We start from the raw sequence: 72,089 nt of genomic DNA on the forward strand, positions 1-72,089 counted from the left end.
ACATTTAAAAAGCTTTAAAACTTTATTTATTATTCAACAGAATTTAAAGAATGAACATAATATACCTAATTTATTGGCAGGCACGTGCATGATAACATTGAAGACATTAAATACTCGTAACAAAATATTTCTTCTTCATTCTCCACACACAGCAAGTCAGCGAAATATTTGAGCATCTTTTAGCCAACATTGTTGCTGAAAACATTTTTCCAAACGAACGAAATGTCGCATCAAATTGCTTGCGCTAAACTTTTGCCATCCCAAAAAAAAAAAAAAAAAATGGAACAACGAAATATTTTGCGAAGCGAAAATGTTATGTTTACCCATTCCCGTGTTGATGGAAATTGATTAATTGGGTGGAGGGCTAATAATCCTTGTCGCACAAGGCAATGTTAAAGGTTAAGAGCGGAAAAAATCTCTGTCTTAATAAATTAAATATTCTATATTTTAAATAAACATTTACATTCCGAATACTTTGCAAGGGGGAGAGATGAAATGCAATTCAAATGGACCCTTTTTCTTTCAATAATTCACTCGGCATGAGTTTAAAAGAGAATTTATAAATATTTATAAGGTTAATAATTAAATTCAAATAAGGACTAATAATTTGGAAATTTTGCAAGCAGAAATAGCATAAGGCTAGCAAGCCGGGTAATGCCCTTAAGATGCCTAATTGAATTAAAGTCCATGAGAAAAAGAAACTTGAAAGCATTTATTTTCAGAAATAAAAAGGGAGGATAATTTATAAAACGGAAAATTTATAATCCTGGTTCAATGACATTTGCAATTAAATAGAAAATGAACTCATTTTCAAGTCAATAAAAATTTAGGCTTAAAGGAGCAGAGAATTGCATATTCTATATTTCAGAACACCTTGGTATGCCCAATCTGAATATTGTTATTAAAGCCTTAGCAATATGACCACAGAGGTCTTACAGGGTGAGCTGAAAAACTGCAAAAAGTCAACTGAAAAACTGCAACAAAGTCAAACTCCATAATTTTTACATTTTTTTTAAGTTTTATTAAATTGAAGTAAAAATACCGGAAATAGCATCAAATTTTACAATAAGTTTAAATTTGTTCAAATTGGTCACATTTGTCACGAATTATGGCATTCAAACGGCCAATGAAACCGTCACACGCTGCCCGAATACTGCTCTGCGGTATTTTGGCCCATTTTAGGCGAAGCGCTTGCTTGAGATGATCGACACTTTGGTATTTTTTAGTTCCCACCTTGCTTTTCAAAATAGTCCAAACACAACAGTCAATTTTGGTGGCCATTGTGCGCTGCAACTGAGGCGAGGAACCTCATTTTGAAACCATTCTTAGGCGGCGCGTGCTGAGTGCGATGTTGCTAAGTCCACATAGGAAAGTATATACGGATCTTCCTATCTCGCCGAGCTGAGTCGATCTAGCTATGTATGTCCGTCCGTCCGTCTGTCCATGTTAATTTGTAATCAAGCAATTATGAACCGAAATTGAAAATGGAGGTGGGGTTAGGGTCAGAATAGAACCCTATTATTTTTGGAGATGATCGAACGATATTTACGGGTTGAAATGGACCAAAAACAGAAAATTTTCCTGATTTTGCAGTTGCTCTATAGGCCACAATTATGAACCAATCGACGCGAAAATTTACATGGAGTTAGAGTTTTGGACTGGGCAGAAACCTACTAATGTGGGCTGCAATCGGACAATAATTAGCGGGTAAAATATACTCTAACTTTCATGTTAGAAAATAGGAAAATTTCCACTAAACCGCGATTATTTTTATCCCAGCCAAATCACAAATACATTAAAAGATCACTTCTGACCACTAAGTGATGCTAGTAACCAAGAAATCGGATATATATCAAATTAGGTACAATATATATGTAAACAAATGGATCTTATTTATTCTGCTTATAAATCAAGAATCGCTGGGCCGATTTTCACAATTCCCATCAATTCAGAATAGTCTCTTGCCAGAAAAGGATAAAATCTAAGAATATCGCGGGATTTCCATTTCTCTCATATTTTTTATCGCATGCAATTTTTTCAATTTGAATTACAATTTTGAAATTAAATTTTCCAAATTTTTACATCTCCCAACGCTACGTTTTGAGTGTATTACATCTACGTCGCAATTATCGTTCGATCCTCATGAAATTTTGCATGCGGTTAGGATCGGAATTGAAGCCTACTGTTCTTAGGATGTACATTTAGAGGTTTAAATGGCTAAAAACAATTAAATTTTGCTAATTTTTTAGTCGCTCTATAGGTCACAATTGCAAACTAATCGACTCGGAATTTCGCAACAGAAGAGAGTTAAGGACAGGGAAGAAATCTAGAATTTTAAATGACCATTGGATTACATTTAGGTGTAAAATGGACCACAACTTTCGTGTGAAATTGTTTTGAATACTTAACAACACTACGGAGTGCGTAAATATTGGTCAAATTCTTCGGGTCAAAAACCTTAGGGTAACCCCTGGGCGGAGCTCTTTGACATTATTTCAAAAACGAAATCTTCCAAAATGGATTTGGATATAAGGGAACTTCGAACATATTGTAGTGTTGTAGGGTATCACATGGTCGGCCCCGCACGACTATAGCCTTTGCTTACTTGTTTCATCTCACCCTGTATATCAAAATTCGGTTCTTTCCTTATTTGCAATGTTGTATAAATTTCTACCTCTTATTACCATTGAAATGTGATGTTCCCAAAATTTCAAGTCATCTTACTCCTTTACACTTCTCTGTCACACCACGTGCTTATTAATATATTTATCCCACCTTCTACAACCCCAAAGATTCAATCGTCTCGCTTAGGCGGCGAGGTGTCAATTGTCTTAGTTTACCGTTTAATTAAATAAAATACTTTGATATATGTAAAAAAACTCTTTCTTAATTTTTATTTTAGTTTGAATACATTAATAAAATCAAATAAATAGGAAAATATTGTTGCAAAATAGTTAGGCTTGATCCCATTATTATATTCTTCTTCATCTGTCAAATTCCTAAAAGAGACATTTGGCATTGGCACTCAACAATCCATTATTAAAGGTGACTCACTGTACGTTCATACGTTCATTGCAGTTTAATAAACAGCCTTTGATACATTCGAACCTCATTTCTTTGAAATTTATTGCCAAATTGATCCGGCATAAAAATGCCAGAAGCCATGTATGCTGGCTATATCTAATCTAAAAGTAAAGAGAGGAGAATGTGAGAATATATTGGTTATTTGCTGATAACTAGTAACTTTTATTTAAATTCTTCAAAAACATGTAACTTAAATCAAAACAATTTGTAATAATTTTTTTATATAAGCATTATTTATTCCAAAACTAATCTTTAAATAATGAATATTTTTATTAAAATATTATAAATAAATTTTGGCATTTTAAAATGGAAACTAAATGCTATCCTTCCTTAACACTATTCTGTTGTTTTTATTGATTGAAAAGCTATTATAATTTAATTTCTTATTATAACAAAAACAAAAAAAAAATAAAATAAAGTTTTTGAAAAATAAACAATAAGTAAAGTTTTTAAAAAATATAGAATAGAGTCACAGCTTTGATATAATTTGAGTTAATTAATTTTCACATTTTTATTTAAATTTATTTTTTAATATATTAAAACTTAAAGTTCACATTTATACACCCACATACTCGCGCATATTATTCAGTAACACATTTCTTACCTTCGAATGTCGAGTTATGCCTGAAATTGGCAACCTATACATATTACGCTTTTCTGTCATACCTCCGACGGCGACGTTATCATTTGTTAACATCTAAGGTGGTTGCCGATGTGCAAATGTTGCCATCGCCAACGACTGATGTGTCAGTTGAAGTTGCCTTGGAAATATTGTAGAGAACGCATTGAGTGTCTGACATGAGGACGATGCTGTCGGCGTTAATTCTGCTGTTGCATTTGAATGAATGGGAAGAGACAGAACGCATAATGGAAAGTTGCTGTTGGCGGTCATGTGCGGTCTTGGCCACAATTACATGTTTACCATGTAATCGATTACTAGAGCTTGCGGTTGGAGCTGGTGACACGCAACGCTGTTTTATATTATCTGCAAGGAATGGAAAAAAATAAAGAATTAATAAATTAAGTATATAATGTACCGTACATTAAATAAGAATATTAAATTTGATTATAACATGTAAACAAAGACTATATTCAGGCCAGGCAAAAAATTTGATACCCTACAATACTACAATTTGCGGAAAAGTTGCTACAGATCTGACACCCTTTTTATTAGAATTAAGATTCCACTAAAAGACATCCTCATATCTATTACAAATATTAATTTGCCCCTTTTATAACCTTCACCATAGTATGGAGGGTATATTAAACTTTTTCATTCCGTTTGTAACATCTCGAAATGTACATTTTAGACCTCAAAAAGTATATATTCTTGATCAGCATAAAATAAAATTTTATGTTGATTTAGAGATGTCCATCCGTCTGTGGAAACCACTCGAGCTTCCGAATGAAATGAAGTAGGTTTAAAATTTTACTCAAATGTATAGTATGTCTGCAGGACTTTTGGTATTGAAATGTAGGTCCACGTTCTGGTACATCCCTATTTTCGGTATTTTTGTTATTTAAGCGACATTATTCACCGGAATTGTTTCAAATTTGGTATTTGAAGATCGTAATGGATACTACAGCCTATGACAGAAAATTGTACGTGCAGGTCCACGCCTTGGTATAGCCCCCATAAAACGCCACACTCCGATATTTGGTAGTTTGATGATTTTAGCGACATTTTTCTCCGGAATTATTACAAATCTAGTATTTGAAGTTCGTAATGGATACTACAGCCTAAGACAAATAATTGTCTGTGCAGATTCACGTCTTCGTACATCCACCATACAATCCCTCCCTATATTCGGAATGAGCTACATTATTCACCAATTTTTTTCAAGTTTCGCATTAAAATATTGTAATGGCTTACGACCAAATTTGCCTATGCAGGTCCACGTCTTAGTTTAGACCCCAATATAGCTATATTCGGTATTTTTAAGATTTTAACAGAATTTTTAACGGATTTTATTTTTTTGAATTAATTAATTCGTTCCAAATGGTGGAGGGTATTCAAATTTCGGCCCGGCTGAACCTACAGCTTTTTTACTTGTTTTCAGACACCCAAATTTTTACATTTATTTTTTTCCCATATACATTTAACATTTAGTTTTCATTTTTGAAATAACATTGATATCCTGCAAAAGTTGTATCTAGGCTTTTGTAAATCTTCGTAGCATACGCTCTATATTTACGTCCTATTTAGTGTTAATGGGTATTCAAAAGAATATTTGGAAATTAAGGTATATACTTCTATATGACTTCCAGTATCCCCGATATGTGATTATATTTGTCAAAAAAATCAGCATCAATGTGAAGGTCAGGGTTACGCGTTCATACGGCGAGATAAAAAACTGCTACAAAGTCAAAGGTCATAATTTTCACATTTTTTTTTTTAAATTTTATTGAATGAAAACAAAAATGTCAGCAATACCATCAAATTTTAGAATAAGTTTCGATTTGTTCGAATTGTTCATCATTGACACGAATTATGGCCTTCAAACGGCCAATGAAACTGACACACGCTGCCCGAATGTTCCTCTGCGGTATTTTGGCCCATTCCCGGCGAAGCGCTTGCTTGAGGTGATAGACACTTTTGTAGTTTTTATTGCCATCCTTGCTTTTCAAAATACTCCAGACACAATCGTCCAACGGATTGTTATCCGGAGATTTTGGTGGCCATTGTGCGCTAGAAATGAAGCGAGGAACCTCATTTTGCAACCATTCTTAGGTGGCGGTGGCGAGTTCTGAGTTCGATGGTGATGAGTCCTGTTGGAATGTCCAAGGTCTGCGGCCAAAATGTTTGAGTGTCCAAGGCTTGAATACACCCTCCAGAATATTTTCGCGATAACATTCGCAATAAATTCTGATGACACGGTCAATTAATACGAGCGGAGAGCGACCATAAGCTGTTATCGCGGCCCACACCATCACCATGACCGGCGCTTGAGTTCTGGCCTTGAGTGCGAACCGAAGGTGCACATTTTCAGCTGACCTCTTTGGCAAGTAAACACTATAATTTTGTTTGTTTACAAACTGCTGGACATTGAATGTTTTCTCATCGGAGACGGAGAAAACCAAATTCGAGAGTTCACCACTTTCGGCCAAGTGAAGCAACTCTTTAGCTGTTTCGAGCCTATTTTCTTTCTGTTGCTGTGTGAGTTCTTGCACTTTTTGGAATTTCAATGGCTTTACCCCGAGCACATTTTTAAATATTTGTCGAATGGTATATTGCGATATGTTCAGCTCACGAGCCATTTTCCGGCCACTGCGACTTCGCTTCTTTCCTTTTTGAACCATTTCTGCTGATATCGCTGTATTCTTCTATCCACTTCCTTGACGTCGGGCTATGCTACTAGTATCACGGTAACGAGCGATAGTACGAGACACAAAAGATTTACTCACATTTAAATGCTGGAGTGTTCTAACGATAGCCACTTGTAGTACCACGCTTGAATTCCATCACGAATAACTTTTTTTCTGGAGAATTTTCACTAAAATGCTTTTTGTACGCATGTAAATAATATAATGAGCTGTCACTGGAATAATTTTAACAGCTGTCGGACGAGTGGCTTAGAAATGACAGCAGTCTGAATTTGGTTGCAGTTTTTTCATTTCACCCTGTATATGTTTTATCCGAAATCCATCATCCAAATCTATATTATGCATTCCATAATACATATTATTTGCACAAGATATTTCATTCATTCTTCTGTACAAATTGTATATACTTATTATAATAAATTGTAAATAATCCCTCCTGTTGTAAATTGAAAGTCCACATACTGGCCCACATTTGTATTTTCATGTACATACAAGAGTAAATATTTTTCGATGAACTAAATAGTACTAAGCGTTAAGAAATTTATTCCAACCATTACATTTTGGCAATACCAACAATAATGTATGGCAATATAAAAGGCAACATTACCAAATCTCTGTTGAAGAGCATTCCGACATCTGTAAACTACGTAGTACAAAAATTTTACGTATGTACATATATAGTACAAAAATGTAACACATGGTTACACACAGTCTGGTATATATATATATTCACATTCACTCTTAGAGTAAACATAAATAAATGGCCTGGACTTGCTTAGCTTGCCTGGTTTGCCGTTATCCGTGAAATATTCTGATGTATTTTCCTAACGTTCCAAAGAACAATAAGCACTTCACACATACATACGAAGGTACGCACAAAATGCAGTGTTAAATTAAATACTAAGAAAAATGTAACATTGAGAATGAAAGTAGCCTATATTTTATGCAAATTTAAAAGAGTGTATGTAGTCTGCCTTTTCATGGGTGTGTAGCGGTTGTTCTCATATAGAATGGAAAATTTTTCGGAGATATCTCATGGTTAAAGAACTTTTGTTTTGGATAAATAAACAAGTAAACCAGTAAAGAAAGTCCTAAAGTCGGGCGGGGCCGACTTTATGATACCCTACACCACTTTGCTAATTTAGGTTTTATGGGAGAATTTAATCATACAAGCTATGACTATAATTATTATTTAAAGTTCAAAGGACTAAATATGCCGAAGCATTTGTATATTTTAAATTCGGACTTGTATTGCCCATTTGGTGCAAAATTTATTTGAAATAAGATAATGATATATATGGGAGCTAATTCCAAATCTGAACCGATCTCGATAAAATTTAACAACGATATTTCTGAGCTGTATTTGATATATTTCCCTGAATATCGTTGTTACGGAGTGCATATTACGGCTGTGGGTAACAAATACAACAAATCGGATGAACAATATATATGGGAGCTATAGTTATATCTGAACCGAACTTCACCAAATTTTGCATACTACCTTCTAGACTCAATTCGGTCGTATGTGCCATATTCCATTTTATTTGGCAAATATTAGAGGTTTGGTGTACAATAAAAGGTAAATTGGACGAAGTTATATATGGGAGCTATATCCAAACCTGCAAAATTCCATACTATTCGGGCTGATATTACACGTTTGGTGCACAATAAAAGGCAAATCGGAGGAAGATATATATGGGAGCTGTATCTTAATTTTTACCGATTATCTCCAATTTCAATAGGGCTCGTCCTTGAGCCAAACAAATGTTGTTTGGAAAATTTCATCTCAATCGGATAATAAATGCGACCTGCATTTTGTTCAAAAAATACATGGACAGACGGACGGACATGCATAAAACGACTCAGAATGTGATTCTATGCAGATCATCATCTATCTCGTTTGCTTTTGCCTGTTACAAACAAATGCACAAAGACACTTATAATAAAATTTGACCAAGAATATGTTTGTCTTTGACGTCGTCTTTCTAAAATAATGACTTGTTAGAGACTTTTGCACAAGCTCACAAAAAGTACGGATTTAACCTAAAAATTATTCTTTAGTATATATGTATTCCTAGCGTCCAGGTAAAATTTAAAACCTTCAAGTTTCCTAGAACCTACAGTAGAATTTTATAACAAGTAATTTTGTACGATATTTTGATTTGCCATGATCCCATTTAAAGAGAGTTTCAACCATATTAAAAAAAGAGGACCAAAAATAGCCTTGTGTTGACTCGCTCAAGGATTGAAATTTATTACCAAAATATTCCACATATTTTTACGTGCAATATTGCTGAAGATACTATATACATACCTAAAATGTACGGATTTCTATCAGTCTTAATCTGAAAATTGTGGAAGAGAGGGGGAACTAGCGCTCTTTATTTAGGTTACTTTGCGATGTAACTCGAACTTTAACACTACTTTCATAATCTGCAAGATTTTTCCCGTATATATTGAAAAAAAAATTAAATTTTTCTCAGTGTATTTGTTTTTTTACATTTTGGGTACTGAGTAACGAACTTCAACTTTTTCTTAAAATCAATGAGCTGAATTTCCAATCAGAATCTCTAGTCTTGATTTTGTGTTATCCTTTATGTTTTAGACAAAACTCTTTAAGTTGCAAAACTCTTACTTTGTTGCACCTAAATTTGGTGCAATCAGTTTTCTTTTTGGGATTGTAAAAATATCCGTTTTCTCTCCGAACTAAATTGAATTTTAGCTAAAACAAAATTTATGCAAGAGTTTTCCCCAAAATTAGGATGTGCAACTTTGTAGAACCGACATAACCACATCTGGTGGTAAAGTAATATTCTCTTTCATTTCTGGTAGTTGCAATTGGAGAAATTTCCTTTGCAATAATTTTCTTCGCAATGATGTTTAAGCAAACATTGTTGTAACAGGAATCGACGTAAAAGTTTTAGTGAGAGCCACATAAAAATGGTAATCTCTTATTGGCGAGAAATAAGCAAATGGAAAGGAACGTGCAAGGAAAGTATCACAGGTTATTTTCCTTTGAGACCTATTAGTATTAAAAGATTACGACCCTAATATTTACATAAAACACATATTCCGAAAACAGGCATAACGTATATAGGTCTAAATTTTATTCAGCAATTATTCGGATAAAAATAATATCAATATTTTATTTAAAAATGTTAAACCTTGATCGAGTCAACAAAGGGGTCTTTTTGGCTCTTTTTATACCCTAAAACACTATGTGTTAGAGGTATTGTAGGTTTGATTGGGCTAAAAATTATGTAACACCTTGAAATATTGGTCACCGACATAGGAAACTATATATGGATCTTCCTAACTCGCCAAACTGAGTCAACCTAGCTATGTATGTCTGTCCGACCGTCTGTCCGTGTTAATTCGTAATCACGCTACAGGTAAGAGAGTATAGTTCACAGGAAATTATGACCGGATCCTCACCAAATTTAAAATGGAGATAGGGTGGGAGTCCGAACAGAGGTCTATTGTTTTTGGAGATGATCGCAAAATATTTAGAGGTTGAAATGGACCAGGCCACAATTTTGCGTGGAGTTAAAGCTTAAAGCTGAGCAGAAGCCTACCAATTTTGTACGGACTGAAAATATTTTTTTAATTCGGCCAAATCACAAATACATTAGAAGGTCACTTCTGACCATTACAATGATGCTGACAACCAAGATAGCATATATGTAGCAAAATAGGTACAATATATATTTGAAAAAATAGATCTAAATTATACCGCTTAGAATTCAAGAAAGGTTAGACTGATTTGTAAAATTCTCAGCAATTCGTAGTGGTCTCTTCCCAGAGAAGGATAAAATCTATGAAAATCCAGTAAAAGTATAACAATAAAAAGTGAATATTTTTTAAACCTTCCACCATAGTATGGAGGGTATATTAAGTTTGTCATTCCGTTTGTAACACCTCGAAATATACATTTAAGAACCCGCAAAGTATATTTATTCTTGATCAGCAAAAAATTCTATGTCGATCCAACAATGTCCGTCCGTCTCAGGAAATCACTCTAGCTTCCGAACGAAATTAAGTAAGTTGATAACAATTTACAAAAATGTGTATTATGTCTGCAGGACATTTGGTATTGAAAATGGGCTATGTACTTCCACATATTCGTATAGCCCCCATATAATGGTACCTCCCGATATGCGGTATTTTGATGATTTTAGCGACATTATTTACCGGAAATGTTTCAAAATTGGTATTCGAAGCTCGTGATGGATACTACAGCATAAGAAAGAAAATGGGCCATGTAGGTCCACGTCTTCATATAGCCCCATATAACGGTACCCCCGATATTCGGTATTTAGAAGATGTTAACGACATTATTTACCGGAACTTTTTCAAATTTAGTATATAATGTTCGTAATGAATACTACAGCCTATGACAGAAAACTGTCTGTGCAGGTCCAAGTTTTCGTATAGCCCCCATATAACGGTACCCACTGATATACGGTATATTGATGACAATTTACCGACATTATTTACTGGAATTATTTAAAACTTTGTATTTGAAGTTCATAATGCAAGAAAATTATCTGTTCAGGCTTGCGACAAAAGTTGCGTATGCAGGTCCAAGTCGTATAGACCCAAATATACGGCTATATTCGGTATTTGTAGGATTTTAACAGAATTTTTAATGGATTTTAATTTTTTGAAAATTGCCAAATCTGTACCTATTGGTGGAGGGTATTCAAAGTTCGGACCGGCCGAAGTTACAGCTGTTTTACTTGTTGGAATTTCAATGGCTTTACCCAGAGCTCATTTTTCAGTATTTTCCGAATGGAATATTGCAATATGTTCAGCTGACGAGCCATTTTTCGGCCACTGCGAAGTGTGTTTCGGCCAAGTCGCTTCTTTACTTTTCGAACCATTTCTGCTGATGTTGCTGTTTTTTTCGTCCACGTCCTTTACATCGGGCTACGCTACCAGTATCACGGTAACGAGCGATGGTGCGAGACACAAAAGATTTAATCAGATTTAAATGCTGGAGTTCTCTAACGATAGCCACTTGTGGTTTTCCAGCCAAATATAAAGAAATCACACTATCACGCTTGAATTCCATCACGAATAACTTTTTTTCTGAAAAACTTTCACCAATATGCTTTTGTACGCTTGTAAACAATATAATGAGCTGTCACTGGAATAATTTGAACAGCTGTCGGACGAGTGGCTTAGAAAGGACAGCAGTCTGAAATTGGTTGTAGTATTTTTTTATCTCACCCTTTATATATCTGCAGGTAAACCAAGTTCGAAGCTGGACTATATCGGTCTACGATATCGTATAGTCCCCATATAATGGTACCCCCTATATTGGGTGTTTTTTTGGATATTTTTTAAGTTCATTAAAAATGGTTATGGTATTTAAAGTTCGGCCCGTCCGAACTCGAAATTTATACTCGTCTATGCAAACTCATAATTAGTATTCCTAAAATGTCCACCATTTTTAAATTTGAAAAAAAAAAATTAAAAATCCACAGTTCGAAAACTTGACTATTTTTGGCTGGCAAGTTTTCAACAAATGTTTTGAGAATTTTTTAGAATCTGTTCAAATTTTAATATATTTGACAAACGAAATTCTCGAAATTTCAATAATTTGACCTTTGGTAGCGATTATGTTGAAGGTATTATTGGGTGTAGAAATCAATGCTTTTCTCGGAGATGTTCTACTAAACTTGCTCGTTTTCTGTATAGCCCCTATACAATTATACCTTCCCATATTCGATGTTTTGGTGATTTCGATTACATTTTTCCACCGAAGTATTTCAAACGCCTGTAATTTTACAATCGATAACAACCCCTGTAGCAGAACAATTGTCTATGTGGGCCCACATGTTGTTATAGCGCCCATATGATTATGTTATTTTGAAGCCTCTAACTGCATTCTCCAATCATTTGCACTCACACTTGCAGTTTAATATGAAATCAGCTCCAATTCGTTTTCCTTTAATTCATACGTTTATTCTTTATTTCTTTATCTCATGGTGGAGGGTATAAGGAGTTCAGCGGGCAGAATTTAAGTTTTCTCATACTTGATTTAAATAAAGTTAACTTATTTAAGCAGTCCTACTGTTAAGTAAGAAATTTAAATAAGCTAAACATTTGACACTATTACTGGTTGACAATAATTTTAATAAATTATTAAAACATTTAAGAATTTTTTTATGAGATTAATTTTCATTAAAATTTTCAACTACAAAATATTTGCTTGGCTTAATAAATTCCGCGAAAATTGGCCATAATATTAGAGAAATTCCGGAAAATTGTAATGAAAATTTATTTAAGTGGAATTTCTGCTTAATATATCAGCTGTGAGCTTATTAAGAAGTTAAATGCGAATTCCCTCATCGTTCGTATGCAGGAAATTTTCTTTTGCTATAATCTTGGGCTTCCACTTTCATTTACTATCGTCTTCATGTTTGATTACCTCAATCAGGAAAGCTACTACCTTGATTCGATTACATTTATTTCGGTACGTTCTTGGCTTCACTCATTTATTCTCTTTTTTCCAGCCGCCTTGGCTTGATGTTATCGCCATAAAAAATCATCATACTATGCATACCAAAATAATGATTTTCTTTCCTTTAGGCGTCTTGGAGTAAATGGTGTTTTTGATTTTCCCCTCTCAAAAGTGTAGGCGAGGCACTTTGCAAAAGGTAACCATTTCATGATGGCAAAATAAACAGAGTGGCGCTTGATTTCCATAAAGGAAGTAACAACATAAATTTTCACAGAAGAAATTAAAGCAATCATGATGAAAGCTGGATAAAAAGAAAATGTCAACAGCACAGATTTTTGATGAATGGCGTGGGAAAGCAGACAAAATTTTGAGATAAAATCTCAGATAGTTTAGCCACTTGAAAATGAATCGTAAATCAAGTGATATACAATGTTACACGTTCGCAGCCGGGTGCGTATGATGAATAAAATCACATTCATACGTTATAAAGGCTTTAAATGCAAGTTAAAAGGTCTAGAATAGGTGGAATTAAAATATATTCTTTAATGAAATACAAACAATATGTATTCATTTCATCACCCTCTAAATTCCAATATATTTAAGTATGAAAAATGGAAACCTATAGATACCTTGTTATACGTAAAGATGTTTCTATGAAAATAGATTCCTTTGTGCTGAACACATATGCTCCTTTTATGGGTCACGGCGAAAGTAGTATTCGCTTTCGTTTAAACTTCGAACATCCTAATATTTATTTATGATATTAAGAAAGTTCAAGTCAGCCCCGCCTGACTTTATGATATCCAACAACTCAACGTATATTTCGCAAATAAACTTTTATTTTGGGAATTAATGTGAAGTGGATCGTAAAAGTATGAACTTTTTGAATTCGTGTTATAGCTTTAGAGCAGTTATGATTAGGAATCAATGTACATACAACTCTGAATCGATTTCCACCAAATTTGACTGAGCATTAGTACCTCATGTGCCAAATAACATTGATATAAATTGGATGATATGACTTCGAGAAGAACGAAAAAATATATAGCGGAGCAATATATGCACCGGGTTTAAAAAATTAGAAAAATTGGGTTGAATGTCAAAAAAAAAACAATCCCATTTGGGTTGATATTTCATTTTATTGGGGCAGAATAATCGTCAAATCGGGTGAAGATAAATATTGGATCTATATCCAAATGTAAACCTTAATGACTAAAACTGTGTATTTATAGCTGAATTTGGTACCTGGTACAAAATATCATTGCATAGTACGAATGTGAGGGACTAAAACAGCAAATTAAAACAAGTAAGCAAAGGCTACAGTCGAGCGGGCCGACCGTTGAATGCCCTACAACACTATAATAACCGATACAGTTTATATAGGCGAGATACTCGAAAGAATTCCACAAGATATTATGACAAATAATAAAATAAAACCATCAGGTTTCGTTCTCTAATTTTCGAATAATAGCAATTTAAACTAATTTGCTCATATCCAATTTATTGGTAGATGTTGCACTTAAATGGTCTTCCTAGATTTGGAATCAATATTTCCCAAAGACCTATAATCTCTCAGAAGTGGCAAAAGATTAACATTTATTATTGGTTTTTGACTGAAACGCATCTATATGCGATACAGACATTTGACTATATTCTTCAACGAAATCAGCGTTAACGAAATAGTCAGAAGTGCGTCTTTCCTGTGTTTGTGAATTCTCCAAAAAGTCACTGGAATGGACATTTTCGTATTTTGTCTACAAAAGTTGGCAAACTCCTTCACACATTGAATATTTTTGGATGGCCATCCAAAACTGCTTGGCTTTTGCAATGTCCGGTAACCCCCATTCAAATATGCGTGAGGATCGGGCGATAATTACGACCTCCTGACAATTTTGCACTTTTTTGGTCCATTTCAACCCCTAAATATATGGCGATCATCTCCAAAAAGAGTAGGCTTCTATTCTGACCCTCATCTTATCCCCATGCAAAATTTCGTAAGGATCGGGCAATAATCCTGATATCCTAACTACTTAGTTTTGTTAGCTGTAGAAATATTACCAATTGTTTAATTCAAAATGAAAATATGCCAAATATATGACAAAATTGAAAAAATATGAGAAAATATTACAAAATCAATATTTTCATCTTTAGAGAGATATTTGTATGCGATTTTTTAGACGTTGTTTCTTTCCTGCCAAGAGGCCATTCTGAATTATCATCGAATTCAGTTCAGCCGTTCTCGACATATATGAGATCTTTCAAGCATATCTTCTTTGATAGACATATATATCGCAAATATTTGCTATATATTAGATTTTTTCGATCTTAACATCAATGTAACGATCAGAAGTAACCTTGTCATGGCTTTGAGATTTCGCCGGGATTTAAAATATTCGCGGTTTAATGAAAAATTTTGAATTTTTTCAACAAAAAAGATATGGTCTATTTTACCCGCTAAATATTATCCGATGACCACCCAAATTGGTAGGCTTCTTGCCAGCCCTAAACTCTAGCTACATGCGAAATTCCGCGTCGATTGGTCTATAATTGCGACCTGTATAGCTACTGCAAAATCCGACATTTTTTCAGTATTTGGTCCATTTCAACCCCTAAACATTTGGCGATCATCTCCAAAAGAAATAGAGTTCTATTCTGACCCTAGCCCCACCTCCATTCTAAATTTCGTGAAGATCGAGCCATAATTGCGACCTGTAGAGTGATTACAAATTAACATGGACAGACGGACAGACGGACGGACGGTCATACATAGCTAGATCGACTCAGCTCGGCGAGCTAGGAAGATCCATATATACTTTCCTATGTGGGAAATCAATATTTCGTGGTGTTACATAATTTTTGGCCCAATCAATCTTATAATACCCCCAACACATAGTGTTGTAGGGTATAATTAACATGTCTATGGGTGCTATATCCATATGTTAACCGATTTTCACCACATTTGGAGTACTTGCTTCCGGGCTGAATTCGATCAGTAAATTTCAATAGGATTCGTCATTGACATTCTAAAAAGTGCATGAACTTATACCGCAACAGAGAGAAAATATACTCAAAAGAGCTAAAAAGCTTCTTCGCTTGGCCGAAAGTTGTGAACGGCCGAATTTGGGTTTCTCCGATGAGAAAACATTCGTTGTCCAGCAGTTTGTAAACAAACGAAATTATCGTGTTTACCTGCCAAAGAGGTCAGCTCACTCAAGCGCCGGCCATGGTGATGATATGGGCCACCATAATAGCCAATGGTCGCTCTTCGCTCGTATAAATCGACCGTGGCATCAGAATTAATGCCGAATATTATCGCGAAATATTCTGGAGGGTGTATTAAAGCCTTGGGCACGCAAACATTCTCATTCTCTCTTTTCCATCATGACTTGTCACATATGTAAAAACATCATCACGTGCTTTTGACACATTTCATTTGCACACAAGGGGGACAAAACATACAATGCTGGGAAAACGCATCGATTTATTTACATCACGTTCAATAAAATGACATGTTGGTGTAGCACTTAGTTTAGTAGATATTAGGTTAGTATTTATTTTTTATTGGACAACATATTAATGTGTATGTGAATCCACTTATGATTGATGTAAATTGTTATGGAGACAAAATTACCCATTGGATATCTGTGGAGGTATAACGAATTTAAGAGGTATTATTTCATTGTAACCTTTACAAAGACAATCGCTGTCAATAATTTGCTTAAGATAGACCCTTGCGGGATGGCGGAGTTGGAGTCAATAAATCGCAGTCTGAGCACGCTAACGTTGAGTAGACTCCAGTAACTCTACTCCACGTTGTGCATTTGTTGGTAACATGGGGAAGGAAGCGCGATAGACTCATAGTTCCTTTTAATGATCTGCATAGAATCATATTCTGAGTCGATTTATAATGCCCGTCCGACCGTCTGTCTGTTCATGTTTTTTTTTTTTTTTTTTGTGAAAAAATGCAGGATTATCCGTATTGTTATTTTTGTCCCCATAACTATAATATGAACTCCATAACAACGTTATTCGGGAAAATATATAAATATTAAATATAAAAAATATGTCGGAAATAGCATCAAATTTTAGAATAAGTTTAGATTTGTTCGAATTGGTCAACTTTGGCACGAATTATGGCCTTCAAACCGCCAATGAAACCGTCACACGCTGCCCGAATCTTGCTTGCTTGCGTTGATCGACATTTGTAATGCTTTCCAAAATACTCCAAACAGTTTGGTATCCGGAAATTTTGGTGGCCATTGTCCGCTGGAAATGAAGCGAGGAACCTCATGGTACGTAATAACATAACATTCTTTGATATATAGTTCTAAAGTTTAGCCATTAGAATTTTTGCTTCATTCTATCACATGGGCATATCTTCGACCATTTTCCGTAAGTTCGTTACGCCTGGCTATCTGATGTGGTTATTTTCCCATGTTTCACGGTGCAATATCTTATATCGACAATTACTGGAGTACTGACGCAATCAAAAGTCAAATAAAAATCTTTCCTTTAGCATCCTTCACACCTGAGTCGAAGAATATTGCGTCGTATTTGCGCGTTGCGAGATAAACAAGACGCAATTAGTTGACAGTCGTCAGATGTAAGCAATCTGTCCACGTTGAACAAACAACAATGACAATTATTGAAATATTTACTCAATGTATCTCAGATTACAGTCCTGTGCCATTGAACAGGTGGTCAGTCTAGCTGTTCGAGGTTGCCACCTTAAGTGACACTGACTTATGTGTTGAATCAAAAGAAATGTCATTGGAAATGGTTGTTTTTCGTCCTTTTTCATTCATTTCATTTTCTAATATCCGTACTAATTTCATTGACAAATATTGGAAAATTAAAAAAAATATTGCATAAACTGTCAATTTATTTTATTGTTTCTTTTAATTGACACTTTTATTGACATAATTTTGAATATGAAACATATTTATTGTTTTGTTGTGTGTATATTTTTGTATGTAGCTTTTATTTTAAATTTTAAATTTAATTTAGCATTTGGGCTAGTGTTTTATTTCTGTCAGAAATTGGCAGATATTAAAAACTTTTTAAATAATAGGTGAATAATAAACAAATAATAAGTGAATATGTCATCTAGAATACAGTGTGGCTTAGATTTAGCTTTCATTTTAATAAATTGCAATCATGTTTTTGCTTTCTAAGAATTCTATATGCCAATTACAGTTACTAAAAAATATTGTAAATTCTGTTAAGTTTATGGAGGTTTCATTAAATACTGTATGTAAACAAGATGAAAAGTCGCAAAAGGTTTTGTGGAGAGATGTATACAGGGTGCAACTGCAACTGACTTCAGACTGCTGTCATTTCTAAGCCACTCGTCCGACAGTTGTTAAAATTATTCCACTGGCAGCTCATTATATTGTTTACAAACCTACAAAAGCATTTTGATGAGAATTTTCCATAAAAAAGTTATTCGTGATGGAATACAAGCGTGATAGTGTGATTTCTTTATGTTTGGTTGGAAACCCACATATGGCTATCGTTAGAGGTCTCCAGCATTTAAATGTGAATAAATCGTTTGTGTCTCGTACCATCGCTCCTTACCGTGATACTGGTAGCGTCGCCCGACGGCAAGGAAGTGGACGGAAGAAATCAGCAACATCAGCAGAAATGGCTCGAAAAGTAAAAAAACGACTTGATCGAAACCTGCGTCGCAGTGGCCGAAATATGGATCGTGAGCTGAACATATCGCAATATTCCATCCGGCAAATATTGAAAAATGTGCTTGGGGTAAAGACATTGAAATTCCAAAAAAGTGCAAGAACTTACACCACAACAGAAAGAAAATAGACTCAAAAGTGCTAAAGTGTTGCTTTGCTTGGCCGAATGTGTTGAACTGCCGAATTTGGTTTTCTCCGATGAGAAAACATTCGTTGTCCAGCAGTTTGTAAACAAACAAAATGATTGTGTTTACTTGCCAAAGAGGTCAGCTGAAATTGTGCCCCTTCGGTTGGCCACCAGAACTCAAGCGCCGGCCATGATGATGGTGTGGCCGCCATAACAACCGATGGTCGCTCTACGATCTAATTAATCGGCCGTGACATCAGAATAAATGCCGATTATTATCCCGAAAATATTCTGGAGGGCGTATTAAAGCCTTGGGCACGCAAACATTTTGGCCGCAGACCTTGGACATGCCACCAGGACATTGTATATGACCTAAGTCTGATGTAAATGTTTCAACAGGCCAGATTTTATATATGTGATAATTTTTGTAAGGTGCCGATAAAACAAGTAAACAAATGCTATAGTCATACGGAGCCGACCATGTTATACCCTGCATCACAACAATATATTGGAAGCCTCCTTATGTCCAAATCGATTTTGGAAAACTTCATTTTTGAAATAGCGTCCCAGAGCCCTGCCCAGATATTATCCTTAGGTTTTTAGCGGGAGACAATTGCCCAATATTTATAAACTCCGTCGATTTGTTAGGTATTCAAAAGAATTTCACACGAAAGTTGTGGTCAAGTTTACAGAAAAATATAATCCAATGGTCACCCAAATGCTAGACTGCTTCATTGTCCTTAACTCTCTACACATGCAAAATTGCGTGTCGATTGGTTTTCAGTTTAGAGCGACTGGAAAATCAGGGAAATTTTAATATTTTTTGCCTATTTGAACACCTAACTGTGCATCTTTAATTCTTAATCAGTTCAGCTTTAATTCTGACCCGAAAACTTTGGACAATGTACGATTCAAAATTGTAAGAAAAATTGAAAAAATTCCGTTCGATAAAAATATTAAATATTTAAAATATTTAAATATATTTATGCGATTTTTTTTAGATTTTATAATTTTCCTGCAAGAGACCATTCCGAATTGATTAGAATTGTGAAAATCAGTTAAGCGATTCTTGACTTATAATCAGAATAACTAAGATCTATATCTTTTACAAATGATTGTTTGCTATTTATCCGATATCTTCGCTATCAACATCAAAAGTGAAGAAATTCGCCTGGAATAAAAGTAATCACGGTTTATTGGAAATTTTCGTAATTTCTTACATTAAAGTTAGGGTATTTTCCCCCGCTAATATTATTCGGTGACCATCCAAATTTGTAGGCAAATTCTTACCTCTTATTCCGTCGATTGATTTATAATTTTGGCCTGTAGAGCAAGAGCAAAATCAGTAAATTTTGTTGTTGTTGGCACATTTTAACCCATAAATTTTTGGCGATCTTCTCCAAAAACAATACCCTTCTATTTTGACCCTAACCCCATCTCAATTTCCAATTTCGTGAGAATCGGACCATAATTGCGTATACCCCACAAATAACGGTACCTCGATTTTTTCGGTATTGATGATATCAGCGCCCCGACCGAACTTAAGTGTCTTATACTTGTTTCTTAAGCAAATCTTCATTCTACTCAAAAGGGTTTCAAGGCTGCTGAAACTTCACCTCAATTTATATAAATACATGTGTTTAAATTTAAAACTAATTACAAACGCTACATTCGTTCGTAGTTGTTATTCGAACTAAAAAAAACAAGTAAGCATAGACTATAGTCGGGCGGGGCCGACCATGTGATACCCTACAACACTACAATATGTTAGAAGCCCCTTTATGTCCGAATACATAATTTCAAAAGCGAAACCTTGCTTTTGAAATTATGTCACGGAGTACTGCTCAGATATTACCCTTAGCATTTTGAACAGGGACATTTGCCCAATATTTACGCTCTCCGCCGTGCTGTTAGTTCTTGTGGTCCATTTTACAGCTAAATATAATCCAATTGCCATCCAAGAGGCTAGAATTCATCCCTGTCCTTAACTCTTTTATCAGGCGTGTCGATTGGCTTCAATTATGTGATCAGGATTTTTTTCTGTTTTTGGTCCATTTCAACCCCTAAATATATTGCGGACATCTTTGAAGACAATAGGATAGCCCTCTGAGCCTAACTCTGACATTGTGAAAATTTTCGTGAGGGTCGGACGATAATTGCAGACTGTATATAATAACCCCAACCTGTGTTGTAAGGTGGAAAAATATTTCAAAATATACACTCCAATATTATAAGGCAAATTAAAAATCGCATGCAATAATATATACCATAAAATAAAAAAAAATGTCAAAATCTATATTAACATCATTATTGACATATTTTATGCGATTTTTTTAGATTTTATTCTTTTATACCAAGAGGGCATTCCGAATTGACAAAATTTGTCAATATCTGTCCAATAATTCTTGGCATATAAGCATTCTAGTTCCTTTGTATATACACATTCTATATATTTCGCTATATATATCCGATATATTTAATATCGGCATCTACGTAACGTTCGTCTACTGATTGATTTCGTGATTTCGCCTGGATTAAAAATATTCGCGGTTTAATGAAAAATTTGGCTTTTATTTAACACAAATTTTATAGTATATATTTCACCCACTAAATATTACCCGATGACCATCAAAATTGGAAGCCCTAAGCTCTAGGCCTATACTAACTTCCGCGTCGCTAGGTCTTTAATAGCGACCTGTAGAGCAACTGCAAAATCAGAAAAAATTTCCTTTTTTGGTCTATTTCAACCCCTAAATGTCATGCGATCATCTCCAAAAATTAACAGACGGACGGATATACATAGCTAGATCGACTCAGCTTGGTGAGATAGGAAGATCCATATATACTTTTCTATATGGGAAACCAATATTTCGAGGTGTTACATAATTTTTTGGCCAACAACACATAGTGTTGTAGGGTATAATAATGTCTGTTGAATATATATAATTAAAAATGTGTTGATACATTATATACATATCTTGATATCATTACCATTGTAAACTAGTTTTACAACTTTATAGCCTGAGGATACATTGAACAGAACCCAAACCTAATACTTATTTGAAAATGTTCTAGCTGCACAAAATACTGGCAAATTCATGTTTCATTTTTATAAATTACATCAATATTAACTTAATTTAGCAAATATAAAAACACTAACGTAAAAACAATATTATAATAATCATAATACCTCAGTAATTAGTTAATGACGTTTTCATAACAAAAACAATGATACATGTTTTCTTAATGGAGAAAATTTCATGAGGCCATAAACCACAAACACTATTTGATATCAACATCAAGAAGAATATTTTCTGATTTTTGGACAACGGTTAAAACAAAAGGTAGACATTGACATTAACCCATCCCACATATTTAGCTTCCAAACAATGCCATTGCCAAGGAAATAGAAAATATTCCTTATTTATTATTTCCATGTTTTTCTACGTTAAACAGCATCGTTGAAGTATTTTATAATATGACTAGTCAATGATGTTGTTGTGATTTTGTCCCTAAATCAGCTTTGCACACCCCTGAAAGAAACATACGAGTATCCATGGAAACCAATTGCCAGACTTGCAATATGTTGTCTTATGACAATATGAACACAAAGCAATTTTGTTTTCAAATACCTTAGATGGTAAACGGACAAGTGATAGCTTACGTAGGTAGAATAAGAAAATATTTTCTTCTGCTGTGTGGGCGGCTATTATCTATTTAGATGTACACAACAAAGCTGAGAACAAAGTATATGTGCTATAAGTACCCTACTTATGTACTTATAGTACTTATGTACAGGTTGTAAGTTTTTTCAAAGGGTCAGTGGAGATAATCGATTGTCTGTAAAATAAATATTTGAGTTTTTGCAAATGTTGAGACAACTTGTGGAGATAGGGACAAAACAAAAAAAAAAAGTAAAAAAGCTGTATGTTCAGCCGGGCCGAATTTAGAATACCCTCCACCTTTCATACAAATTTGGCAATTTTCAAAAAATTAAAATCCATTAAAAATTCTGTTAAAATCTTAAAAATTCTAAATGTAGCCGTATATTAGGGTCTATACGACGACGTGGACCTGCATACGCAGCTTTTATCATAAGCCTGTACAGACAATTTTCTGGCATAGGCTGTAGTATGCATTACGAATTTCAAATACAAAATTTGAAATAATTCCGGTAAATAATGTCGCTAAAATCATCAAGATTGCTTATATCGGCGGTACCGTTATATTGGCGCTGTACGAACGTGGACCTACATGGCCCATTTTCTGTCATAGGCTGAAACAGTTCAGGTGATTATTGTCGCTACCGAAGATAGGGAGATACCATTGTATGGGGGCTATACCAAAACGTGGACCCACATGAGCAATTTTCAATACCAAAAGTCCTGCGGACATACGATACAGGGTGAGATAAAAAAACTGCAACAAAATCATGCGTCATAAATTTTTATTTATTTTTTTTTTTATTATATTGAATGAAAGCCAAAAATGTCGGAAGTTTAAGTTTAGATTTCTTCGAATTGATCACCTTTGGCACGAATTATGGACTTTAAACGTTATGGACTGAATGTTGCTCTGCGGTATTTTGGCCCTTTCCTGGCGAAGCGCTTGCTTTAGGTGATCGACACTTTAGTATTTTTTACTGCCAACTTTGCTTTACAAGAAACATCATTTTGTAACCTTTCTTGGGTGGCGCGTGCTGAGTCCTGTTGGAATGTCTAAGGTCCGCGGCCAAAATGTTTGCGTACCCAAGGCTTTAACACACCCTCCAGAATATTTTCGCGATAATATTCGGCATTTATTCTGATGCCACGGTCGATTAATACGAGCGGAGATCGACGAGCAACTCTTTAGCTCTTTTAAGTCTATTTTCTCTTTCGAATTTCAATGGCTTTACCCCGACCTAATTTTTCAATATTTACCGAATGGAATATTGCGATATGTTCAGCTCACGAGCCATTTTTCGGCCACTGCGACGCAGGTTTCGATCAAGTCGCTTCTTTACTCTTCGAGCCATTTCTGTTGATGTTGCTGTTTTTTTCCATCCACTTCCTTGACGTCGGGCTACGCTACCAGTAGCCACTTGTGGTTTTCCAGCCAAATATAAAGAAATCACACTATGACGCTTGAATTCCATCACGAATAACTTCTTCCGTGGATAATTCTCAACAAAATAATTTTGTACGCCTGTAAACAGTGTAATGAGCTGTCACTTGAATAATTTTAACAGCTGTCGGTCGAGCGGGTTAGAAATGACGGCAGTCTAATTTTTGTTGCAGTTTTTTCATCTAACCCTATCAGAGCCAAATTCTAATGGTTGTTGCTATTGCTAAAATCGGGAAGTATGTTTATATGGAGACACTATTAAATTAATGGTTGATTTATTTGGAACTCGGAATGTCAAGTTCGTCAAATAAAAAGTTTCCATATTTTACTTGTTTATGCCCTCAGATATTTGGCTTCTAAAGGTATACCCGTATACCCATCATTTAATATAAAACTTGCCTCATAGGTTTCTTTGGACCAAATCCGTTTCAGGATATTTAGAATAGATCGATGGTGTCAGTCCTTCTGCCTGTCTGTATACTCCTTCTGGTAGCTCTCTCACAAAAAGTCAATATTTTCATAGCAAATAATTTACCTCAAAGAAAGAGATAGGATCATCCAATTTTGTTCAAACTTTGCTAATTCCAATATTTCTATCAGTGCTAGGTCAGGTGTGCAAATAGGTAATATCGGTCCACTCCATCAGGTACTTCCCCCACAAAGGGTTAACATTGTGACTAATTATAACTCTTATAAGATCTCAATTTTTTTCCCTTTGGTCCCTTCATAACGGGTCAAATTTAGAATAATTACATATCTTATGAAATTCGAATTATGGTCCGATCCCCACAAAATTGAAAATGGAGGTGGCGTTAGGGCCAGTATACAACTCTACTGTTTTTGGAGATAACTGCAAAATATTTGATGACCATTGGTAGGTAAAATGGACCATAACTTTCATGTAAAATTGTTTTGAATACCTATTACCACAACAGAGAGCGTAGAGGACAAATGTCTTCGATCAAAAACCTAAGGGTAACATCTGGGCAGGGCTATATAATTTTAAAAACGTAATCTTCTAAAATGGATTTGGACATAAGGGGGGTTCCAGCATATTGTAGTGTTGTAGGGTATCAGATGGTCTCAAAAAAAAAAACGCTTCACACATTTTAGAAGCGTTTTGTTTCACATTTGAATAACAAAACGCTTCTAAACTGTGAAATAAGCATCCGATTCTCTTCAAATTTCACATATCACAATATTTTTGCTGACGATATAGCTGATGTGTATGTGGGATGTATCAGTTCAATCCTTCTGGATATAAGCATCTGATTCCTTCTTAACTTCGCACATTCCAATATATTTACTAACACAAGATCTGATGTGAATGTAGAATCCATCGGCGAACTTCTTCTGTTACATCCCCCCAAAAAAGGTTAAAATTACATTTTTTTATCGCACACCTGAAACTATTTGGTTAATTGAATAAAGTCCAAAAATTTCAAACTTCTGACACCACTAACTTCTCCAGTATTTACTATCCCACGTTATTGGTTTCACAGAACAGAACGCTGTTTTTATTTTTCTTTTTTCACTCTAAGATCAACCACCATTTTTATTTCCCTTCAGGACAAAATAAAATACCTTTTCATCTGCATATCCTGTGGAGCATATCCCATCATCCCTTCCTGCTAATCCATTTGAGCATCACAACAACACCATTATCGTCAACATAGTTCTCAGAAATGAAAACCATTCAGTTGATGGCAGATGGAACAATGTCTTTTGTTTATTCCTATCCCCTAGACAACTGTAGCAGCTGCTACCATCACAATTGTGGTCATATTGTTCAGATGGCTATTGAATGTCTACTTTGTAAACAAGTTGTGGCGTCGTTTAGCTATTTAACATTTCTGACCACAATCGAAATACCATGGATATGCAAACATAACTATGACTACATATTCCTTTTGTACAGATGTCGTCCTTGGAACATTAACATAGAATTGTCGTAGTCATTGTAATTTAAGGTCATTATCCAATATTAATTGCTGTAAAAGAATTCCGAATAATATTTAAGTAGTAATAAAGTGTTGAGGTGTGGTGAGGTATGTAGCCAGATTTTCCAAGATAATATATTTATATCCTACAATTCTCTGTGTTGATATTATCAGACTCGTTGAAGTGAGGCGCACACTGCAGGACGAAATTACGGTTCAATCCTCACGAAACCTTGCTTAAAGGTGATGTTAAGGTCAGAATCAAAAATCTTTTGTTGGGGTAGATGATTGTAACAATTAAGGGGTTGAAATGGACCGAAAACAGAAAAATGTCCTGATTATAACCAACAACACATAGTGGTTATGGTATTGTGTATTTATGCATGTGTTTGTAACAGAGAGAAGGAAGCGAGATTGGACCATAGTAACTCTTGGGGAGCTTAATAGAATCACTTTCTGAGTCGATTTATGCATGTCAGTGCGTCCGTCCATGTATTTTTGTGAACAAAATGCAGCTCACATTTATTATCTGATGGAGATCCAATTTTTCAAATAATATTTGTTTGACCCAAGGAGGAACCCTATTGAAATTGGTGAGAATCGGTTCCAATTTAGATATAGCTGCTATATAGATCTGCAACCGATTTCGGGTTAACTGTGCACCAAATGGTCAATATCAGTCCAGATGACCTGAATTTTGGCACATCCGACCAAATTCATCCTAGAAACAAGTACTTCAAATTGGTAAAAATCGGTTTAGATATAGCTATAGGTCTCATATATATGTTCCATCCGATTTGGTGACTATGTCCCTCACATTCGTAATATGCACCCCACGACAATGATCTTTGGTAACAGATATCAGATGCAGACCAGAAATACCTCCGTCGAATTATATAGAGATCAGAACAGATTTGGATATAGCTCCCATATATATCTTCAACCGATTTCGGGTTAATTGTGTACCAAAGCCCTGAATTTAGGTAAATCCGACCGAATTCAGTCTAGAAGCAAGTACATCAAGTTTGGTGAAAATCAGTTCAGATAAAGCTACAGGTCCCATATGTATGTTTCATCCGATTTGGTGTTTAAATCCTTCACATTTATAATACGCATTCGAAAACAATGATATTTGGTACCAGATACATTATAGAACTTGGAAAAACTCTGCCAAATTTTATCGAGATCGGTTAAGATTTGGATATAGCTTCCATATATATATTCTTAATCCGATTTCAGGTTTATTGTGCAAATAATGGCTAATATCATTTTGTGGAACTCGGCTCCAATACATATTTTTATACCCTCAGCCTTAGGGCTACAGAGGGTATATATTATTTGATGCGGTCAAAACTTGCCTCATATAAATAACAGTTTTAGACCCTAGGTCTCTTTGGATCAAATCCTTTTCAGGACATTTGGAGTCGATTTAGCGATGTCCGTCTCTCTTGTTGGTGCGCACGATTACTCTCGAAGGGAGTATCCGATTTGATCCAAACTTGGTACATCGTAATAAAATTGTCAAACTACGATTAAGTTCTAAGATGGGCAATATCAGCCCACTCCTTCTGGTACCTCCCCCACAAAATGTCAGAAAGAGAAAGGAGAATTTTTGCTTCAGTGCTAGGTTATGTGCGAAAATGGACATTATCGGTCCACTCCATCCTTCCCCCCTTCATAATTTTGAATATTTATAACTCTTATAAAATGTGATGTAAGAGCGCGATTGTCTTCAAATTTCACATATCCGAATAATTTTATTAACCCAAGGTCTGGCGTTAAGATAGAATATATCAGTCCACTCCTTCTAGTACCTTCCCGACAAAATGTCGAATTTTTCAATAAAAATTATTTTTTGCACAGAAAGAGAAACGGTAATCCGATTTTGCACCAACTTTGCAAATCCGAATATTTGCGTCAGTGCTAGGTCTGGTGCGAAAATGGACGATATCGGTACATTCTATAAAGTTCCTCTCCCCAAAAATTTGAATAATTACCACTCTTATAAATTGTGTGATGTAAGAGTCCGATTGTCTTCAAATTACACATATCCGAATAATTTTATTCGAGGTCTGGTGTCAAGATGAAATATATCGGTCCACTCCTTCTGGTATCTCCCCCACAAATGGTCGAAATTTTCAAAAATATATTTTTTTGCACAGAAAGAGAAAAGATAATCCGATTTTGCTCTAAATTTGCAAATCCAAATATTTGCGTCAGTGATAGGTTTGGTGCTGAAATGGATAATATCGGTCCACTCCATCAAGTGCCTCTCCTACAAAGAGTGAACATTTTGAAAAATAAAGGGTGTTTTTTTGAGCTAGATAGAATTTTAAATTGTAAAAAGTAACACAAAAAATTAAATTTTGATGAAACTTTTTTTATTTGTTCAGTATACTCTGACAAATCTTCATGAATAGACTCAAGCTTAAACAACGATACGAAATTATACAAATTAACTTTGAAAATCAGACTCTAGAGCAGTTGGCAATTGACCCATTGTTTTATCGCAAAATTGTGTTCAGCGATGAGGCGCATTTTTGGCTTAACCGGTTTATTAATAAGCAAAATTGCCGCATATGGAATGAGACCTATCCACAAGAGACCCTACAGACTTCATTACATCCAGAAAAATGCACCGTATGGTGCGGTTTTCACGCTAGTGGCATCATCGGACCTTATTTCTTCAAAAATGAGGCCGGAGCTTGCGTTACGGTCAATGATTTTTTGTTTAAAAATGTGGATGACATTGATCCGGAGGAGATGTGGTTTCAAGAGGATGGCGCTACGTGCCATACGGCGAACGCAACTATCGACAATTTGAAATCAAAATTTAGCGATAAGTTGATTTCGAGAAGTGGACCTGTCAATTGGCCTCCAAGGTCGTGCGTTTTGACACCTCTCGATTATTTCCTGTGGGGCTAAGTGAAGTCTCTGGTTTATGCTGATAAACCAGCAACAACTGACGCCTTGGAGGCCAGCATTGTTCGTGTTATTCGTGACATACGGCAAGCAGTGCTCGAGAAAGTGGCCAAAAATTGGACGTCCAGAATGCACTTCGTCAAGAACAACCACGGTGCCTATATACCCGAAATTATTTTCAAGTGTTAATGTCACGTATTGATCTTTCGAATAAAATAAAATTTTGATTAAAATATAATTTTTGTGTTATTTTTTACAATTTCAAGTTCTATTGGGCGTAAAAAAAACACCCTTTATATTTTGACCCCACACAAGGTCAAAATTTTGAATATGCCTTATCATAAAATGCAAAATAAACATCCGATTATATTTAGACTTGGCACATCTGAATATTTCTATCAACACAAGATTTGTTATAAAGACGGGTTAAAGGGTCAAATTTTTGAATATCCATGGAGCTAATAAAACGCAAAATTAACATTCGATTCCATTCGACTTGGCACATCTCAATATTTTCATCAACACAATATCTGTTAAAAAGATATCTGTTAAAGAGAAGACCTTAACTAATATTATGTGAAGTGTTTGAATCTTTTTTAAGAACTTAAATTATAAATTTTAAGAAAAGGATATTGTTGTTCACTATTATTATTATTTATTGTTTTATAATTGTGAATTTTTAATAATAAAGCTCTAGAAAATATGAAATGTTGGCATATGCTCGTTTGTGAAAAGTTACCAAAAATTATGCAAATTAGCTGACTAAACAATATGCAACTTTAAGTTAAAGTTTTGTTTAGTTTTCACAAAATCATGCTAAATTTTAATTTATCAAAATAAATGTATGTACACGCACACTAGTTTAGGATTAACACAGTTTACCTTTGAATACTGCATCGAGCAGGAAGTTTATTAGCCTGAAAACGTGTCTGTGCATTTCCAACAATGAACATGTTTAGCTAAAAATATTGGCCCCAAAAACCATTTTTCCCCCCATTCCACTAAACTAGACTACATTGTAGTCCAATACCTTTTCGTGGTAGTGGAAAAATTAACAAGTTCTAAATTGCAAAATTTACACTATCTGCTCAACCGAAATGCATGTCATTAAGCCGATGAGGGGGGCGGAGAAAAAACTTTCGAAATTAATTTTGTCCACCACGTATTAAGTGATTCGTAACTTTTTGGTAGCATTATTATTATGCAAAAATAGTTGTTATGCTCGTCATACTGTTCGGTGATAATTGGTAAGGTCACCTTTCCCAAAAATTTTCGAAGTATTGCTCCTGCATAAATATACTACGCCAGTAGGCTTATTTAAGGTTTAAATTTAAAATCGAATGGTTTTTAAGGTTTAAATTTCAAATCCTATGTGTTAGGAGTTAGGAGTGGGTTTGGAATGGTTCAATATAGTCAGTTTCGTATCGGTCCTAAATAAATGTGATATAATTATTATTATTATTATAAATATTATTATTCTTGTGTTAGAAAAAAAAATGTTTCTGTGTAAAATTTTAAGAGAATTTAATGCTTATTTCGAGATCTTTGAATGTTATGTTTTTCAGAATTGTGAACCCTGTGTGGGGCAGGTAGCAAAAGAAATGATCCGATCTCTACTATTTTTATAAAAGATCTTGTGTTGATGGAAATATTGAGATGTACCATGTCTGGAATGGAATCGGATGTTGATTTCGCTTATTATGAACTTCATACATAATCAAAATTTTTACCCTTTGTGGGAGAGGCACTTGATGGAATGGACCAATACTATCCATTTTGGCAGAAATCCTAGAACTGACGCAAATATTAGGATTTGTAGAATTCGGTTATTGCTATATATATGTATATATATATATATATATATTCTGCACAGAAAGGGAAGCAATAACCTAATTCTGTAAATCCTAATATTTGCGTCAGTTCTAGGATTCCTGCCAAAGTGGATAGTATTGGTCCATTCCATCAAGTGCCTCTCCCACAAAGGGTCAAAATTTTGAATATCTATGAAGTTCATAATAAGCGAAATCAACATCCGATTCCATTCCAGACATGGTACATCTCAATATTTCCATCAACACAAGATCTTTTATAAAAATAGTAGAGATCGGATCATTTCTTTTGCTACCTGCCCCACACAGGGTTCACAATTCTGAAAAACATAACATTCAAAGATCTCGAAATAAGCATTAAATTCTCTTAAAATTTTACACAGAAACATTTTTTTTTCTAACACAAGAATAATAATATTTATAATAATAATAATAATTATATCACATTTATTTAGGACCGATACGAAACTGACTATATTGAACCATTCCAAACCCACTCCTAACTCCTAACACATAGGATTTGAAATTTAAACCTTAAAAACCATTCGATTTTAAATTTAAATCTTAAATAAGCCTACTGGCGTAGTATATTTATGCAGGAGCAATACTTCGAAAATTTTTGGGAAAGGTGACCTTACCAATTATCACCGAACAGTATGACGAGCATAACAACTATTTTTGCATAATAATAATGCTACCAAAAAGTTACGAATCACTTAATACGTGGTGGACAAAATTAATTTCGAAAGTTTTTTCTCCGCCCCCCTCATCGGCTTAATGACATGCATTTCGGTTGAGCAGATAGTGTAAATTTTGCAATTTAGAACTTGTTAATTTTTCCACTACCACGAAAAGGTATTGGACTACAATGTAGTCTAGTTTAGTGGAATGGGGGGAAAATGGTTTTTGGGGCCAATATTTTTAGCTAAACATGTTCATTGTTGGAAATGCACAGACACGTTTTCAGGCTAATAAACTTCCTGCTCGATGCAGTATTCAAAGGTAAACTGTGTTAATCCTAAACTAGTGTGCGTGTACATACATTTATTTTGATAAATTAAAATTTAGCATGATTTTGTGAAAACTAAACAAAACTTTAACTTAAAGTTGCATATTGTTTAGTCAGCTAATTTGCATAATTTTTGGTAACTTTTCACAAACGAGCATATGCCAACATTTCATATTTTCTAGAGCTTTATTATTAAAAATTCACAATTATAAAACAATAAATAATAATAATAGTGAACAACAATATCCTTTTCTTAAAATTTATAATTTAAGTTCTTAAAAAAGATTCAAACACTTCACATAATATTAGTTAAGGTCTTCTCTTTAACAGATATCTTTTTAACAGATATTGTGTTGATGAAAATATTGAGATGTGCCAAGTCGAATGGAATCGAATGTTAATTTTGCGTTTTATTAGCTCCATGGATATTCAAAAATTTGACCCTTTAACCCGTCTTTATAACAAATCTTGTGTTGATAGAAATATTCAGATGTGCCAAGTCTAAATATAATCGGATGTTTATTTTGCATTTTATGATAAGGCATATTCAAAATTTTGACCTTGTGTGGGGTCAAAATATAAAGGGTGTTTTTTTTACGCCCAATAGAACTTGAAATTGTAAAAAATAACACAAAAATTATATTTTAATCAAAATTTTATTTTATTCGAAAGATCAATACGTGACATTAACACTTGAAAATAATTTCGGGTATATAGGCACCGTGGTTGTTCTTGACGAAGTGCATTCTGGACGTCCAATTTTTGGCCACTTTCTCGAGCACTGCTTGCCGTATGTCACGAATAACACGAACAATGCTGGCCTCCAAGGCGTCAGTTGTTGCTGGTTTATCAGCATAAACCAGAGACTTCACTTAGCCCCACAGGAAATAATCGAGAGGTGTCAAAACGCACGACCTTGGAGGCCAATTGACAGGTCCACTTCTCGAAATCAACTTATCGCTAAATTTTGATTTCAAATTGTCGATAGTTGCGTTCGCCGTATGGCACGTAGCGCCATCCTCTTGAAACCACATCTCCTCCGGATCAATGTCATCCACATTTTTAAACAAAAAATCCGGCCTCATTTTTGAAGAAATAAGGTCCGATGATGCCACCAGCGTGAAAACCGCACCATACGGTGCATTTTTCTGGATGTAATGAAGTCTGTAGGGTCTCTTGTGGATAGGTCTCATTCCATATGCGGCAATTTTGCTTATTAATAAACCGGTTAAGCCAAAAATGCGCCTCATCGCTGAACACAATTTTGCGATAAAACAATGGGTCAATTGCCAACTGCTCTAGAGTCTGATTTTCAAAGTTAATTTGTATAATTTCGTATCGTTGTTTAAGCTTGAGTCTATTCATGAAGATTTGTCAGAGTATACTGAACAAATAAAAAAGTTTCATCAAAATTTAATTTTTTGTGTTACTTTTTACAATTTAAAATTCTATCTAGCTCAAAAAAACACCCTTTATTTTTCAAAATGTTCACTCTTTGTAGGAGAGGCACTTGATGGAGTGGACCGATATTATCCATTTCAGCACCATAGATAATCAAAATTTTTACCCTTTGTGGGAGAGGCACTTGATGGAATGGACCAATACTATCCATTTTGGCAGAAATCCTAGAACTGACGCAAATATTAGGATTTGTAGAATTCGGTTATTGCTATATATATGTATATATATATATATATATATATATATATATATATATATATATATATATATATATATATATATATATATATATATATATATATATATATAATATATATATATATATATATATATATATATATATATATATATATATATATATATTTTTTTTTTTTTTTTTTTTTTTTTTTTTTTTTTGCAAATTCCGACCTTTGTGGGGGAGGTACCAGAAAGAGTGGACCGATTTCGCCAATCTTAATACCAGACCTTGGGTTAATATAAATATTGGGATGTGTGAATTTTGAAGGCATTCGGACTTTTACATCACATTTTATGAGAGTTGTAATTATTCCTTGATGGAGTGGAGCGACGTTGTTTCACACCTGAACTACCACTGACGCAAATATTAGGATATGGAAAGTTGGAGCAAAATCGTATTATTCTTTCTCTTTCTGTGTTAAAAATATATTCTTTGAAAATTTCGACCTTTGTGGGGGAGGTACCAAAAGGAGTGGACCAAGATTGTCCATCTTAACACCAAACCTTGGGTTAATATAAATATTGGGATGTGTGAGATTTGAAGACAATCGGACTCCTACATCACACTTTATGAGAGGTACTTTATGGAGTGGACCAATATTGTCCATTTTCAGGCTGGACCTAGCACTAATGCAAATATTAGGATTTGCATTTTGTTGGAGCAAAATCGGATTATCCATTCTTTTTCTGTGCAAAAGATATATTTTTTTCAAAATTTCGACCTTTTGTGGGGGAGGTACCAGGAGCAGTGGGATGAAAATACTACGTTGTACCCAGTTTGGACCAAGTCGGATACTCCCTTCGAGAGTTATGGGGCGCCCCAGCCTGCCAGACAAACAGACGGACGGACGCATATCGCTAGATCGACTCCAAATGTCCTGAAATGGATTTGGTCCAAAGAGACCTAGGGTCTAAAACTGTTATTTCGACTAGGCACGTTTTGACCGTATCAAATTGTACATACTCTGTAGCCATATGGCTGAGGGTATAAAAATTAGATTCCTTTATATGATTTCCAGAATCTCCTCTATTTGGCTATATTCGTCATCGAAATCAGCATCAAATTGATGGTCGTGGGTGCACCTCTCATGGCTCATGTAATTTCGTTAATACTGGTGTTTTTAAACAACCAGGCAGAGGCACGGAAGTGCACTCCTAGATCGATTCTACATATGCTGAAATTGATTTGGCCTCTTTGAGTCTAGGGTTTCAAAACGTTATTTCGCTGAGGCCATTTTGGCGGTAGCAAATGATATATACCCCCTGTAGCATTATAGCTGAGAGTATAATTATCAAAAGGGCTGAATATGGAAATGCACCGTTATATAGAGGCTACAAGAAAACGTGGACCTGACGCAGGAAATAGAATATATTATGAACCTCAAATACTGAATTTGAAGCTACTGCGCTAGAAACTGCAAAATCCCAAAAATTCCAAATATCGGGAGGTACAATTATATGGGGCTGTAGGATAACGTCGATCTTCATAGACAGTATTCTGCCAAAGGGGTAGAACCCGCTATAAACTCTAAATACTTAATTTCGAACTATACCTTTAGTAACTATTGATAAAATCGTCAAAATACCGAATATCTGAAGACATAATTACATGGGGCTTTACGAAAGCATTGAAATATATGGACAATGTTCTACCACAGCAAGTAGTCCCCATTATGAACTCAAAATACCCAAATTTAAATTGATTGACAGATACAGCACTCTCATTAAGTTAAGCTCGCTGTTCCGCAGATATCATAGTCAAACATTGGTAGTGGAATAGAGGAAGTTATAAGCTATAGGGCAAGTTAGAATCGGTAATTACCTAGTCATTGTAGACGACCTGAATAGCTTAGCCCGAAAATGCCCACCGTGAGCTACTAAACCCGAACCAGTTCCGATGCACGATCAAACACCTAGACATCGGTTGCGAGCCTACCCTCAACGAGCTGCCGAACTCGAAAGAATCCATATCCATCTGCAAAGACCTAGCCTTCGACCAATCGGAAACGAATCTCAATACGTCTAAGCAGACCTGAACAGCTACTCCCGAGTATCTCCACAGTGAATTGCTAAAGTTTATTCCAAGACCTGCACATCTACATCCCAACCACCCATGTCGAATACGCCGATTCTCAACTCAATGAAGTTCTCTAAAGCGACTACATCCCGAACGACGAAACTCCTGATTAGGTTGTATGTGCCAAAATTTTTCAGATATAATATATTTTGTGTACAATAAAATTGAAGTCGAGTGAAGATATATATAGGAGTTTCATCCAAATCTAAGCTGATTACCACTAATTTCAACAGAGTTCGTTGTTGGTCATAATGATAAACTTCACACAGGTTTTTCTCAATCAGACGATTCATTCAAACTGGCCATGTTGTTTACATAGTTTCTAAGAAACTAGTTTATTGCCCCATTTTCAGTCTAAACTCATTTCTACCAATGCCGGTTTCAACTAGTTTCGTATACACCACAGCTTCCTTCCACATTTTCAAAGAGAATTTCAATTCTCAAAGAAAAGTCTTAGCCAACCACATTTTGAATCAACATCATTTAATATTCACCCTAACTATTAGGTTTTTAATTTCTGTACTTGTACTTGTTTACATTTAATGCCACCAGAGAAGACCACTCAAACGACACCGCCCTCGTTCTGCCACTTAACTCATTTGAGATTTTAATTATTCATGCAATTTTTCTTGGCATGGTTCAGATTTCGAATTAGTGGTTGGCAAATTCAAAACTGTAGTGCACTCTCTTAATTTATATTCCACTGAAAAAAAAAAAAAACTTAGACTCGTCTGCCTTTAGTAAATCAAGTCAAATGATTCTTGTAACTCATTATGCGGACTAAATCAACAGCAAGTCTAGAAAGCAATGGGTGAAAAAAAAAAATAATTAAAAAGAATTTTTAATCTATTTAGAGTTGTTGTCACTTGGAAACATTCGACAGTTATAAATTAAATTTGTGAATTTTTTGATTTCCCCCCAAAACATTGGTTGAGTGAACTATGTATTGAAGGACATACAAAATTTAATATTTTCTGAGAAGTTGTTTAAAAACATATCACTCGTTAATACAAAGAGTGTCATAAATCCAAAATAGTTGATTTCGAAGAAAATTTATTTTAAATTTCCATAGAAAAGGGATATCTTGCATCCGCTAGGAGATAGGTCATGAATTATTTAAATAAATAATTAATTGACTTAAATAATTTTTATACCCTCCAGCATACATCGCATGTAGGGTGTACTAAGTTCGTCATTCCGTTTGTAACTCATCGAAATATTCATTTTAGACATTTTATATATTATTGATCAGCGTAAAATTTTTAGACGATTAAGCACTGTCCGTCCTTCTGTCCATCTGTTGCAATCACGCTAGAGTCAAAACTAATAAAGATAGGAAGGTAAAATTTTGCACAGATCAGTTTTTTGTCTGCAGGCAGTCAAGTTCGAAGATGGGCTATGTAGGTCCACGATATCGTATAGCCTCCATTCATGGGTACCTCCCGATATTCGGTATTTGAATGATCTTAGCCATATTTATACCCTACAACACTATGTGTTGGGGGTATTATAATTTTGATTGGGCCAAAACTTATGTAACACCACGAAATATTGGTTTCCCACATAGGAAAGTATATATAGATCTTCCTATTTAGCCGAGCTGAGTCGATTTAGCTATGTATGTCCGTCCGTCCGTCAGTACGTCTGTCCGTCTGTCCGTCTGTCCATGTTAATTTGTAATCACTCTACAGGTCGCAATTATGGCCCGATCTATACGAAATTTAGAAGGGAGGTGGGGCTAGGGTCAGAATAGAACCCTATTTCTTCTGGAGATTATCACATAATATTTAGGGGTTAAAATGGACCAAAAACTGAAAAAATTCTTGATTTTGCAGTAGCTCTACAGGTCGCAATTATAGACCAATCAAAGCGGAAATTAGCATGGGGCTAGAGCTGAGGGCTGGGCAAGAGCCTTCCAATTTTGATGGTCATCGGGTAATATTTAGTTGGGAAATAGGCCACAACATTTGTGTTAAATAAAAGTCAAATTTTCCATTAAACAGCGAATATTTTTAATCCCGGCGAAATCACAAATAGACGAACAGGCCAATTCTGACCGTTACGTAGATGCCGATAGTAAATATATCGGCTATATATAGCGAAATATATGCAATGCGTATATACAAAGGAGGGGGATGTTAGTTAGGATGCTTATATCTCAAGAATGGCTGGACCGATTTTGACAAATTTTGTTAATTCCGGGCAATCTGAATTAACAAAATATGGACATAAAATATGCCAATAATGATGTTAGTATAGATTTTTTAGTTTTTTTGTGACATTTTTTTATTTTTTCATATTTTTTATCGCATGCAATTTTTTCAATTTGACTTTTAATATTTTGTAATATTTTTCCACCTTACAACACAGGTTGGGGATATTATATAAGTATTGCAAATATCGTACGACCATCACGGAAATTTTCCAAAGGGTAGGGTTGGGCTCAGAAGGGCTAGGCCCATTGTTTTCAAAGGTGTGCGCAATATATTATTGGGTTGAATGGACCAACAACTAAAAATTTTTCTGATTTTACAGCCGTTATAAAGGTCGCAAATAGGACCGAAGGACACGAAATCTCGCATGAAGTTAGAGTTTAGGACAGCAGAATGGACCACTACTTTTGTGTGAAAAAATACCAACATTTCCGTCTTACCGAAATGCCGAAAATAACTTACAGGCGAAATCCAAAATACACAAATGGCGAACTTCTGTTTTTTTATGTTGATTTTGTTGACGAATATAGCCAAATATCGTAGACAAATCATATAGATGAGTCCAAATTCGGAGACACAGTGCCTGGTGCAAAATAGTTAGGGGTTCAAATTAACCAAAAACAAAAAATTTTTCCTGATCACACAATTAAAATCAATCGACACGGTATTTTGCATGAGAAGAGAGTTACGGACAGGGAAGAGGTCTAGCATTTTGGATGACCATGGATTATATTTACCTGTAACTAACAGCAAAACGGAGTACGTAAATATTGGGCAAATGTCCCTACCTAGAAAGCTAAGGGTAACATTTGGCAGTGCTCTATGACATAATTTCAAAAGCGAAATCTTTCAAAATGGATTTCGACATAAGGGGACTTCTAATAGCACATAGTCGGCCCCGTACGACTATAGCCTTTGCTTACTTGTTTTTCAATGAAATTGTCTAAAAGTAAACACAAGGAGTTTTTTCTGAGTACTTTACCCTCTGGAAGAATTGTTTATATAGGTCCACGATATCGTATAGCCCCTATACAACGGTACCCCTCGATATTGGGTATTTTGATAATTTTAGATACATTTTCCAATGAAATTGTAAATCTACACAAAAAATTCTCTCTGAGTACTTTACCCTGTGGAAAATAATTGTTTATATAGGTCCACGATATCGTATAACCTCCATGCAACGGTAACCCTCGAAATTTGGTATTTTGATGATTTTAGCCACATTTTTTATGAAATCTTTTAAAAATCTACAACGGGATTTCCTTCTGAGTACTTCACCCCCTGGAAGATTATTGTCTTTATAGGTTCACTATATGGTATATCCAAAATATAACGGTACTTCCCCTATATTCGGTATTTTTATGATTTTAGCAACATTTTTCAATGGAATTGTCTAAAAATCCATATTAGAAGCTTTACTCCCTAGAAGAGAAATGTCTATATAGGTCCACGATATCGTACAGCCAACGGTACACCCCGATATTCGATATTTTGACAATTTTAGGGACGTTATTCACCGGAGTTGTTTCAAATTTCGTATTTAGAGTTCGCAATGGGAAATACAGTCTACGGCTGAGAATTGTCTTTGCAGGTCCAGACCTTCATATAGGCCCCATATATCAGTACCTCCATATATTCTGTATTTTTTATGATTTAGCTATATTATTCACCGACTTATGCCAAAATTTGGCTATGCAGGTCCACGTTTTCGTACAGACCCGAACTTGCTGCTTTTTTACTTGTTTTGACTTGTACTACTCTTCGAGTGAATGGAAGATTTGCATGAGTCATGGATGGCCATCTGCATAAAGAAGAAGTATCATTTTCTTGTCAATGAATGAAGTGTCAGCAACAGTTATTTGTCTTCAATTTTCTTTTTTCAACAACTGTTGGTCATTCTTCTCCAACATGTCCAATGGTAACTTATTCTGTCTACCCCATTACCAAACTATTTCATTTTTGACAAGAACCAAAGAAAACTTTTGAAAGACAGAACAAGTTATTTTATTATTTTGTTTTGCATTTAATTGTATTGTTCAGCCATGGGTTATAAAACATCTAAAGAATTCTTTATTAAAAATTTTTGGGGAGAAATTCGTTTTGTTTGCAAACAAATTTTTAAAGAAAATTTACCTTTGCCCTAACTTTGGCCTTGTTCTTAGTGACTCTGTCTGAACAAGTTTTAAAATATTTCACAAAGCTGAAACTTAATTTGCATGGCTCGAATATGTGAATTGGTACGAATGGAGAATATGTGGTCACACTATTATATTCATACCCTATACCCTTTGTTTGTAACATGGAGATGGAAGCGAGACAGACTCATAGTTACTTTTTAGGATCTTCATAGAATCACTTTTTTGAGTGGACTTATGCATGTCAGTCCGTCCGTTCGTCTATCCTTCACTTTTTGTGAACAAAATGCAAGTCGCATTTATTATCGGATTGAGATGAAGTTTTCCAAAAAAAAATTATTTGGCCCAAGGACGAACCCCTGGTGAGAATCAGTTCAAATTTAGATATAGCTTCCATATATCTACAATCAGACTACGCGTTAGTTTTGTACCAAATGACCAATATAAGTCCAAATGACCTGAAATTTAGCACATCCGACCGAATTAAGTCTAGAAGCAATTACACCAGATAAATTATGGAGCTCAAAAATACCTCTGTCATATTTTATCGAGATCGAGATAATATCAGCAAAAAGGGACTGCATTTTGGCAATTCCAACTGAATGCATCCTAGAAACAAGTACTCAAAATTTTTTGAAAATCAGTTCAGATATACCTGTAGCTCCCATATATATGTTTCATCCGATTTGGTGTTAAAGCACTCCACAACAATAATATTTGGTACAAGATATCAGATACAGCTTAAGAGTAAGTACTTAACATTTTGTCAAGATCAGTTCATATTTGGATATAGCTGCCATATATATCATTATCCGATTTTAAGTTTTATTGTGCCCCAAATAGTTAATATCAGCCCAAATGGACAAAATTTTGGCACTTCCGATGGTATTCAGACAAAAAGCAAGTACTTAAAATTTTGGCGAAATTCGGTTCAGATATAGCTATAGCTCCCATATATATTTTCGACCGGGTTTAATACACCCTTGGGCACGCAAACATTTTGGCCGCAGACCTTGAACATTTCAACAGAACTCAGCATAACAATTGGCATTTCTTCTGATGCCACGGTCGATTAATACGAGCCGGCTGTTATGGCGGCTCACACCATCACCGTGGCCGGCGCTTGAGTTCTGGTGGCCAACCGAAGGTGCACATTTTCAGCTGACCTCTTTGGCAAGTAAATACGAGCATTTTGTTTGTTTACAAACTGCTGGACAACGAATGTTTTCTCATCGGAGAAAACCGAAAAAGAAATTCGTCAGTTCACCACTTTCGGCCAAGCGAAGCAACTCTTTATCTCTTTTGAGTCTATTTTCTTTCTCTGACGGTGTAAGTTCTTGCAGTTTTTGCAATTTCAATGGCATTATAATTGTCAATTCAGTAGAATATGGTATGATACGTAAAGCCAGTCAACAGGTTAAATAGTATCAGTCGGTTTGGCCTACAGATGCATACTCCCTGCCTTGAGTTATGATTATTCAAGGTGTTGACCCTTTATGGGGGAGGTTTTAAAGCAGTTGGCTAATATTGACCAATTCGTATCTGGCCTAAGACTGATAAAAATATATATAAATATTACAATATGCCAGATTTGGACAATATCGAATACTTCCTATACTTTATATGAGATGTGTGTAAATATGCCTGAGGTAACAGTTATAGCGGACTGAAATATTTCCTTTTCATACTTCATCTAATACAGATACAAATGTTGGTATGTTCAAAATTTCAAGGAAATCGAACATTTATATTAATTTTTAAGCGAAATCATAAATTCCGAAAAGTTACATATTCATATCAGATTTCCGGTTAAGAGAAATAATTATATATAGGAAGTTTTAAAGAATCGCCGATTTGAGGCGATTGAGTTGAGGTACCAGAATGGTAATGTGGAAATTTGAGGAGATCGATGGATCGATTTGGAGTTTTATTTTGCTTTCTTTAAACGTTTTGCTTATCAAAATCCTGAACCCTATGTGGTGCAGGTACCAAAAGAAATGTTGCGATCTTTACCATCGTTATAACAGATCCTGTGTTGATGGACATTTTGAGATGCATAAACTCTGAATAGAATCGGACACTATTTTCGTGTTTTTGACCTAGCACTGACGCAAATATTTTGATTTGCAAAGTTGAAGAAAAATCGGATTATCATTTCTATTTCTGCGGAAAAAAAATATTTTTTTTTGAAAATTTCAACCTTTTGTGGTGGAGGTACCAGAAGGAGTTGACCGATATATTCCATCTTAACAGCAAACCTTGGGTTAATAAAATTATTGGGATGTGTGAAATTTGAAGACAATCGGACTCTTACATAACATTTTAAAAGAGTTGTAATTATTCAAAATGTTTTCCCTTTGTGGGGGAGGTACTTGATAGAGTGGACCGATATTGTCAATTATTGCACCTGACCTAGAACTTACGCAAATATTTGGATTTGCAAAGTTGGAGCAAATTTGGATTATCGTTTCTCTTTCATTGCAGAAAATATATATTTTGAAAATTTTGACCGTGATGGAGGTACTAGAAGAAGTGGCCCGATATTGCCCATCTTCGAACTCGATCTAAGATTGACAAAAATATTACGATGTACCAAGTTTGGACCAAATCGGATACTCCCTTCGAGAGTTTGTGAGCACCAGACAGACGGGCGGCTGGACATCGATAAATCGACCCCAAAGTTCCTGAAACGGATTAGGGTCTAAACCCGTTATTTCGACTAGGCACTTTTTGACCGTATTAAATGATATGTACTCTCTCTAGCCATATGACTGAGGGACTATGCCAAATGCATAGTCCACATTCATGCTAATTTGTTATTTTCATTCTTCTGCGAACTCAAAAACGTCTGAACATCGGAAAATTTTCTTCCCAAAAATTCATCGTCACAATTAAGCTTTCCGTAAGAGTTTTGCCAAAGGACAAATATATGTTAACCTTAATTTTCGGAGAATGACACTTATTTTAAATATTTTTTCATTTTTCTTAATTTTTGTAAATTTTTATCAGTGAGTTCTTCTACTTTTTGTTGAGCTTTTTTTAAAACGAGGGAATCGCATAAATAAAATTGCTCAAGAATCTACATAAGTTTCCTCTGTTACATTCGAGCAAAGGTATGTGTGAAATCTAAAGGGCTTTAAGTTTCCATTGATTGGTTTCCACCTTTCTCCATTCCGACTACATTGTGTCGTGGTAGAATAAATCTTCGGTAAAAGAGCATAAAGTTAAAAATAATTGAAGACTCTTTTCGCGTCAACTAAAATTGGGCGTAAATTTATGGTCGCTTTGCGACGGATATAATATCAAGAGTCTGAGTATTATTTCAACACCGGAGTGATGATGACAAGATTTCAATACAAAAGTGATGATGGCATGATGGACATTCATCACTGTCATTCCAAGGGAAATTACTTTTAAATGTATCAACAATAACCTGAAACAGTTACAAAAGAACGTACTCTCTTCTTCTGGCCAAAACATTCCATAAATATTAACAACAACTGGTTCTCGTTACGACCAAATGATGAAGGAGGGCTATTAAAATGTAAATTTATGTGGAACAACAATGATGAATCCTTTGTTGTAAATGGAAAATTACAATGGAAAAATATACTTTCAAATCTGATTAGAGCTTCCCAAGAATATGGATCACTAAATGTTGTAAAACGGTCTTAAAAGTTTCCAAGAAATGATATGAAATTTCCTTTTGAATTGCTCAAAATTTCAATTCAAGGAAATGGAAAATTATCCTTGAATTCCGTAAGGATATTCTGTTGTGATGAATTTCCTGAAAGTCTTATTAATATGTAATAACTGAAAAGTTATGACTTAAGACATTTGATGGGCTATCAATCAGCTGTTCATCATTGTTCTCGTATTGTTGTCCTTGAAAATGCTTCTTTGCAAATACTCTTGACATCACTTTGGATGATGTTATAATTAAATGATATACCATCGATGTTGTTGCATTAATTAGCAATTCCTTCCTTTAGCCAAAACATAAACATTCAATTTAAATATGATTAATTATTTTCATCAGCTGCTTCTGCTTCTTCACTTTCAAGAACAGAATGAGAAGCAACAAGTGCAAAAGTGCTACATTGTTCCAGAAGATGATATTGATGGCCAAAAAAGCTATGAGGGCAGTTCGGAAACTTCTTAGCCTAGTACAAACAACGGGGTATAAACAGAAAAAAGTTAAGGGTTTTAATAGGTTTTTTTAATAGTTTTAATACTAGGCTACTGACTAGGCCTTAATTCTAGCCCCATGCTAAATTCTGCGTCGATTGGTCTACAGCTGCTACCTATAGGGCAATAAGGAAATTTTTCTGTTTTTCGTCCATTTCAACACCTATCGGGTCATTTTTGCGACCCGTTACGTGGTTATAATTTAACATAAACAGACGGCAGGACAAACATACATAGATAAATTGACTCTTCTTGGCGAGATAGGAAGATCCATTATAACATCCTATAAGGATGTGGCGTTTGATGACTATGTGTAATATATCCTGGACATTCAGACCTACACCGTTAAATTCTATATTTTTAATCACCACGGACCATATAAAGAATTAGACCTTCTTAAGATCAAATGCTAAGCTTACCTAAGCCTTGCGTTATGAGTGCTCAACTTGTTGATCCTTTATGGGGCAGTTACAAAGGAGTGGGAGCCAATATAATCCATTTCGTATCTGACCTAAGTCTGTTATAAATATTAAAACGTGCCAAATTTGTACAATATGCGAATAAATAATAAACAAAATGTTAAAGTTTTGTGAAGTAGGGAGGTACTAGAAGGAGCGGGCCGAAATATTACATATTCACATCAGATCTCTGGTTGAGATAGATATTTAGATAGTAAACCATCGCTGACTTGTTTCGTAAGTTATGAGAGATGAAAATACTGAAAATTATGTCCCGTTGTGAGGGAGGTTCTACAAGGGTCAAGCAGGTATATCCCATCTTCACCCCAAATCTTTCGTTAGTGGATATAGGGTGAGATAAAAAAAATGGAACAAAGTCAAATGCCATAATTTTTGAATTTTTTTCTTAAATTTTATTGAATGAAAGCAAAATCGTCGGAAATAGCATCAAATGTTAAAATAAGTTTAGATTTTTCGAATTAGTTACCTTTGGCACGAATTATGGCCTTCCAACGGCCAATGAAACCATCACACTCTGCCCGAATGTTGCTCTGCGGTATTTCGGCCCATTCCCGGCGAAGCGCTTGTTTGAGGTGATCGACACTTTGGTATTTTTTAGTGCCAACCTTGATTTTTAAAATACTACAGGCACAATAGTCCAACGGATTGGTATCCGGAGATTTTGCTGGCCATGGCCATGTGCGCTGGAAATGAAGCGAGGAACCTCATTTTGTAACCATTCTTGGGTGGCGCGTGCTGAGTGCGATGGTGCTGAGTCCTGTTGGAATGTCCAAGGCCAATGCGGCCAAAATGTTTGCATACTCAAGGCTTTTATACACCCTCCAGAATATTCCAATAGGACTCAGAACCATCGCACTCAGCACGCGCCACCCAAGAATGGTTACAAAATAAGGTTCCTCGCTTCATTTCACAAAAAAAAAAAAAAAATTCAGTGGCAAACATAATTGAATTTTAAAATTCAGTTCTTTCCGAAGAAGAGAATTAGGTTTTAATAAAAGTGTGAACATCTGTTTCGTCAAATAACGATTCTTTTTTAGAGATCGTATGTTTTTGGAAAATTTTAATTTTTCTAAGTCTATGATGATTATTCGAAAAGAGGAGAATTTATGTTCAACATTAGGTTTTATTACTCAGCAGATATGTTTCTTAAAGGAATCTTCATTCCAGTCAAGATAACATTCTGCAGCATATTTACCACAAATTGTAGTGTTGTAGGTATCAAACGGTCGGACCTCCCGACTTTAGCCATTGCTTTCTTGTTTTCTGAGGAGTTTATTAAAGTTGATGGTTTACGACGACGACTCAAGCCTTAAAAGGGGAAATTGCACGCTACATTAATGAAATGCCGCAGCGTTTATGCAAAACTGTCAGTGGAAATTTAATTAAAAAAACGCATGCGTGCCAGAAGAGCCGCGGCGGCCATGTGCCACGGATCTTGTTGGCTACATAACCTCATTCTGACTACTTTGTGATATACATAATAAAGTTTTACGAATTTATTTTAAATATCTGCGTTTTTATACCCTTCACCATACATAGTATGGAGGGTATATTAAGTTCGTCATTCCGTTTGTAACTCATCGAAATAATAATTTAAGACCCAACAAAGTATATTAATCATTAGCCAGCGTAAAATTTTAAGACAATTTCTTCAAATTCGGAACAATTCCAATGTTGCTAATATCATCATAATAAGGAATAAAGGGAGATACCGATGTATGGGAGCTATACTAAGACGTGGACCTGCATTAACAATTTTCCGCCATAGGCTGTAGTAACCACTACAAACTTCAAATACGAAATTTGACGCAATACAGGTGAAAAATATCGCGAAAATCCTAGAAATACCGGATATCTCTGAATAGCGTTATGTGGGTTCCAGGGGGAAAACTACTCAGAGAGAACACCTTGTGTGGATTTGCAGACTATTCCATTGAAAAATGTGGCTAAAACCATCAAAATACCGAATATCGGGAGGTACATTTAAATGGGGGATATACGACATTGTGGATGTCTGACCTATACGATCTTGTGCTGAGGGCATATATTTGTCGGTACAAGGCCTGATAAATATTTTACTATTTTTACATCAACGGAATAAATTTTTGAATACATGTTTTAGAGTTAAATAATTTTGTCCCAGTATATCATAATGACAACCAGCAAAGAAAGTCTTAAAGTCGGGCGGGGCCGACTTTATGATACCCTACACCACTTAGCTAATTTAGTAGAGCTCCGCATAACAATTAAAAGTTTTTATGGGAGAACTCAAGCATACACGCTATGATTATAATTATAATTTAAAGTTTAAAGGACTAAATATGCAGAAGCATTTGTATCTTTTAAATTCGGACTTGTATTGCCCATTTGGTGCACAATTAATTTGAAATCGAATAAACTTCTATGTGGGAGCTATATCCAAATCGGAACCGATCTCGATAAAGTTTGGCAAAGATATTTCTGAACTGTATTTGATATATTTCCCTGAGTTGTTACAGAGCGCATATTACGGCTGAGGGTAACAAATATAACAAATCGGATATGGGAGCTATAGCTATATCTGAACCGATCTTCAACAAATTTGGCATGCTAGCTTCTAGACTCAATTCGGTCGTAAGTGCCAAATTTCATCCCATTTGGACAAATATTATACGTTTGGTGCACAATAAAAAATAAATCGGACGAAGTTATATATGGGAGCTATATCCAAATCTGAACCGATCTCGATAAAATTTAGCAAAGGTATTTCTGAGATGCATTTGATATATTTCCCCAAATATTGTTGTTACAGAGTGCATATTACGGCTGCAGAGGACAAAAATAAATAATCGAATGAACAATATATACGGAAGCTACAGCTATATCTGAACCGATTTCGATCCATACTATTCGGGCTGATATTACACGTTTGGTGCACAATAAAACGCAAATCGGACGAAGATATATATGGGAGCTATATCTAAATTTTGACCGATTATCTCCAATTTCAATAGGGTTAAGCCAAACAAATGATTTGTGCAAAATTTCATCTGGATAGGGCAATAAATGCGAACTGTACGGACGGATGGATGGACAGATGGACGGACATGCATAAATCGACTCAGAATGTGATTCTATGCAGATCATCAAAAGGCATTATGGGTCTATCTTGTTTCCTTTTGCCTGTTACAAACAAATGCACAAAGACATAATACCCTGACCAACTTGTGGTGTACGGTATAATGATATCTGCTTCATTCTTCAAAACAGTACCTTAATCAATCTACGTGTCTCGAGGTTTAGCTAAGGACTTTGTCATTTAGAAATTTCACTTGCAATTTATTCAAAGACTAATTGCGAACAACGCATAATATTGCCGCTTTATGTATAACCCACAAAATTAAACTCGAATCCCTGCAAAAATATGTAAAGTCTACAAATGGGTAAAAGCGACACAACGATATGCCTGGTTTCAATTCAATATAAAAGTTAATCATCCAGAATGTTTTCATAAAAACAAACCAAAAAGGTAAACCACAAATATTGAAATTGTTCCATGCTAAATTTCATCAGAAAAAGAAAATACGAAAACATTTGTCAAAATTCAAGGACCTCTTTCATGGTTGCGACAATAACTCTGCAACAAATGTTTTCGTGCTATGCATCGTTTGACTTTTGTTCGCTTTTTGGAAGCAGCTAACGATGTCGTAGATTTGTAAACACATATACATATATATGTGTCTGGGTGAGTCGCCCTCATGTCCTTTAAATCCTTTAATATTTGGCCATGTGTGAGAAAAAACCAAGAGGACTTCTGGGAATTAATATCAACAATAAGAAACAGCAGTGAAAAGAAAGAAAAAATTTAAGAGGATTAAAGAGAAGAGCAACATAAATTAAGGGGATGTGGAGATGGAGGATCCTTAGCATAAACATTAAGGCTCTTATGAGGATGGTGAGTAATAAAAATGTGTGTCTGTGAGTCATCCACCTTCATCATCTGTGTGCTTATCATTGGATTTCGGTAACGAACCAGATTGTTGTGGTAGGGATGATATGCTTTTTTGTTATTCGAAGATGGGGCAAATAAAATATCAAAATTACCACTGATGTTGTTGTGGAAAATGGAGCAATGTTAAGTATATATAAAGAAATGTTTGTTTAAATGACTATAAAATTTGAGTCAAATATTTCAATTGTAGTATTTATCTCACTTTTACATCGAATAGTCGTTTAAAAGTAATCGTTATATGATAATTGTGAATGAAATACTAGAAACTAATAATCAATATGGTATATCTCCCTAATTACACTGTCCGACAACATTAGTTTTTTCAATAATTACGGGGAAAACCCAGGAGGAATGTAGGGCTAATAAAAAGAAAGTACGTGCATCGGCATTTTAAAAGCTTTTTCGGCAATATTGCAGATAAATACTTGAAAAAGTGGACCAGAATAACCCATTTTCATTTCCAATGATTCCTGATGTAATTTAATTTTGATGTAATTTTATTTAATTTTAAGAAATATATTCACCGGAATTGTTTCAAAATTGGTATTTGAAATTCGTAATGGATACTACTGCCTATAACAGAAAATTGTCTGTCAATAAAACATGCCAACACTGTTCTGTTCCTGCAGATCTGAAACCGTTTTGATTAGAATGATGACTCCCCTAAAAACATCCCCATATCTACATCTACATACATAATTAATGCAAATGTTAAAACTAATTGCCCCCGTTTCCGAATTATAATCTTCGTAGCATTTGCCCTTTACGTATGCCCCGTGCTTTTTTAATGGTTATCCAAAACAAAATTTGATAATTTAGATTCGCCTTGAAATAATGTCATTCTCGAAAGCATATCATATAGTTTTGCAATAGTTTTATCATGGTTTGTGGCTGAAACTACGAGGTCATCCATTTGTAGCATTTGTTCTACACCTACGCCCCATCTAGTGTTAATGGGTATTCAACACTATGTTTGAAAATTTAGATTCCTCTAATGATTCCCTGTATCTCCCATATTCGTCAACGAAATCCGCAATTAATGTTGAGGTCAGACGCCCGCATTTCGCGTATTTGCGATTTCGTTAATTTTAGTATTTTTTTTTTCACACGAAATTGTCGTTCATTTCACCAGCTAAATATTATAGTATGACCGTACAAAATTCTAGGCTTCAGCGCGGTTCTGAACTGTAATCTCAACCTTTAATCTTGGTCCTTAATTGAAAAAATATAGGGCGACTGTAAATCTAGACAATTTGTATTTGTTTGGTCCATTTCAACCCCTCAATGAGCGATACTATTCAAAACCAAACGCTTCTATTCTGACCATATCCGAAACCTTATGAAAAATTTCGTGAGGATCGGATGGTAATTGCCACCTTTATATCCCTACACATAGTGCTGTAGGCTAAAAAACATATAAAATAAATAATTCAATTTTGTAAGTCAAATTGTAAAAATTACATGCGATAAGAAATATGGCACAAAATTAAAAAAAAAAAAAAACAAGTAAGCAAATGCTATAGTCGTGCGGAGCCGACCATGTGATACCCTACGACACTACAAAAGGTTAGAAGTCACCTTATGTACAAATCCATTTTGGAAGATTTCGCCTTTGAAATTATATCATAGAACACAGCTTAGATATTACCCTTAATTTTTTGACCATGCACATTTGCCCATCCAACTATCGTGGTCTAAATATATTCCAATGGTCATCCAAAATCCAAAAAAGCCAGAAGTTCGCATTTTGTGTACTTCAGATTGCGCCTGTAAGTAATGTTAGTATTTTTTCACACAAAAATAGTGATCCATTCCACCCGCCGTCTAAACTCTAACTTCATGCGAAATTTCGTGTCCTTTGGTTTCTATTTGTGACCTTTATAACGGATACAAAATCAGGAACATTTTTAGTTGTTGGTTCATTTCAACCCCCAAATTTATTGCGGACATCTTTAAAACTAATAGACCTAGCCCTTCTGAGCCTTACCCTAGCCTTGTGAAAATTTTGGTGAGGATCGGACGATAATTGCAATATGTATATAATAACCCTAACGTGTGTTGTAAAGTGAAAAAAAAAAAAATTACAAGATATACACTTCAATATTATAAGTCAAAATGATCATCTACGTAACGGGCAGAATTGACCTGTTCGTCTATTTGTGATTTCGCCGGCATTAAAAATATTCGCGATTTAAAGGAAAATTTGACTTTTATTTTTCACAAATGCTATGGTCTATTTCATCCACTAAATATTACCCGATGACCATCAAAATTGGAAGGCTTCTGCCCAGCCCAAAGCTCTAGCCCCATGCTAACTCCCGCTTCGATTGGTCTATAATTGTGACCTGTTGCAGTGCAGTTGCTCTGAAAAATCAGGAATTTTCTCAGTTTTTGGTCAATTTCCACCCCTGAATATTATGCGATCATCTCCAAAAGAAGTAGGGTTCAATTTCAGGAATTTTCTCAGTTTTTGGTCAATTTCCACCCCTGAATATTATGCGATCATCTCCAAAAGAAGTAGGGTTCTATTTCTAAATTTCGTGAAGATCGGTCCATAATTGCGACCTGTAGAGTGATTACAAATTAACATGGACAGACGGACGGACGGACGGACATACATAGCTAGATTGACTCAGCTCGGCGAGATAGGAAGTTCCATATATACTTTCCTATGTGGGAAAACCAATATTTCAAGGTGTTACATAATTTCTGGACCAAATCAAACTTATAATACCCACAACTCATAGTACTGTAGGTTATAAAAATCGCATGCGACAAAAAATATTACAAAAATTGGAAAAAAATTTAACAAAAAATATTCAGTTTTTTATTGTCATATTTTTACGCGATTTGCTTAGGTTTTGATGAGAATTAAGAAAATCAGTCCAGTGGTTCTTGACTATAAGTAGAATAACTAAGACATATTTCTTTAACATAAAAATTGTACCTATTTTGCCGATATCTCTTTTTGTGCATTTGTGATACCGCCAGGATTAAAAATATTCGCAGTTTATTTTTTACATACAACTTATGTTCTATTTTAACCGCTATATATTGTCCGTTGACCAAACAAAACGATATGCTTCTGACCAACCATTAACTCTAGTCTCATGCTAATTCCGCGTCGATTGGTCTACAATTTCGATATGTAGAGCAACTGCAAATTCAGGAATTTTTTTCTGTTTTTGGTCCATTCCAACCCTTATATATTATGCGATTATCTCCAAACACATTGACTTCTATTCGAGCCCCACCTGCATGCTAAATTTCGTAATAATTGCGACCTGTAGCGTGATTACAATTTAACATGGATAGACGGATAGAGGGTTATACATAGCTAGGTCGCCTCAGCTCGGCGAGATAGGAAAGTCCATAGACAACATTCCATATCTTGGACCAATATTTCGATGTTTTACATAATTCTAGGCCCAATTAAATGTATAATACCCCAATGTTTCCATAGTCAAAATACCGAATATCCCGAGGTACCGTAAAATGAGGGCTATAGAAAAACGTTGACCCATATAGATAATGTTCCTTTATAAATTCTAAGTGAGACAGCCGGGCTCATGCTGAAAATGATTTTTATTAGAAATTTTGCCTTCTTGAGGCCATTAAAATATCATCTAATAGGCTTGATGAGCAGCATAACCAACTGCGAAACTCATTGAATACTGGTCGATGCGTGGGATTTTTCTAAATTCCAATATGAAATATATTTTACTTTCCCATTTTACATACCTTGTGAAGATTGCCCAATCCATAGTTACACAGTAGCGGACCAACCAGTGTTGCGGAATATTTTAAATCCGACAGAGATCAATTGCTAGGGTTGCCATATGAGAGCTTTGATCCAATATTTTCATGACGAACGATTAATGATGCTCTTGGATAATTTTAGCCACATGGGTACTTCAAATACGTTGCGTACGTTGAATGCCGTCAAGTTTGTAATCTGAAACAGAGTTGACTGAGTTGTGCATTTTTTTTTATTGTTGTTGGCAAAAAAGATAATCGTGTGAACTTTCACTAAATGAGTTATCCGGCTTACACAAATCCATTGTGCTGATATTTTCGTGTTGGCTGCAAGACAAAGTTGGCAAATTTTTCTCAAAGGTTTAAAATTATTATATGCTTATATTTTAGTAAGTTAATTTTTTCACTAAATGTTTGTAAATATATATATATATATATATATATATATATATATATATATATATATATATATATATATATATATATATATATATATATATATATATATATATATGTATATATATATATATATATATATATATATATATATATATATGTATATATATATATATATATATATATATATATATATATATATATATATATATATATATTTCATTTATATTTCGTTTACTCTACGCCTAGAATAAATTTGTATTAATATATCAACTCAACCTATCTTAATTACAAATGCTTCTCGATGTAATACTAAAATCGTTGTGTTTTGTTTCACACTTCGTTATCAACTGATGATGTGCCTCTTGAAACATATCCGTTTAGAAACAGCGCCAACAACACTCACCTAGAAGCCTTATACATCTATGCAACAAATGTTGCTGCTATTCATAAAATTCACCACGTTTGCATTACAGCAGATAATGGTGGTGGGTGTACCTCATAGAGATGATTACTAAATCAGAATCTCGAAGAGAGCGAACTTTTACTCAAACATTTTGAGGCAACATGTTGAGGACCACACACAATATAATCTATGTTATATATCACCACAACAATGTAACCTTGAACGACAACATTTTTTTCATTGATAAAATCAAAATCATGGTTACAATTAACAATTACATTGGCTGTAAAATTACATGAGGATGTTATATTGTTTCGTATTTTAACAGGATGATTCCAAATGTAATGTAAAACTCGCCGTTGTATGAGGTAGGTTATTTATATTAGCAACGTGATGCCATTGCTGACGCTACTTTAGTAATATATAAATTTAAATATTATTTTTGATGTGTTTGAGTGATCGCATGGCATGTTCCAGGCTACAATAAACTGATAAGGCCGAGCTACCAGCTGATTACAATTTTTTCTTAATGTGCAAGGCTTTTGCCAATTTTGTGTTTGAATTTATCGTTCTCAAAAAATAAAAAAAAAAAAAAAACAAAACAAAACAACAACAACAACAACAATTTTCAAAATCAGCGATTACATTAAAAGTACATTGCGGGATACGCATTTAAGATATTAACCAATTTTGCCATGGAATTAAAATATTCAACAGTTTGAATATTTGTGGTTTTTGGTCCATTAAAAAAATAGATATCCAAAAATCAGCAAAACTAGCTGGATTTTATTTTGAATAATTGTATCAGCAGTTTAAAGAACTTGCATTAACTACTTTTTATAACCACACGATTCTATGGAGAGTATATAGTAGGTCTGTCATTCCGTTTGTAACTCCTCGAAATAATATGGATCAGCGTAAAATTCTCGATTTAGCGAGTTGTAATCACGCTATCTTTCGAACGTTAAAATGTTGCACACAGGTTATTCTGCAGGTTGTAAATGGACCGTGTCGGTCCACGTTATCGTATAGTCCCATATAACAGTACCTCCGCTAGAGTCATCAAAATACCGAATATAAGGTATTTTGATGACTCTAGCGGCATTTTTCACCGAAATTCTTTCAAATTTCTTATTTGAAGTTCGTAATGAGTACTACAACCCATGACAGTCTTTGCCGGTCCACGTTGGTATAGCCCCCATATAACATAAACTCCCTTCATTAGCTATTTAGATGATTTTGGAGACATTATTCTCCGATAAAAATTCTATGACAAAAATTAGTATGCAGATCTTCGTATAGCCTCGCAATATTCGGCATTTTTCTGATTTTGTCGGCATTATTCACAGGAATTGTTTCAACAGCCTCCCATTGGCTTTTTTACTGTGGTCAGGGTATCATGTCATTGTGCATTTGTGTGTAATGATACGACATAGACCCTTTCTGCCCTTTCGATCGCCCGTCTGTCTGTCATGTGTTTTTGTGAAAAAATACATCTGTTTGGCCCAAGGATATTAATATTTAGATATAGCTCCTAAAATATCTTTGTCCGATTTGTCTTGTATTGTGCACCAAATGTGTATTATTAGCACAAATAGAATGGAATGTGATCAAATTGAATCTTTAAGCAAGTATGTCGAATTTAGTGATAATCGGTTCAGACATAGCTATAGCTCCCCTATACATTATTTATCCCATTTTGTATTATTGTCCCCTATAGCCGTAATATGAATTCAATAACAACGATATTCGAGAAAAGATGACAAATGCGGCTCAGATACATCTTTGTCACATTCTATTGAGATCGATTAAGACATATCTCTCATATATATTTTTATCCGATTTCAGGTTTATTGTGCACCAAATCGTTATTATCAGCCGAAATGGAGTAGATTCTGGTACCGACGAATTCAGCCTAGAAGCAAGTGCAGCTCCCATATATATGTTTGATTCGCAATATGCACCCTACAATAATGACATTTGATAGTACAGGTCAGATATAGCTCCAATATACATCTCCATCCGATTTGTCGACTATTGTGTACCAAATATGTAATATAAGCGTAATATAAGTAATTGGACGGATTTTTGCAAATGGTGAATCTTTGTTCCCATATATTTATGTTCCGATATATATTTTTATATCCTCACCCATATGGGTAAAGAGGGTAAATTTCATTTGATACAAAAAAACGTACCAATCGAAATAACGGTTTTATGCTAAAAATTTTGAAAAATGATATATCTCACAAAATGCGACATCAGCTTCCTATGCTCTTTAAGTTTTATGTAGGGCACCATATAGTCGGCCCGCCGACTTTTGACTTTTCTCTACTGTCGATAATTGTTTTAGTAAGGTAATCCTAGACGATTTCGAAGAATAGCATCAGAAGATCTTTAAAATATAAAGCAAAGAGTGTATTCAATTTGTTTGATATTTTAATCATCCTATAAATTATATCAGACTGAGATCAAGTGCAAAACTCGCCAACCCTCCTCCACAAAAAAGCCGAACATATTCTTGATTTTGCTGTTGTCCACGATTATTAAACAATCTAAGTGGAATATAACATGGGTTAAGAGTTAGAGCATAAACCTATTCGGAATGACTATCGGATTATATCCAGCGCGTACATTGGACCACCACTTTTTTGTGAAAAATACAAAAATTTCAGTTTAATTAAAAAAAAAATGGTTATATACCGACTCTGTCAAATACCTACCCTTCAGTTATGAAATTTGAGGATAATGATATTCAATTTTATTATACCCTCAGCCATATGGCTACAGAGGGTATATATCTTTTGATACGGTCAAAACGTGTCTAGTCGAAATAACGGTTTTAGTCCCTAAAATCGGATTCCATTTAGACTTAGCACATCTGAATATTTCTATCAACATAGGATCTGTTATGGAAAACGGAAGAGATCGAACCATTCCTTCTGGTACCTCCCCCACAAAGGGTCAAAGTTTTGAATAACCAAAACGTTTATAAATTCCGAAATAAGCATCAGGTTCTCTATATGTATTTCACACATCCCATTATTTCCACTAACAAAAAATCGGTTTTGAAGATGGGTATATCGACCACAAAGGCTTAAACTTTTGAATATCCATTAAGCTCATAATAAGCGAAATTGACATCCGATTCCATTCAAGACGTGGTACATCCCAATATTTCCATTAACACAACACAGTCCAAACCTAGCACGTCGCAATATTAATATCGTATTTATTAAATTTCGATACGAAATGGACAATAAGAGGTTAAACATTTGAATAATCATAGCAGAAGTCAAAATATTTTTGAATAATCGAACATTGTCTGAGGGTACACATCTATCGTCAAAACCGACAGATACTTTTTACTTGTTTATGCAGATTTCGTTGACGAATATAGCCAAATATCATAGGCAAGCAAATTACATGGATGAGTCCAAATTTGGAATGAACCAAAAACAGAAAAAAATCCTGATCACACAGTTGAAGCCAATCGACACGCCTGAGAAGAGAGTTAAGGATAGGAAAGAATTCGAGCATTTTGGATGACCATTGAATTATATTTAGCTGTAAAATGGACCACAACAACTAACAGCACGACGGAGTGCGTAAATATTGGGCAAATGTCCCTGTCATGTCAAAATGCTAAGGGCAATATCTGATCAGTACTCCGTGGCATAATTTCAAAAGGGACATCTTCCAAAATGGATTTGGAAATATGGGGACCTCTAACATATTGTAGTGCTATAGGGTATCACATGGTCGGCCCCGCACGACTATAGCCTTTGCTTACATTTTGAATATGAAATTCCTGTTTTTTTTTTTTTTTTTTTTTTTTTTTTTTTTGAAAGAACGAATTATGTACTTGATATAGTAGAAATATAAGTTTCGTCAAATGCCGATGCTTTTTTTAGAAATGGAATTTTTTTTTTTTTTTTGAAATCGAATTTTTATCGAATTTTTTTTGAGCAAAGAGGTACAATATTTGCTTTTCTTTTGTAACATGCATGGGGATGGGTATTGTTTAATCTTCATTCTAGACAAAAGAGTTCCAAATCGGTCCAAAGTTTACCACTCGTGGGGTATCAAATTTTCGACCCTGGTCGACAATAGCCTTTGCTTGCTTAGTTGAAATCAATTAAGTAGTAATTAAGTATCAAATATCAATTATATCACACTTTGATCAGTATCCGTAAACATCGCCAGCCCTCTTCCAATAAATTGAGCCAAGTTAAAAAAAAAACAAAATTTTAGTTAAAATGCGAATATATTTGGTGCCGAAATCAATATAAATTTCCAAATATTGTTTTGAATAACCATTAGAATGAAAGATAGTCAAATATTTACAAATAACGAATGAAAATGCATTAATCACCCGCCCATTAGGTAGGTAGGCATGCAATAAGCTTTTATAAGTACGATAAACTTTATTATATTTTTGTAATATTTCGTTCATATGATCCGAGAAAAAAAATCAACTAGAACATTACAAAATTCTAAAAATCATTCAATTGTTCACATTTATTTTCAAAATTTCACTTAAAATAACAGAAATTGTCAACAACAATTCGCCAAATATTTTCCTATTATCTATTTTTATATCTGTCAATATTGTTCAAACAAAAATGCCATGCCACCATCCATGGAAAGTTTAATGCCCTTGCCAAGAAAACACTACAACATCATTGAAAGCACACAACAGTGTCTGGCTTGGCTGAGAGTAATAAACGATTGATGAAAATCATGACATTTTTCTATCATCTGCCAGAAGATGTTGTCTTAGCTGAAGTGTGTGTGTGCGGGGATTCCTTTATTAACAACATCTTCAAGTTCGTCAAAAAATATAAAAAAGGAATTTTTCTTGTCTTGTGATATTTTCAATGTAATGCCATTGTCTGAATACCTGAATAGTCACGTTTTACAAAATCACTTTCTCTGATCGCTTTTCAGTGACTATTCATATCCCACTAAGACAACAATATCAGAAGAATAAAAAATTCTTTGTATGCAAATACATACATATGTCAACACATTCTAAGAATGCTTGAAGAAAAGCATAAGAGAAATTGTAATAAAAATCGAAGCATTCCTCAAAACAAAGTGTATTCGATTCGCCAATGGGATTTATGGCTTTCATTTTCATATTTACTGCCGCAGGATATGCACACATATCTATATTAGGGTGGAATGATTAGTGTTTGGAAAAATGTCGGTGAAACACGAAACATTTGAAAAAAAAATATTAAAGTAAATATTAATTTAATTTAAGAAAAAACAAGTAAGCAAAGGCTATAGTCGTGCGGGGCCGACTATGTGATACCCTACAACACTACAATATGTGGGAAGCCTCCTCATGTCCAAATCCATTTTGAAAGATATCGCTTTTGAAATTATGTCAGATATTAACCTAAGCATTTTGACCAGGGATATTTTCCCAAGATTTATGCACTTCGTCGGGTTGTTAGCTTTTGTGGTCCATTTTACGGCTAAATATAATCCAATGGTCATCAAAAATGCCAGAATTCTTCCCCGTGTTTAACTATCTTCTAAGGCTTGTCGATTGGCTTCAATTGTGTGATCAGGATTTTTTTTCTGTTTTTGGTTTGGCATTTAAACCCCTAAATATTTTGCGATCATCTTCAAAAGCAAATTAAGATTCATCTATATGATTTGCTGGTATACGATATTTGGCTATATTCGTCAACGAAATCAGCATAAAAAGCCAGAAGTTAGTCTATTGTGTATTTCGGATATCGCCTGTAAGTAATGTTGGTATTTTTCACATAAAAGTAGTTGTCCATTCTACCCGCTGTCTTAAATTCTAACTTCATGCACGATTTCGTGTCCTTTGGTTTCTATTTGTTACCTTTATGACGGCTGCAAAATCAGGAACATTTTGAGTTGCTGGTCCATTTCAACCCTTAAATATATTGCGGACATCTTTGAAAACAATAGACTTAGCCCTTCTGAGCCCAACCCTACATTTATCAACAATTTCGTGAGGATCGAACGATAATTGCAATCAGTGAATAAATAATAACCCCAACCTGTGTTGTAAAGTGCAAAAATATTACAAAATATACACTTCAATATTATAAATCAATTTGAAAAAATCGCATGCAATAAAAAAATATGAAAAAATAAAAAAATGTCAGAAAATACTACAAAATCTATATTAACATCAATTTTTTTGGCCCGATCTTCACGAAATTTACAACGTAGGTGGGGTTAATGTCAGGATAGAACCCTATTTCTTTTGGAGATGATCGCATAATATTTAGGGGTTGAAATAGACCAAAAACTGAAAAATGTCCTGATTTTGCAGTTGCTGTACAGGTCACAATTATAAACCAATCGACGCGAAAGTTAGCATGGGGCTAGAGCTTTGGGCTGGGCAGAAGGCTTCCAATTTTGATGGTCATCGGCTAATATTTAGTGGGTGAAAAACTCTATGACATTTGAGTTAAATAAAATCAAATTTTCCATTAAACCGCGAATATTTTTAATCCCGGCGAAATCACAAACAGACGAACAGGTCAATCATGACCGCTACGTAGATGCCGATAGTAAATATTTCGGATATGTATAGCGAAATATATACAATGTATATGTACAAAGGAAGGGGAGGTTAGCTAAAATGCTTATATCTCAAGTATGGCTGGACTGATTTTGACAAATGCAAAATCAGTGCAGAAAAGGACGAAATCTAAAAAAACGCATAAAAAGACGCCTATAATGATGTTAATATAGATTTTTTAGTATTTTGTGACATATTTTCATTTTTCATTTTTTTTTTATCGCATGCGATTTTTTCAATTTGACTTATAAAATTAAAGTGTATATTTTGTAATATTTTTTCACCTTACAACACAGGTTGGGGATATTGTATATATATTGCACTTATCGTCCGATCCTCACGAAAAGGGTAGGGTTATGCTCAGAATGGCTAGGCCTATTGTTTTCAAAGATGTACGCAATATATTTAGGAGTTGAGATTGACCAACAAAATAGTTCTTAAATATTGGGCAAATGTCCCTAGTCAAAATCCTAATTTCAAAAGCAAAATCTTCCAAAATTGATTTGGGCATGAGGGGGCTTCTAACATATTTTAGTGTTATAGGGTATCACATGGTCGGACCCGCATGACTATAGCCTTTGCTTATTTGTTTTTTTTTTATTATTAAATTTTATTGAATGAAAGCAAATAATTTCGGAAATAGCATCCAATTTTAGAATAAGTTTATACTTGTTCGAATTGTTCAACTTTGGCACGAATTATGGCCTTTAAACGGCCAATGAAACTGTCACAGGCTGCCCGAATGTTGCTCTGCGGTATTGTGGCCCATTCCCGGCGAAGAGCTTGTTTGAGGTGATCGACACTTTGGTATTTTTTAGTGCCAACCTTGCTTTCCAAAATACTCCAGACACAAAAGTCCAACGGATTGGTATCCAGAGATTTTGGTGGCCATTGTGCGCTAGAAATGAAGCGAGGAACCTCATTTGGAAGGCATTCTTGGGTGGCGCGTGCTGAGTCCTCTTTGAATGTCGAAGGTCTGCGGCCAAAATGAATGCATGCCCAAGACTTTAATACACCCTCCAGAGTATTTTCGTGGTAATATTCGGCATTTATTCTGATGCCACGGCCGATTAATACGAGCGGAGAGCGACCATCGGCTGATATGGCTGCCCACATCATCACAATGGCCGGTGCTTGAATTTTGGTGGCCAACCGGAGGCACACGATTATTTTGTTTGTTTACAAACTGCTGGACAACGAATGTTTTCTCATCGGAGAAAAACAAATTCGGCAGTTCATCGCTTTCGGCCAAGCGAAATATAATTAGCTGTCACTGGAATAAATTTAACATCTGTCGGACGAGTGGCATAGAAATTACAGCAGCCTGAACTGAAAGGATTTGTTTATAGAAATATAGTAGAAGATACTATATATTTTTGCGTATTCGGTATATTTGTCTGTAAATGATTTTGCATACTTACGATATACACTAATATTCGCTTCCAATTCCATTTCTTTCAAGAATTTCCATTTCCTAAGAATTCACATGGATTCAGCAGGATAAACAACAATAAAAATTTTGAGTTTTGCCTTGTTAAGGCGAAGATCATATGTTTTATGATTTAAGTTTTTGTTTTCTCTTTCGAGACGAGCTTAACGATCTGAAATTTGCAGTGAAAAGGAAAGCCAGATAGACACTATCACACACTCACCACTATGCGACGCGTTTCGCCGTTGGTTAAGCGGCTCATCAGGCATATTTGATGTGGATGATGGCTTACAAGGGCCGTTCTCTGGAAAGTAGTATATATTTCGAACTTATTGCAAATTAGCATATGCGAATTATACACTAGAAACTCTCCAGGTTCGACTCAAGTTCTAATGGCAGATCTTTTTCACAGCAACGTTTTGTTTTTGTAGTGATGGATTTTTTGTCCACAACAACTACATTGCTTCCAATGCATACACTTGTTTTAGTGCTGCTTTAGTAAGACGGGTTAATGGCTCTGAACGTAGAGACGGCAACTTCTAGTTGGCTGCACACAGAGGTCCGCGGTTCAAATCCCACAGCCAGGCTCGGCTGAATTTTTGAGTTTTGCCTTGTTAAGGCGAAGATCATATGTTTTATGATTTAAGTTTTTGTTTTCTCTTTCGAGACGAGCTTAACGATCTGAAATTTGCAGTGAAAAGGAAAGCCAGATAGACACTATCACACACTCACCACTATGCGACGCGTTTCGCCGTTGGTTAAGCGGCTCATCAGGCATATTTGATGTGGATGATGGCTTACAAGGGCCGTTCTCTGGAAAGTAGTATATATTTCGAACTTATTGCAAATTAGCATATGCGAATTATACACTAGAAACTCTCCAGGTTCGACTCAAGTTCTAATGGCAGATCTTTTTCACAGCAACGTTTTGTTTTTGTAGTGATGGATTTTTTGTCCACAACAACTACATTGCTTCCAATGCATACACTTGTTTTAGTGCTGCTTTAGTAAGACGGGTTAATGGCTCTGAACGTAGAGACGGCAACTTCTAGTTGGCTGCACACAGAGGTCCGCGGTTCAAATCCCACAGCCAGGCTCGGCTGAATTTTTGAGTTTTGCCTTGTTAAGGCGAAGATCATATGTTTTATGATTTAAGTTTTTGTTTTCTCTTTCGAGACGAGCTTAACGATCTGAAATTTGCAGTGAAAAGGAAAGCCAGATAGACACTATCACACACTCACCACTATGCGACGCGTTTCGCCGTTGGTTAAGCGGCTCATCAGGCATATTTGATGTGGATGATGGCTTACAAGGGCCGTTCTCTGGAAAGTAGTATATATTTCGAACTTATTGCAAATTAGCATATGCGAATTATACACTAGAAACTCTCCAGGTTCGACTCAAGTTCTAATGGCAGATCTTTTTCACAGCAACGTTTTGTTTTTGTAGTGATGGATTTTTTGTCCACAACAACTACATTGCTTCCAATGCATACACTTGTTTTAGTGCTGCTTTAGTAAGACGGGTTAATGGCTCTGAACGTAGAGACGGCAACTTCTAGTTGGCTGCACACAGAGGTCCGCGGTTCAAATCCCACAGCCAGGCTCGGCTGAATTTTTGAGTTTTGCCTTGTTAAGGCGAAGATCATATGTTTTATGATTTAAGTTTTTGTTTTCTCTTTCGAGACGAGCTTAACGATCTGAAATTTGCAGTGAAAAGGAAAGCCAGATAGACACTATCACACACTCACCACTATGCGACGCGTTTCGCCGTTGGTTAAGCGGCTCATCAGGCATATTTGATGTGGATGATGGCTTACAAGGGCCGTTCTCTGGAAAGTAGTATATATTTCGAACTTATTGCAAATTAGCATATGCGAATTATACACTAGAAACTCTCCAGGTTCGACTCAAGTTCTAATGGCAGATCTTTTTCACAGCAACGTTTTGTTTTTGTAGTGATGGATTTTTTGTCCACAACAACTACATTGCTTCCAATGCATACACTTGTTTTAGTGCTGCTTTAGTAAGACGGGTTAATGGCTCTGAACGTAGAGACGGCAACTTCTAGTTGGCTGCACACAGAGGTCCGCGGTTCAAATCCCACAGCCAGGCTCGGCTGAATTTTGAGTTTTGCCTTGTTAAGGCGAAGATCATATGTTTTATGATTTAAGTTTTTGTTTTCTCTTTCGAGACGAGCTTAACGATCTGAAATTTGCAGTGAAAAGGAAAGCCAGATAGACACTATCACACACTCACCACTATGCGACGCGTTTCGCCGTTGGTTAAGCGGCTCATCAGGCATATTTGATGTGGATGATGGCTTACAAGGGCCGTTCTCTGGAAAGTAGTATATATTTCGAACTTATTGCAAATTAGCATATGCGAATTATACACTAGAAACTCTCCAGGTTCGACTCAAGTTCTAATGGCAGATCTTTTTCACAGCAACGTTTTGTTTTTGTAGTGATGGATTTTTTGTCCACAACAACTACATTGCTTCCAATGCATACACTTGTTTTAGTGCTGCTTTAGTAAGACGGGTTAATGGCTCTGAACGTAGAGACGGCAACTTCTAGTTGGCTGCACACAGAGGTCCGCGGTTCAAATCCCACAGCCAGGCTCGGCTGAATTTTTGAGTTTTGCCTTGTTAAGGCGAAGATCATATGTTTTATGATTTAAGTTTTTGTTTTCTCTTTCGAGACGAGCTTAACGATCTGAAATTTGCAGTGAAAAGGAAAGCCAGATAGACACTATCACACACTCACCACTATGCGACGCGTTTCGCCGTTGGTTAAGCGGCTCATCAGGCATATTTGATGTGGATGATGGCTTACAAGGGCCGTTCTCTGGAAAGTAGTATATATTTCGAACTTATTGCAAATTAGCATATGCGAATTATACACTAGGGGATTTGAACCGCGGACCTCTGTGTGCAGCCAACTAGAAGTTGCCGTCTCTACGTTCAGAGCCATTAACCCGTCTTACTAAAGCAGCACTAAAACAAGTGTATGCATTGGAAGCAATGTAGTTGTTGTGGACAAAAAATCCATCACTACAAAAACAAAACGTTGCTGTGAAAAAGATCTGCCATTAGAACTTGATTCGAACCTGGAGAGTTTCTAGTGTATAATTCGCATATGCTAATTTGCAATAAGTTCGAAATATATACTACTTTCCAGAGAACGGCCCTTGTAAGCCATCATCCACATCAAATATGCCTGATGAGCCGCTTAACCAACGGCGAAACGCGTCGCATAGTGGTGAGTGTGTGATAGTGTCTATCTGACTTTCCTTTTCACTGCAAATTTCAGATCGTTAAGCTCGTCTCGAAAGAGAAAACAAAAACTTAAATAAAAATTTTGGTTTACTTTGAATTACAACACATCTGTTGAAAAGACGACAAGGACACAAGGAAGGTGTTTACCGCCATCTACAGAATAAATGAAGTATGAAGTATAGCAATTTTTGAGCGGATTTATTTTACATTATATTTTTACATACATCACTGGAAGTTGTCATTTTTTTACATACATCACTGGATGTTGTCATACGCTATGATGTGAAGCATATCAAAATATTTGTCTGCTTGATTACAAGCAAATCTCTCCGGAAGGTCTAATGGTCATTTTAAAATATGCAATAATTCATGCTTAAAAAAGTTTTCACAAACAATAGCTAAAAACGCCGAAAACTCAATATTTAAGGAGTTATGACCATTTTAAAATATGCAATATTTCATCCTTAAAAAGTGATCACTAATAATACCTAAAAACGCTGAAAACTCAATATTTAAGGAGTTATGGCCGTTTTAAAATGAAAAAACTCAATATTTAAGGAGTTATGGCCATTTTAAAATATGCAATATTTCATCCTTAAAAAAGTGATCACAAATAATAGCTAAAAACGCCGAAAACTCAATATTTAAGGAGTTATGACCATTTTAAAATATGCAATATTTCGCGCTTATAAAAGTAATCACAAATAATAGCTAAAAACGCCGACAACTCAATATTTAAGGAGTTATGGCCATTTTTAAATATGCAATAATTCGTGCTTATAAAAGTGATCACAAATATGCAATACTAGCTGGCCCGGTCCGCGTTGCCGGCCCGTTCTTTTTGTCTATTATGCATATTTGTCAAAGCATAATTATTCAAAGATATGAATGATATAAGTGTTCGCGTACTGGTCGATTAAAAGGCTTTTTAAATACCTGTACCCATATTTAAGCCGTGGGCTTCAATATTTAAACCGTGGACTTCAAAGGTGTGGATGTGCTATACAAATCTATTAAAATGTATATATCAATCTTATCCCCATGTAAGGGATCAAATTAATTTTTAGTATGGTAAAAATCGTAGCATAATTTTCCATTCAAATGAGCAGTAATTTGGAATTTACTGTATTTTGTACACCTCTTAATTGTACACCTCAGATTGTCCATTAGAGTTCTTATAAGTCCCTCTAACCTTGTCGGTCTGTTTGTCCGCCAAAAAGTGGACTTGAGGGGGTACTATTATAGGGAAAAAATTCTAAAATTTGTAGATATGTTCAAATTTTTGTGTAAGATTTTCACCCCCAAATACACATTTTTAGCCAAATCCTTTGGAATATGGTAAAATCAGGAGGTACTTTTATATGGCCATTACTCCGAGACATCGACCTATATTGAAAACATTCTTCTAGCCCTTATAATCCAATATGACAAATAGAGACCAAATCAAAAATATAGTAGAACAACAACAACTGAAAAAAATTTCGCGTGATTTAAATGAGTAAAAATAGTTTTATCCACCATATTTTTCATCATAGTATAATTCAATGACGATTCAACAAATATTCGGTCCCGTGCTAATTTCATATATTTGTAATTTGTTCATGTTTCCACAATTTATTTCATATAGATGTATATCCCAAATATACGTTTCCAACCAATATTGTCTTGGGGGTTACAAATCCAATAGAATACAAAATTTTATTTTCTGACTACACATTATATGTGAAAGTGGACTTGGGTATACTCCAATGTGGGGACTTTACTTAAATAAATTCCCATGTGGCAATTATCTGTATGATGGTTCCCTAACCCCTTAGAGACAATGATGCCAAATATGGGCCAAGCAATGAAAAAAGTGGCCAAGACCCCGAAAATAGCTTAAATCATATGATGGTTATATAAATATGAAATCGGGATGTACCCTTATCGTGAGTTATGATCGATATCATGACCTGCAAAAGTGGTTTAAGGTATCTTGAATGTTTGTGAAGAATTTCTGGAAGGATTGAAATCCTTTTCTTACTAAGAGTCTCATTCGCTCTACTATTTTCCACCCTTTATATTTGGTATTTTACTGATTGTACTCCCAAAGAATTTTGCATTGGACGGATTATTGTTACATGAAAGAAGTAGGTCCATGCTTTGAAATGAGCTCCATTTGTCTTTTTCTGTCATTTTTGGTTGTTTAAATGTGTTCGCTTCTTCCATCTAAACCACGATGTCGGCCCTGTAATCGAAAATTAGATGTCAGTTAACATCGTATTTCGCACTTATTTCATTTTTTTTTTTTTGGTGAAAAATTGTATATAGTGAAAAATTATTCTTTATTTTGTTCACAAAAAATCCACTGAATTCAATATGATAATACAAATTGAAAAAAAATGACAAAAGAAGAATAACAAATTGAAAAAATCGTCAACCTGTTCGCTGATTTATTACAGCAAATGTTTAAAGACCATTACTATCATTTTAAAATTCGATTCCACTGAAAATTTTTTCGATTTTTTCCCGATTGAGAATTTTTGCAATGAGATCTCTTTTCCGTGATTTTTTTTAGCTATTTTGATAAAGTAATTATTTTTTAATTAATAATTATCTTTCTTTTGGTGTGACCGCGTTAAATTATTTCGATATCATCTATTCCGTTTCGCCACCATATAATTCGGTACTACGCTTGCATGTAACCCGCCATCAATTTCAATTCTCAAGGAATCAAGTCGATTAAATAAATTGCTACTAATATTTGAATTCAAAAATAAAATATAAACAAGTAAGCAAAGGCTACAGTCGAGCGGGGCCGACCGTTGAATACCCTACAACACTATAATAAACCATACAGTTGATATAGGCGAGATACTCGAAAGAATTCCACAAGATTTTGTGACAAATAATAAAAGAAAACCATCAGGTTTCGTTCTCTAATTTTCGAATAATAGCAACATAAACTAATTTGCTCATTTCCAATTTATTGGTAGATGTTGCACGTAAATGGTCTTCCTAGATCTGGAACCAATATTTCCCAAAAAATGAGAAACAGACATTTGACTATATTCTTCAACGAAATCAGCGTTAACGAAATAGTCAGAAGTGCGTCTTTCCTGTATTTGTGAATTCTCCAAAAAGTCACTGGAATCGACATTTTCGTATTTTGTCTACAAAATTTGGCAAACTATTTCACACATTGAATATTTTTGGATGGTCATCCAAAACTGCTTGGCTTTTGTAATGTCCGGTAACCCCCATTCAAATGTGCGTGAGGATCGGGCGACAATTTTGCAGTTTTTTGGTCCATTTCAACCCCTGAATATATGGCGATCATCTCCAAAAAGAGTAGGCTTCTATTCTGACCCTCATCTTATCTCCATGCAAAATTTCGTAAGGATCGGGCCATAAATGCGATCTGCATATGATATCCTGATATCCTAACTACTTAGTTTTGTTAGTTGTAGAAACATTACCAAATGTTTGATTCAAAATGAAAATATGCCAAAAATATGACAAAATTGAAAAAATATGAGAAAATTTTACAAAATCAATATTTTCATCTTTAGAGAGATATTTTTATGAGATTTTTTTAGACGCTTTTTCTTTCCTGCCAAGAGGCCATTCTAAACTAATGAGAACTTTCGAAATCAGTTCAGCCGTTCTCGACATATAAGAGATTTTTCAAGCATATCTTCTTTGATAAACATATATATCGCACATATTTTGCTATATATCCGTTTTGTTGGATGTTAACATCAGTGTAAAGATCAGAAGTAACCTTTGTGATTTCGCCGGGATTTAAAATATTCGCGGTTTAATGAAAATTTTTGAATTTTTTCAACACAAAAGATATGGTCTATTTTACCCGCTAAATATTATCCGATGACCACCCAAATTGGTAGGCTTCTTCCCCGCCCTAAACTCTAGCTACATGCGAAATTCCGCGTCGATTTGTCTATAATTGCGACCTGTATAGCTACTGCAAAATCCGACATTTTTTCAGTATTTGGTCCATTTCAACCCCTAAACATTTGGCGATCATCTCCAAAAGAAATAGGGTTCTATTCTGACTCCAGTCCCACCTCCATTCTAAATTTCGTGAAGATCGGGCCATAATTGATTACAAATTAACATGGACAGACGGACAGACGGACAGACGGACGGACGGACATACATAGCTAGATCGACTCAGCTCGGCGAGCTAGGAAGATCCATATATACTTTCCTATGTGGGAAACCAATATTTCGAGGTGTTACATAATTTTTGGGCCAATCAAACTTATAATACCCCCAACACATAGTGTTGTAGGGTATAAAAACACTACAAATGTACATTAGAAAAAAGTAAGTCAAAATGGAAAAAAATCATACAAAATAAAACATTACTATTGTACATTTGAAAAGTCAAAATGAAAATGTTAATATATCACATTTTTACGCGATTTTTCTGGATATTATCCTTTTCGGAGAGGAGACAACTCCGAATTTGTGTGAATCGTTAAAATCAGTCCAGCTGTTCTTAAGTTATAAGCGTAGTAACTAACACAACTTACATTTATATATATAGATTTCATCCTTAAAAAAGTGATCACAAATAATAGCTAAGAACGCTAAAAACTCAATATTTAAGGAGTAATGTTCATTTTAAAATATGCAATATTTCATCCTTAAAAAGGCCATTTTAAAATATGTAATAATTCGTGCTTATAAAAGTGATCACAAATAATAGCTAAAAACGCCGAAAACTCAATATTTAAGGAGTTATGGTCATTTTAAAATATGCAATAATTCGTGCTTATAAAAGTGATCACAAATAATAACTAAAAACGCCGAAAACTCAATTTTTAAGGAGTTATGGCCATTTTAAAATATGCAATAATTCGTGCTTATAAAAGTGATCACAAATAATAGCTAAAAACGCCGAAAACTCAATATTTAAGGAATTATGGCCATTTTAAAATATGCAATAATTCGTGCTTATAAAAGTTATCACAAATAATAGCTAAAAACGCCGAAAACTCAATATTTAAGGAGTTATGGTCATTTTAAAATATGCAATAATTCGTGCTTATAAAAGTGATCACAAATATGCAATATTTCATCCTTAAAAAAGTGATCACAAATAATAGCTAAGAACGCTAAAAACTCAATATTTAAGGAGTAATGTTCATTTTAAAATATGCAATATTTCATCCTTAAAAAGGCCATTTTAAAATATGTAATAATTCGTGCTTATAAAAGTGATCACAAATAATAGCTAAAAACGCCGAAAACTCAATATTTAAGGAGTTATGGCCATTTTAAAATATGCAATAATCCGTGCTTATAAAAGTGATCACAAATAATAGCTAAAAACGCCGAAAACTCAATATTTAAGGAGTTATGGCCATTTTAAAATATGCAATAATTCGTGCTTATAAAAGTGATCACAAATAATAGCTAAAAACGCCGAAAACTCAATATTTAAGGAATTATGGCCATTTTAAAATATGCAATAATTCGTGCTTATAAAAGTTATCACAAATAATAGCCAAAAACGCCGAAAACTCAATATTTAAGGAGTTATGGTCATTTTAAAATATGCAATAATTCGTGCTTATAAAAGTGATCATAAATATGCAATATTTCATCCTTAAAAAAGTGATCACAAATAATAGCTAAGAACGCTAAAAACTCAATATTTAAGGAGTTATGTTCATTTTAAAATATGCAATATTTCGTCCTTAAAAAAGTGATCACAAATAATAGCTAAAAACGCCGAAAACTCAATATTTAAGGAGTTATGGCCATTTTAAAATATGCAATAATTCGTGCTTATAAAAGTGATCACAAATAATAGCTAAAAACGCCGAAAACTCAATATTTAAGGAGTTATGGTCATTTTAAAATATGCAATAATTCGTGCTTATAAAAGTGATCACAAATAATAACTAAAAACGCCGAAAACTCAATTTTTAAGGAGTTATGGCCATTTTAAAATATGCAATAATTCGTGCTTATAAAAGTGATCACAAATAATAGCTAAAAACGCCGAAAACTCAATATTTAAGGAATTATGGCCATTTTAAAATATGCAATAATTCGTGCTTATAAAAGTTATCACAAATAATAGCTAAAAACGCCGAAAACTCAATATTTAAGGAGTTATGGTCATTTTAAAATATGCAATAATTCGTGCTTATAAAAGTGATCACAAATATGCAATATTTCATCCTTAAAAAAGTGATCACAAATAATAGCTAAGAACGCTAAAAACTCAATATTTAAGGAGTAATGTTCATTTTAAAATATGCAATATTTCATCCTTAAAAAGGCCATTTTAAAATATGTAATAATTCGTGCTTATAAAAGTGATCACAAATAATAGCTAAAAACGCCGAAAACTCAATATTTAAGGAGTTATGGCCATTTTAAAATATGCAATATTTCATCCTTGAAAAAGTGATCACAAATAATCGCTAAAAACGCCGAAAACTCAATATTTAAGGAGTTATGGCCATTTTAAAATATGCAATATTTCATCCTTAAAAAAGTGATCACAAATAATAGCTAAAAACGCCGAAAACTCAATATTTAAGGAGTTATGGCCATTTTAAAATATGCAATATTTCATCCTTGAAAAAGTGATCACAAATAATCGCTAAAAACGCCGAAAACTCAAATTTAAGGAGTTATGGCCATTTTAAAATATGCAATATTTCATCCTTAAAAAAGTGATCACAAATAATAGCTAAAAACGCCGAAAACTCAATATTTAAGGAGTTATGGCCATTTTAAAATATGCAATAATCCGTGCTTATAAAAGTGATCACAAATAATAGCTAAAAACGTCGAAAACTCAATATTTAAGGAGTTATGGCCATTTTAAAATATGCAATAATCCGTGCTTATAAAAGTGATCACAAATAATAGCTAAAAACGCCGAAAACTCAATATTTAAGGAGTTATGGCCATTTTAAAATATGCAATAATCCGTGCTTATAAAAGTGATCACAAATAATAGCTAAAAACGCCGAAAACTCAATATTTAAGGAGTTATGGCCATTTTAAAATATGCAATATTTCATCCTTAAAAAAGTGATCACAAATAATAGCTAAAAACGCCGAAAACTCAATATTTAAGGAGTTATGGCCATTTTAAAATATGCAATAATCCGTGCTTATAAAAGTGATCACAAATAATAGCTAAAAACGCCGAAAACTCAATATTTAAGGAGTTATGGCCATTTTAAAATATGCAATATTTCATCCTTAAAGAAGTGATCACAAATAATAGCTAAAAACGCCGAAAACTCAATATTTAAGGAGTTATGGCCATTTTAAAATATGCAATATTTCATCCTTGAAAAAGTGATCACAAATAATAGCTAAAAACGCGGAAAACTCAATATTTAAGGAGTTATTGCCATTTTAAAATATGCAATATTTCATCCTTAAAAAAGTGATCACAAATAATAGCTAAAAACGCCGAAAACTCAATATTTAAGGAGTTATGGCCATTTTAAAATATGCAATATTTCATCCTTAAAGAAGTGATCACAAATAATAGCTAAAAACGCCGAAAACTCAATATTTAAGGAGTTATGGCCATTTTAAAATATGCAATATTTCATCCTTGAAAAAGTGATCACAAATAATAGCTAAAAACGCGGAAAACTCAATATTTAAGGAGTTATGGCCATTTTAAAATATGCAATATTTCATCCTTAAAAAAGTGATCACAAATAATAGCTAAAAACGCCGAAAACTCAATATTTAAGGAGTTATGGCCATTTTAAAATATGCAATATTTCATCCTTAAAGAAGTGATCACAAATAATAGCTAAAAACGCCGAAAACTCAATATTTAAGGAGTTGTGGCCATTTTAAAATATGCAATATTTCATCCTTGAAAAAGTGATCACAAATAATAGCTAAAAACGCGGAAAACTCAATATTTAAGGAGTTATGGCCATTTTAAAATATGCAATATTT

The 72,089-nt window shown here is 34.6% G+C and overlaps 1 long non-coding RNA gene across 1 annotated transcript; it reads right to left on the reverse strand.

The window, feature by feature from the left end:
• Positions 1-2,949: 2,949 nt before the first annotated feature.
• On the reverse strand, positions 2,950-52,363 carry LOC131802129 (uncharacterized). Its single transcript, XR_009342051.1, has 3 exons — positions 52,029-52,363; positions 3,689-4,069; positions 2,950-3,185 (listed from the first exon to the last, which is right to left on the reverse strand). It is a non-coding gene; the product is annotated as an uncharacterized LOC131802129 (long non-coding RNA).
• Positions 52,364-72,089: the final 19,726 nt, after the last annotated feature.

The sequence above is a fragment of the Musca domestica genome, unplaced genomic scaffold (assembly GCF_030504385.1).
Source record: "Musca domestica strain aabys unplaced genomic scaffold, Musca_domestica.polishedcontigs.V.1.1 2, whole genome shotgun sequence".
NCBI lineage: Eukaryota > Metazoa > Arthropoda > Insecta > Diptera > Muscidae > Musca > Musca domestica.